The 72089-nt window shown below is 34.3% G+C and overlaps 2 protein-coding genes across 2 annotated transcripts; one reads left to right on the top strand and one right to left on the bottom strand.

The window, feature by feature from the left end:
• The first annotated feature begins 7748 nt into the window (after positions 1-7748).
• Positions 7749-14732, top strand: Ehbp1 (Eps15 homology domain containing protein-binding protein 1). Its single transcript, XM_018548536.1, has 17 exons — positions 7749-7999; positions 8734-8941; positions 9014-9195; positions 9433-9644; positions 9796-9931; positions 10159-10389; positions 10720-10909; positions 11025-11191; positions 11298-11520; positions 11687-11857; positions 12988-13074; positions 13238-13351; positions 13438-13638; positions 13714-13863; positions 14047-14264; positions 14377-14565; positions 14651-14732. The coding sequence occupies exons 1-17, from the start codon at positions 7896-7898 to the stop codon at positions 14730-14732; spliced, it is 2865 nt and encodes a 954-aa protein (XP_018404038.1). The 5' UTR covers positions 7749-7895.
• A 5735-nt stretch (positions 14733-20467) lies between these two features.
• Positions 20468-71562, bottom strand: LOC108780745 (unconventional myosin-Ie). The gene is made up of 21 exons (XM_018548544.1): positions 71492-71562; positions 62825-62950; positions 62659-62748; positions 62505-62599; positions 61512-61689; positions 61233-61395; positions 61036-61143; positions 60724-60852; positions 60158-60354; positions 59459-59626; positions 30952-31122; positions 25096-25262; positions 24580-24790; positions 23625-23855; positions 22995-23279; positions 22637-22792; positions 22417-22556; positions 22153-22322; positions 21504-21848; positions 20845-21201; positions 20468-20544 (listed from the first exon to the last, which is right to left on the bottom strand). Exons 1-21 carry the CDS (start codon positions 71492-71494, stop codon positions 20468-20470), a joined length of 3567 nt encoding a protein of 1188 aa, XP_018404046.1. The 5' UTR covers positions 71495-71562.
• Between the last annotated feature and the right edge of the window lie 527 nt (positions 71563-72089).

The following is a 72089-nucleotide window of genomic DNA, read 5'->3' as shown; positions in this document are numbered from 1 at the left end:
GAAACGGAACGCAGCCTATATCTCTTTCTCTCTCGCAGAATTTCGCTAAAACACGGGTTATGTCGCCACTCTGATTATAGGCTCTCTACTCAAAACGAGCGATGAGCGACAGCATGAAAAGGTACCTTTAAAGGTGCCTTTTCATGCTGACGCTCGACGCTTATTTTCAGCGTCAAAAGGATCACGTGACCACAATTGTTGCCAGCGTTAATTGAAATCCATGAAAAGGGTTTACAGCGTCGAATTTTGAGCGACAACTTAACTTTTAAAACAATAGTATATAGTAGCAATTAGAAACCCTCAAGAGTTAAGGTTGGATTATACTGGCCGTAATCTGTTAATTTATGCCGTAATCTGTAAAAATTGACCAATTATAATCGATTATTCCCCTCTCATTCGACTGTGATTGGTCAATTTTTACAGATTACGGCATAAGTTAACAAATTACGGCCAGTATAAATCAACCCTAATTCTGTATGAAAATTAAGTCAAAAGCGTAAAATACAATTGTTTCATATGCATATGTGAAATATATCTAAACTTTTTATAAAAAAAATAAATAATTAATAATAATAAATAATAATAATTATTAATTTTTTTATTTTTATTTTATTTTTTTCCAATTATTTTATTATTTTATTATTTTACCGCACGTTTGTACGATATATTAAGGGATTCATCCTGAAAAATATATTAAATTTAATACTACAAATATTTCGAAATTTATGCGAGCATAAATATATTTGAATATATATGGCAAACGTGGTTTTCATAAATTATTTGAGACGTGGCACATTTCCGATACGATTTGCAAGTCTGTAAAAACCTTTTTTTTGATCGTTTCATTTGGTGATTTTTCAGACATTTTAGTAACTTTTCAGGCTCCCATTTAGTGAATTTATTTTTCGACCTGCGGCAGCACTGGGAGTCAGTTTGCTCTGTCTAAAGGAATCGAAAGGTGTACATCGTATTAACGGAGCTACGAGCAAACAATCAAAGCGAAGCCGCGATGCAGCGCAAATTGAGGGAGAGAGAACGCGAGACGGCCCGGAGGCTACGGCTCTGTATCCAACGGACGCAGCGGTATGCCGATAGATGGAGGCGCCTGCTAAAAGCGGAGGCGATCTTGAAGATGTTGGAGGAGCGCAACCCGCCCGATCCTGACGAGGTGGAGGCTCCAGAGGTATCACCCTCGGAGAGGGAGTTGATGCTGGCGATGGACGAAGCGGACCAATTCACCAACACACGCCGCACGACGGACAAAGTCCAGATACTTGGTCCGAACGGTGAGGTGAGGGCGGATATTGAAGTCACTTTTAGCATCCGGCAATATCAGACGGAGGCATCAGCGGCGAACGTATACGAATTAAGTTACGTGTACACGAATGGCACAGTGCGCCGCACGGCCTCTGACTTGCGGACCAAGTCGGTCTATGAAAAAACCACAGAGGCCGAGGAAATATTCCCGGCGTCGGTGGGGGGGAGACATGTATCCCCTCGATCAGTCACCAGTTCGGGCGGACGAGCAGGCACCGGATCCAGCGGACAACCAAGGGCAACCAGAAAGGGAACCGGAGGTGGTCGATTTGCGATAACCTATTATCCGGAGAAGACGGAGGACCTAACCCAAGCCCGAATGGAGAAGCGGGCGAGTATGGAAAACTACTTGAAGTGGTTAGCCGGCGAGCCAGGACAATCGTTCACGGAGGCCTTTCAACACCCGCTGTGGGGGCAGATCATCATGAGCTCTTCCGACGAGGAGCTTTCGGCAGAAACGAAGAGGCCCAAAAACAAAAAGAAGAGGCGGACAGCAGCGCGACGACGCCAGCAACCCAAGCGGAGGCTGGGGCGAACGACTTTGTCATCAAGGAAAGCGAAGTATGATAAGCGTAGGTCAGAGGGATGTCGAGAATGATTAAACCTGGCTGTTTCGGGGAAATAGACAGGTTTAGGGCGACCGGCACGCAAGTGTCGCTCAACCGTCCCTCGACATACCCCTGACCCGGCCGTAGTTGAGGCTTCGTTTAGTACCGGTCAAAGACATAGAGAATGGACTGCGCGATCCGTGTGTCAAAATGGTCAACAAAGATGAGAGAGAGGGACCGTGGAAGATGGCCATCTCCCTCTCATTCTCTCTTCCATTACACCATGGAATGGAAAAAGATAGAGATGGCCGTCTTCCACGGACCCTCTCTCTCATTTTCGTCGACACATTTTGATACTACATAGATACGGGATCGCGCAGTCCATTCTCTATGTCTTTGGCACCGGCTGCATATTGGCCGAAGGCGCAGACGCGCATTCATTAATGATTAGTTTCCTTTATCAAATGGTCACGGACCACTACTTGTTTCTTGCGTTCTGTAAATAACGTATTATTAGTTGTTTTCCATTTACACACAAGTGAAACTGAGTCTGATGTGAGCTGAGTATGAAATACTCACTTGTCAGATTAATGGCGTCACTACTCGCTTATTTTGGTAAAAATTAAAAAAATAACAGCACAGGTTTACAATCTCACTTTTAAAGTGAGTCTACGAGACTCAATAAAGCACACGGTCTCGATCTTGTGCAGTTTGCAGATAAAAACCAGTAAAAACTCAGTTGAATCTCACTTCTCAGAATACAAGAGGAACGCGCATTCAACTGAGTTATGACGTCACAAGTGAGAATTATCTGAGAAATCGGAGTAAATGGGAAGCAACTATAGTTTATGTCTTATTAGTTATAGAAACTAGATACCGTCGATTAATCATATAATTTTACGTTTACCTACAGACGGTAAAGTAGAGGGGCGGTTAGTCCAAGCATTTGTTTACTTTAAAGCGGTAGAACCGCGACATTTTGTTTAGGCCATCGCGTAGAGTAGCATGATACGTTATTAAATCACTAGCAACAGGATCCGTTAAAATTATTTTGTTTTGTATGGCGATCTTTAATCTCCCATACCATTTTGATGAAACATAAAATATCCTATGGATTTCCAATTAGATTAACGCCAGCTCACGCGCGGGTCAAAGGGATTACGGGTACCCATAAAAATGATGTTTTTTATGGATGGATCTTAAATTCATCAGCCGATTTCTATGAAACACATAATATCTTGTGGATATTCAATTAGATAAATGCTCGCTTAAGCGCGAGTCATTTAGACTGCGGGTTCCCATAAAAACTATGTTTTTTGAGAACAGTTCTTAAACCGTCAATGCGATTTTGTTCGAACTTGACATATCCTATGGATATCCATTAAGATTAATGCTTGCTAAAGCGCGGGTCAATTTGATTGCGAGTTCCCATAAAAATGATATTTTTGGTAACCGGTTCTTAAACCGTAATTGCGATTTTGATGAAATTTTGTACGAATCAATAAATTTCAATTTAGAAGACGCTCGCGGAAGAGCGAGTCAGTTAGTTGACAGCCACAGTCATCATTTTCATGGCGTCCCATGAAAATGATGACTGTGCCACAGAGCGAGTATCTAGCGTGCGATTGGCTTGTAATCTGGTAGACAATAAGCATAAGATATGTGCATAATTAGGCGAATTTTGGCGTGCCTCTGGTATAGCAACCAAAAGCAACCGTGGTTGTGGCTTTATCTTTGTCTTCTGATCCCTAAAAACGAAGATAACCTTAGTCGCAGTTACTTTTGGTTGCTATACCAGAGGCACGCCAAAATTCGCCTATTGTTGATAGTATATAAATGTGATTGTCATAAGCAAACATGGAATTATCGAGAATAATCGACTATCATTCGTTCATTTCTTATGGCTTAAAAAACTCTATTGTAAATCTGGGGTTAAGAAGTATTAGCTGTTCTTCGAAAGCGATACGAAAGTGTTATACGATAGCGAAGTAAGTCGAGCGATCGCGATATTGGTGTTCAACGGACGACTTTGGTGCAATCTGAAGCGTAAGATAATTAGGAAGCGTGATACGCGAATGGTCTATTGGATCCACATTGTACAGTCTGACTTTAATATTATATATTTTTAATAAATTTGTTGTTTTATTTTCTAACTCGAATGACTTTTATTCCAATACTACCGTTATCAATAATGCACATTCTTTGTTTTTGATGGTCAAAGAACGTGGCGACCGATCAGTTGAAACTGTGGACAAGGATCGAGACCGCCGAGGATCCGCACGTTCGTTTACAACCTAAAGTCATGGAGGCCTATCGACAGCGTTTGCGATCGAAAATAATTGGCATGATACATAGAATAAAACGTATGGAAAAAGAAAATCGAAGGTTTCACCGATTCTGGGAGCGTCCCATACTTAAAACGAGACCAACTCATGGGAACAGGGAACATTTAATACAGGAGCTCCTCAAGAGGACCATTTTCCGTAACCTGCCTCATGATAAATGCGCGCGATGGATCCAGGAAGAATATTTTATCTCTAGAATGTGCGATTACATGGAGCGCGGAAACGCGGAAAAGTGGAAGACAAAATTATCTAGATTTTACTAAATTTTCGCATTTCCGCGCGTTTTGTTCCGTTTGTTTTGATCTCCTAATATTACATGGAACATAATTTCCGCGGAAAACCCTGGATTATTCCGTTTATTATTAAGCGGGGAGCACAGACTTTTGCCGCAATAAACCATATACATAAAGAATTTGATTGGTCCATTGACTCATGCATAAGAAAATGGGCCAATGAAATTCCTTATGCACATGCTTTATGCGTTATCAGGAAGTATGCGTTATGCAAAAGTGTGTGTTGGGGCTCATACTGTGTTGAAACTGGCCGTTCCAGCGACAAAAAAGGTCACGTGATAAAAATTGACGATTTTTATCATGTGACCTTTTTTGTCGCTGAAACGGCCAGTTTCAGCAGCTCGTGAAAAGGTACCTTTTCATGTGCGATAGGCTTACGGCCTTAAGCGGGGAGCACAGACTTTTGCATAACGCATAAACCATATACATAAAGAATTTGATTGGTCCATTGACTCATGCATAAGAAAATGGACCAATGAAATTCCTTATGCACATGCTTTATGCGTTATGCAAAAGTCTGTGCTCCCCGCTTTAAGGTGCTTTTTCATGCGCAGCACGCTGCAGCAGCAATTCGTTACTATTGGTTAAGAATTTTATGTAAGCTAGATGACGCACTTCCGGCACAAAATACATTTTGCCGCAGTTCGTTGAAGTTGAACCGAACGAACAGCAAGCAGCAAGCGGCAAAATCGAGAAAGCGTACAATATGTCCGTCGTTTCATTATGAAAATATTATTTATTGCAATAAATATTAGGAAAATAAACGAAGAATGGCTTCGGATAAGGTACGAATGTTTGTAAATTAGATCATTTTATACTTTACACTTTACTTTTTCAAATTTGTGATAAAGTATAAAATGATCTAATTTACGAACATGTATCCGTACCTTATCCGAAGCCATTTTTCGTTTATTTTCCTAATATTTATTGCAATAAATAATATTTTCATAATGAAACGACGGACATATTGTACGCTTTCTCGATTTTGCCGCTTGCTGTTTGCTGTTCGTTCGGTTCAACTTCAACGAACTGCAGCAAAATGTATTTTGCGCCGGAAGTGCGTCGTCTAGCTTACATAAAATTCTTAACCAATAGTAACGAATTGCTGCTGCAGCGTGCTGCGCATGAAAAAGTACCTTTAGGCTGCTTTTACATGCAGCGTAACTTGCGTAAGCGTAACTTGCGTCAACCAATTAAACTGTATCAAATTGTATCAGCTCCTACGCCATATTCTAATTGAGACAATCAGATTGGTTGACGAAAGTTGCGCTTACGCAAGTTACGCTGCATGTAAAAGCAGCCTTAAGCATAATGCCTGGTTTATGCTTCGATCTTAAGGTCTTAATCCTAAAATTCAGCCAATAGAGTTCAAATTTCAGTTAAGGCCATCACACGTACAAAAATTTTAGTAGTATCGTAAGGTCTTGAGCAAATCGGCCAATCACAGTTTAGCGTATTAAAATGTGAGATCGTAATCTTTGATTGTGATTGGTCGATTTGCTTAAGACCTTACGATTACTACTAAAATTTTTGTACATACGTGTGATGACCTTTAGAACTAGCAGCTTTATTGGTTGAATTTTAGGATCTTGGGATTAAGACCTGATGCATCCAGGCATAATAGTTGTAAAGTCCAAGACACATTGCGAGGGAATAGTGATAACGATAAGTTTCAACCTATCAAAAATGTGTATTCCGGTGTATTCGATTTCTGATAAGTTGAAACTTATCGCTATCGCTATTCCCTCGTATTGGGTGCATCTAGAGGCCTAGAAAACAGAGATGCGACATTGCGTCGGTTGGGTTAGGTAACCATCGCCATTTTAATTAAATATAAGTGCTCTTGACCAATAAGCTGATGACAGTTGATGCAAAAGGTAGAAAGATTAGATTAGGTTAGGTTAAGTCCGATATTAAATATTCACACAAATAAGAATACTTATAATATTTACTTATAAGAATACACCATAATAATAGTTGTTCATTGCACTTCGACATTGTATTGTCTAAATTTTTCTCTATATATATATATGTACATACGTTATAAAACTATATCTATTAGATGCAATAGTGAATTAAAATGGCTCTCTGATCACATGATTTAGGGTCTACGCACAATAGGAGAAATATTAGGAACAGATATTAAATATAAGAATTTTAACCTGTCAGAAAGCGCACATTCCACAGTACACAATTCTGATAGGTTAAAATTCTTATATTTAATATCTGTTCCTAATATTTCTCCTATTGTGCGCAGACCCTTAGACAGCCAATCAAGCTATACCCATCAATGACGCATCTCTGTTTTCTAGGTCTCTAGGTGCATCCAGAAGCACGACCGCTCATTGAGCGCTCAGTGAGCTCTTGTACCTGTTTGGTTTATATTTTTAAACCTAATGGAATATGCCAATCAGATAAAAAAGCTCATTGAGCGCTTAGTAATGCCTAATTCACACTGGATGCGATGGGCGATGAACAATGAGCGATATCCAATAAAAGCTTTGCTTTAGCTCACACGACGATGTAAAGCAGAGTTCTTATTGGTTATCGCTCGTCGCGCATCGCTCATCGCGCGTAGTGTGAACTAGGCATAAGCGGTCATGCTTCTGGATGCACCTATTGTGTCTTGGGCTTAAGAATTAACCAATCACAGCCAAATACGAAGAAAATGTTCGACTGCGATTAGTCAATTCTTAAGCGGGGAGCACAGACTTTTGCATAACGCATAAACCATATACGTAAAGAATTTGATTGGTCCATTGACTCATGCATAAGGAAATGGGCCAATGAAATTCCTTATGCACGTGCTTTATGCGTTGCGGGGAGCACAGACTTTTGCATAACGCATAAACCATATACATAAAGAATTTGATTGGTCCATTGACTCATGCATAAGAAAATGGACCAATGAAATTCCTTATGCATCCACATGCTTTATGCGTTATGCAAAAGTCTGTGCTCCCCGCTTTACCAACTACAGCCACTTACAACTACATTTACGCGATTGTAGAATGGGTTTGAGAGTGTGTGTGGCTGTGTGGCGTGAACTGAGAGAGCAACAAGGTCTGAAAGGCTCTCATCCGTCCGTTCGTCTGTCCGTCCATTCGTCCGCTGAACATATGATCGTAGTCCCGCCGAGGGTGCGCGTCGAGAACGTCGTCGGTTTCTAGGAAGCGGTGATCGTTCACCTTCCGTGAACCTCGCCGCGACTAACCTTAGTCCAAGATCCGATCGTGAGCGTGCGGCTCAGTGCGGCTCGCTGAAATGACAAAGCGTGCCTCGTTCGCGCGTCAGCAGTGAAAACTGGTGGTAGGATTCGTTCGCGGACGATATTAATTTCCGGGGTTTCGTTGTATCGTGCTGAAAGCAGCGGCAGCGCGTAGCCTGCAGAAATGAGTTCCGTCTGGAAACGCCTGCAGCGAGTGAACAAGAGAGCGGCCAAGTTTCAATTCACCGTCTCTTACCACGAGGTCACGTTGGAGACGACGACGAAGTGGTGAGTGACGCCGATTCTTTCCCTGGCCGAGCGGGAGCTAGCGTCTTCCTTTCGCCGCCGCTTTCTGCTGCCTGTCGTGTCGTTCAAAACAGGAACTGGCACGCCAATGTCTCTTCGTTTATACAAAAGTCTGTGTACTTATAATTTATCGTCTGCTCCTGAAAACAAAAGCAGTTGTGTCGTCACGAGAAAGTGATGGGAATAAAAAGAATTAAGTGATACATATGCAAATGTAAATCACTGTCCCGCTTGAGTGTTTTAGAAAATGTGTTTATGTCTTTGGCACACAATTTATAATGAATATCTTTTAAATAATTAATACAAATCGAAAGGGCGATGTAGGAGTGTCAAAAGTAAAATTTAAAATAATACATTTAAAACTAATATTACAATGTCAACATATTTTAGTTTTAAGTAATTTTTGTAATTATATTCCATTGTTTTTCAAATTTAAAATTAAATGTGTTGACATTGTAATATTATTTTTAAATGTAATTTTATTTTTGACTCTTACATCACCCTTTCGATTTGTATTAATTATTGTTATATTAAGAGTCCTTGAATATTTTCATCTTATTTGATATCTTTTAATTATATGTATATACATTTTGAAAATAAGAAATGTATATGAAATAAGTGTAATTTTTAAAATTAAAGTCGTCATTTTATAGAAATATTATATTAGCATGTGTATGTGTTCTAGTGAATAAATAACTTACAAAAATAATTTCTAGGAGGCCAAACAAACTGAGCGTTGTTTGGACGAGACGTAGTAGAAGAGTCAGTTCAGAACCCTTAGATTGGGAACCGTGTTTGAGTGATCCTTTGAAAGGTATTATTAGTTGGGCGGTCCCTGACAATCATACGGTGTCCGTGACACTGTTTAAGGATCCACGGACGTACGAGCTGGAAGACAAAGATTGGACATTTGTTATCGAAGATGTGAGTACAGCATACTGATGCGCTCGCTGAAGGACATAGCACAATGGTATATTGTATTCCTCTTGAGCACAGGTATCGTCGACGGGAAAGAGACGTCATGTAGCTGCCACCAATATAAATATGAAAAAATATGCAACTTTAGAATCTAGTCAGCAACAACTCAAATTAGACTTGAAACCAACTTCTAAAAAAATTGTTAGCGCTACTCTAGAATGTACTTTATCATGCGTCTTTCTGCGAGAAGGCAAGGCAACGTAAGTGTGTAGTTTAATTTCATCGACGTACTGCTAATTAATTTCATAAGCTGGGTAGAAAGATTTGTTCTTTATGTAGTTAAATGTACTTTAAATAGGATAAACATGAAGTAATGTATTTTAGGGACAACATGCTGAATCTATTTTAATCCGAAAATATTTGTTATTGAAATGTGCTATATTTATAAGTGGATTTTTCGATAAATACTTATTTAATAATTACCTTAATTTTTCTAGGGATGAAGATATGCAAAGTATGGCTAGTTTAATGTCAGTTAATAATAACAGTGACATTGCGCCATTAGATGATTTTGATAATGAGGATATACCTGAAGACGTTGAAGAAGTATCGCTAAAAAATTTGGACGAGTTTTTAGATATCTCCACTCAACTTGATCTAATGACGAGCAGTCTTACTGAAAGTGAATTACCCAGTACTCCTATAAGTGGTAAGTGTTGATCCTTGCTTTTTATCAGAACTGTGTCACATAAATTTATGCATCAAATATAAAATATGTAATTGATGTTGCTTTTATTAATTTATTATATTATAATTTATGAAATTGAATTTACTAATGAAATATATAACGTATGCGATAGTGGCAAGTTTGTCAAAGGATGATACAACTCCTGTAAATGATGGCGAGCACTTTGTACGCGACATTAGTCTAACGGGAATTGGAGACTGTTTAAAAGATAAATCACCGGTAAAAGACAATGTTGCTGTTGAAAATGAGTACGTACAATTACAGTATTATATTTTACAAAATAGTGTACGTGTGTAAAATACATTATTAAAATGACGTAATTGGTACAATAATTTTAAATGTTGTTTTTAACAAATAGTTTACTATATCAAAAGTTATTATATTTTAACATTATTATTTATAAGGTACAAAAGAATTATTACTTTTGTTACGATTACTATTCTATGTAATAATTTTGAATTCAATATCTTTGTAGCAAAAACATTGAACACAGCACATTGAGATTGCCGCTGCAACCATTGGATCTTAAAAAGAATGACGCAAATGTTCCGAGATTGAAAGAGATCACTCCCGGCCAAGATTTATTAGAATGGTGCAAAGAAATTACGAAGGATTATCCCGGTGTTAAAGTCACCAATCTGACGACATCTTGGAGAAACGGAATGGCGTTTTGTGCAGTTATTCATCATTTCAGACCTGATCTAATGTAGGTGCTGTTATAAGGTTGATCGAATGTTGTATATGTATGATATATTAAAGCGTTTCATTCTTCGCGCTACCCTTTTCTGGGGATAAAATGTCAATAGACATTCTTGGCGCTATGCCAGTTATATTATTCGTGTATTCCATTAATAAACACTTTGAAATCGTCATTGTCTTGCGTCAAATCAACTCGTGCCAACACCGATGATTATTTTTGATAATGGAAAAGTCGACGCATTTGTGTATTTATAGCTGCATAGACATAATACAAAACAGAAATTCAATCGCGAGTTTCCTGATCAAATTAGATAATATCCGAAATAAAAACTTACAGAGACTATGATTTCCTATTGCCGCATGATGTAAAAGGCAACTGTAAGAAAGCGTTCGACGCGGGTGAAATTCTGGGCATACCCAGAGTTATTGAACCGGCTGACATGGATATATTGACGGTACCTGATAAATTAGCTGTGATGACATATTTGTATCAATTGAGAGCGCATTTTACCGGCCACGAATTAGAGGTATTCCGACGGAATTTTTTCACGCAACAGCTTCATCCGATTATTGTGGTCATTTTTCTTTTTGCATAACAGTAGCATACAGTTAATAATATATTACCGTTTTACATAAATCCAGGTACATCAAATAGGTAAAACTGCGGATGAATCCTCCTACATGATCGGCAGATTTAATACAGACAACAACACTGACGTGAGTGTTCAACTGTTCGGCCAAGAGATTATTAATTTACGGAAAAAAGAACAGATTGAGCAGAAAAACAATAAAGCGGAGTGTAACAGACGGTAAATATATTCTGAATGACATTTTGTAATCCTATCAAATCCAGAATACATTTCTACAGCGATTCATCTAAAGCGAGATTATAGAAATGGTGATTCACTCTCGTAGGTCGAATCCATTCGATAACAAGAAGGATGACGTTTGCATCGATTCATTAAAAAATAAACTGCACTTGAGCCTGAACACGGACAATCAGGATCACGATCAGTGTAACAAAGATAAATCGCCATCCAGTGTGAAGGAGGTCAAGGACATTATATTAGCCAGCTCAAAGAGCATTTTGGGCAAGGTGTTATCGCCGACCAAAGAAAAGTACTCATCGAGAGAGAAGGTACGCAGAAAATACACGGACTGTGTTCGAGTCAATTTTGACGTTGCGATTATTCCCCGAGAATTGTCTTAGACTGTTTAGAGAAACGTCGCCGATATAATAAGTATCCGATGGAATTCGCGCGTGAATTTTTATCGCTGTGAAATAAAATACCAATTTACCGCAGAGCAAGTCTCCGCCGAGAGTGCAACAAGCGCAGCAACGTCCGATACTTATGACACGCCGGCAATTAACCGATCCGTTCGGCTCCGACGATGAAGAGGAGAACATACAGATAATCGACGATAAATGGTCGCAATCGATCTCGCTTACCAAATCGCAAAGTCCGATCCGTGATGTCAGTATATACGAGATTGCGCAGACTGTCGCTTTTTATGTATTCCCCTTTTGTTATACCTCTCGCTGCATTAACAATAAACCTATAACCAACCTATAACGCCGCGCACTGTTACATTCTCTTTCTGTTGTTTTTTTTCCATCGGCGAATTATATCAAAATGCATTGTCTCAAGATCTCTGTTCTTTTACTTCTTTGTTTATCGAACAGATTGTAAATTGCGCTTTGTGACAGCAGGAATTACGCCTATACAGGGTGCTTGAGTAGTAATTAAAAAAAAATTTGTCGCACAGGGGTAGAATGGACTAAACTGAGAAGAAAAGTCCTCTACCATTTTACAATTTTTGACAATAACGAGGCACCGTCGGCAATGGACATTGTCCATTATTATTTTTATTATTAGGATATTTTTATAAATTAGTATCTCGTTAACTATTGCGAAAATTGTAAAATGGCAGAGGACTTTTCTTCTCAGTTTAGTCCGTTCTATCCCTATGTGATAAAATTTTTCATTACTTCTCAATCGTGTATAATACACACATATACATATATAATTGCATGTAACATAAATATGCATGAGAATTCGCGCATAACATTCTGCAATGCACGAAATGTAGACTTATACGGGCTGTACTATATAAGTTTTGCCTTAAAATTTCTTTAACGTACATTTAATTTAACTTTTCAATTAAATTTAATATATTCATAATTTTGTAATTTTTTAAATTATCAATATATTGAGAATCAAAATTCTATAATACCTTGCACTATAATAGAATGTCCAATAACAATATCAGAAAAAGCCATAATTCATTTCAGTAATAATTAGTTTCTTTTTTTCGCGGATTTCACACTTTTTTTTTAATGTAATGCGTTTCTAGGAATAATATAAAAATTATTATATATGCAATGCCATAATATTTAATTACAAATAACTTGTAAATTTAACAAATTTGACGTAATTGTTGGTTTAATAATCTGTATTTATTTATTTTTACCATGACATTTTTTTATCGCGAAAATATTGTTCTGAATCATATATTTATGAAGAAGCTTCGCAACAATGCTATGATATAACAATTCTGTGATGTAACAAGGCTATGCAAACGTATTGAGGACGATCTTTTGTAGGACTCGGTAAACTCTGACGATAGAGGAAGTCGAGGTAGTTTCGAATGTCAAGGTGCATCGCCGCCGTATGGAGAACAACGTTCACATGTAATTAACAATATCTTTGCTATTAATATTATATCGCTTTTAATGTTATATCATGTCAAAACCCCAGTAGCAACAAAACTCAAGTTATTTAAAATAAACGAAAATTTTATGAATACTTGATTGCCGCACTATTTCACGTTTCTTATCTTTTTTTTTGTATTAGCCGTTAGTTAGTCGGCACGATGAATTGCGAGAGCGAGCGAGGCAACTCTTAGAACAGGCCAGAAATCAAACAAAGTCATCCGGATTTGTTTCTGCTGCGATTAGTCCCGTTGAGGTTTCTACATTTTTACTTACATTATTTAATTAATCAAGTGTTTCTCAAGGAATGAGCGTACTACAGGTATGTTACATATTTTGTAGACACAGAATGATGACGAAAGACAACAGCAGTTGCGAGAAAGGGCGAGACGTTTGATTGCGGAAGTTAAAATGGGCGTTGCTGTGACTCCAAGTCAGTTGAATGATGATAACAATAGTGATAGACGGTCGATAGACGATCAGAACAATAGTCCTAGACGCAGCATTACGCCATCGACACCTAATGATCGAATCAGTATAAAGGTACTGCGATATCATCTGCTTTTTTACACAATTATATGTATAACAAAGCAATAAATTTTAAATGACTTGTTTTAGTCTGAGTACAATGGAAATATACTGGGAAATTCAAGTGTAATAGATGGAGAAAAGAAAACTGGCTCTCCTTTGTATTCTTTCTCCAAGATTATTGAAAGAATCTCACCCGATAAAGGAAGTCCCGATAGAACTTCGTACACACTTCGCGGGGTATATTAACTTGCATTATTAATAAGAAATTATGTAGCAGCGTTTTATTAATAAATTATTTTTAAAATGTTTGTAATAAGGCTCAATATGTTTTTAACAACTAATATAGAGAAACAGGGCAATGAGCCAATGAATTACGTTAAAAATTTTTTTTTAATTTTTAATTATAATTCCAACTTCTAGTTGGGTAAAGACATGACATCGTATATTCAAAATGAGCTTGAAGCACTTGAAAGAGAGCAGAATCAGATTGACATACAAGCTGGCAAACTTGAAAAGCAATTGAGAGCAGCCATGGAAAGTGATAACGAAGACGAAACGGAAAGACTGATGTCTCTGTGGTTCACTCTTGTTAACAAAAAAAATGCTCTCTTAAGAAGACAAATGCAACTAAACATACTGTAAGTGAATTCATTGATTCAGGCGTGTTTTTTAAAATTTTTATTAAAAATTGGATAGGATGATATTACAATAATCTCAATTCAATAAATAAATGGAACTTTTTATTTTTAGGGAAAAAGAAGACGATTTAGAGCGAAGATTTCAGCTCTTGAATCACGAATTAAGAAGCATCCTTGCAGTGGAAGATTGGCAAAAGACACCAGAGCAAAAAATGCGTGAAAATTTATTGTTGGAGGAATTAGTATCTATTGTAAACAAAAGAGATGAATTGGTGCATCATCTTGACACACAAGAGAGAGCGTAAGTGTACAATAAATATACAGATGTGTTGCGCGCTATTATTGGTCTAAAATTATTAAATATTTCTTTCCCGTTTAATTTTTAGCATTGAAGATGATGACGAAATAGAGCGTGATTTATCTCGTGCTGGACTAGCTCAACGAAATAAAAATTGCGTTGTGCAATGAGGAGATAATTATTTATCGTGTTTTTTTCCAGAATTATTGTGAAGGTAAATTGTTTATATTATATAGCATGTCTGAAAAAATGAAAAAATGTATAATAAATATAATCCAATTAATTATTTACATAAGAGTTGTATTCAATTTCTATTAATTTTTTCATTAATTCTTGTAATTTTGTTAAATAAATTTTAAATTGAATCTCTTTATCTCTATTATTTGTTAAAGTTTTATTAATTATTAAAAAAAAATTTATTTTTATATTAATAAATTTTCTGTTCAAACTAGATTAATTTTTAATAAAGGACAGTTTATATTAAGCTTTTCTTATTTATTGAATCTTCTATTTCTCAAAAATTTTTTAATAAAAAATATACAAAAGTACGAATTTTTATATTTTTAGGCATGACCCATGTTGCTGTGGAGTTGCCAAAAAGTCGATAAAATTAGATGTTGAAGAATTATGTGTGAACTTTCATGGTTTACAAACAGGTTATTTTTAGAGACTCATTTTTTATTATGCATTATAGATTAATTCATCGAAAGATAGATCAAACAAATTTTTCCATCTCTTTTGTTTTTAATACAAGTTCATCGATTTACGATGAATTAAAAAACGCAAATAAAATTAGAAACTGGTCGAATTATTAGATATAAATTATTAAATGATTTTTTGTATATTATCGAGCATATGATATCATCGAGATATAATATCGATTACGTAATGTAAGCATTTTATGCTTTAAGTGAAATATTGCGCGTTAGTAAGACTGTGTATATGACATGATATGTGCTATGGAGTATACGGAATCGTGCTGAAAAACGGTTTACGAATTAGTATATAGATGAAAAAAGATATAATTTTTCTTTCTTGAATAAAAGTGAACGCAAATGCAAAAAAGCTCGAAAAAAAATGCAATTAGTGATAAAAATATATTTTAGAGATTCAAGATCTAATTAGGCTGGGTCCACAACCTTACTTTAAGAGGCCGTAAGCCGTAAGAAATTGACCAATCATATTTGAATGCGAGAAAAATAATTCTCTGTGATTTTGGTCAATTTCTTACGGCTTTACGGCTTAGGGTCCCTTAAAGCAAGGTTGTGGACCCAGCCTTACGGAGCTACTTAGTGTTATATATTTTAAAAGATTGTGTTTATATATAAATTAGTCGCTGGTTTATGTTAAGTAAATTGAATACAGTTTTTTTTTACAAGTTGACTTTACACATTTGATTTAAGTGAAAAATTATTTTGTGACTTAATTGCTAAGAGATTTGATATTGGAAAGCCAAAGAAAGTTAAAACGATGTGTTATGCAAGAACATGCAAAAGATACATGAAGTGTAATTTAGCAAATATATTTCGCGACATTATTGATTCAAATCGATTTACAAAAAATTGATTGTGAAAAAAATTGCGAATAGTGGGACGTGGCGTTACGTATAGTTTTCAATTTGTATCAGTCGTTCCCATCGATCATTCGCATATACTCTATTTGTGCCATACGAACGAATTAATATACCTTTTACATCCTATTTAACGAATTTGTACGAATACAGAAAATTGCGTTAAAAACAAATTCGGTAATTTTATTGACGATATGAGATTTTCAAAGAAACCGTAGTAAGATTAATGTTTACTAAGACCAATTCTTATATGTGGTATATGATATTTGAGTGTAATAAGAATATTATGTTGTTATAACTTTTATAACAAAAAATGGTGCATTATATTTAAATGTTTTGACTAACATGTAAAGAAAAAAAATAAATTTGCTCAAAAATTTTTCGGCTTAACGGATCTCGAGGTAGGTAAAAAATTATACCCAGTGAGAAATGACAATGGAATCGACGTCGAAATCATCAAGTCAACATCGAATTGACATCGATTCGACGTCGATTCTATTGTCATTTCTCACTGAGTAGTGAATGTATATTACAGTCATTGTTCTGTTAGGAATGTTTCAAAATGGCAGAATAAATAATTATCATCTTTTTAATAATATTGCTACAGATGTGAAATTATCGACATATACTGTGACAAAAAGTACATTTTTATGCACAATTGCTTCGTAAAATAGAATAAGTAGAGTTTGTCTATTGAAAGCAATATATGATATATAGATGTACACTACTTCCTATATTATAAAGGATAAATTATTTGAAATAATACTTTATTTCATTGTGATTTTATCGGATAAAATTACAAATTTAATACTTAGATAATGGAAAATAATTTTATAATGGAATATAATTTTATACATAATTAAAAATATTATTATGCTTTATTAAATATTTTTAGCACAATAAAAATTTTCAAAATTCCTAATTTTTTAAATGAAATTTATGAAATAAAGAATTAAAAATAGAACATTAGTTTTACGTCTATTTCGTTTGACAATCACAGTAAATGTTATCCAACTTTTTTAATGCCGAACAAAGCATTAAAAATTATGAATGTTTTTCAATACTATTATATCTACAATTTAATACAACATAAAAATGTAACTTCAAAAATTAAAAACATGTTGTTTCTGTGTTGAATAATCTTGATTTAAATAAGCTACGAATTTTGTATGATTACGTATCATACGTACTAATACAAACTATTTATAATTATTATTGGAACTGTATTGCAATGTATGCATCGAAGACTGTATTATAATTTACAATTATGCATCGAAGACATTGCGCGAATTCTTAAATCATTATCATCTTACAGTTGAGGATAAAATAATAATTAATTTGGATATATATATGTATATATACAAAGACAAATATGATATGTAATCGGCCAAATGACGGTCAAGCAGATATATATACATATATGTATGTTTCAAGCAAATCGTATATAAAACCGCCCTCCTGAAAACATACATAATTATCGAACATGCGTATTTAGAGAATGTGCAATTAAAGTTTATGAGAACATTGGAAAATTATCTCCTCTTGTGACACCATATATAATATATATTTATAATTAAATCGAGTATCATAGCACCCCTTAAACAATTTTATATTTTTACTTATAACTTTGCTCCTCATATTTCTTTAGTTCTCGCAAGAAATCCGTTAAGCTAGAGAATATTGCTGAAGTTGGTCCTTGGCAAAAGAGGAAATAGTTCTTGAAATATGTAATTCGAACATTGAGAAATGAAAATATTCTAAGCTGCAAAGTGATCTCTGCTCTGTTAGACCGAATGAATCGCTCATAACACGATCTCATTATGGAGTTCAATGCATTCTAAAATATAAATAGCAATTGTAAACCAAATAAATATATATATATATATATATATATGCATATTATATTGGCTCCATCACGAATTTGAATTTCTCGTGGTCTAGGGGCAACGCGATTAGGGGCTATCGATTAAACGACAAATAATTTAGCAATAATTTATTATTCTAGTGCCTATAAATACTTGTATGTTTATAAAATCGTAGCACACTGAATTAACTCTTAATTTATTTTACTTTGTACTATAAAAGATAATTATTGTAAAAATAATCGTTCTTGCCAATGCTGTAGTCTTGTGGAGATGTGCTATTCTATTTTCCTTTGCCGATGTTAATCGTAATGTATGTGAGAGAGTGCGAGCGAACAAAGGAAGAAACGTATCACGCAATATTCGCTATATAAAAAAAAAGACTTATAAAGCACGTGCAGAAGGAAACAATAAACATGATGTTGATGATACTAAGAGTGACATTTCATTCTTATAATAATAAAATGCATGTATCTACATATTAGTAAAATTAATTTTTGAATAAAAATGGATTTTATCATGCTTTATTGTGACTCGTAATAGCAAATTCAACTCATGCTACATAACTTCCAATAACTCGCTGTTGACTTCTAATTTAAATGTATTTTTTATTGTAGCTCCTAATATATACACATATTATACAAATTTTTAATCATACACATTACTCTCTTAAGTGATAAATAATCTCAAATATGAAGAATTACAATTCTATCTAGTGTTGCGCTTAGATAATTAAAAATTTTCTAGATATAAATAAGATAAATTATACAAAAATGTATCTTAGATAATATAAAGATGATTAATTTTATATCTAGATAAAAGATAAAATTAAAAAAATTTTATCTAGATAATTTTTAAGATAATACTTTATTTTTAAGTAACTATTAGGTGATAAAACAAGAATACAAAAAATGCGATTTCATATTTTTATAAATTTTTATTTTTTAAGAACAAAAGTTGTTCAAACATTTCGTCTGATAAACGATTTCTACGTGCAAATTAATATTTGTTATCTACAACTAAAGAGACGCTCTGCTAGCGTCTAATGATATGTTATACTTAAAAAAAATTATTTGACGTGTGGATACAAATGAAGAATATTTATTTTCTAAATATATTTTCTAAATACGAAAGTACTTCAATATATCTTTAAATGACTAGTGTCGTACTAATCTCAGTTTTCTTTGTTTATAGAACGAAAAAAATTCTCATCACTACTACTACTACTGGAAGCTAATTTCTTATAATACACACACACCACTCTTGTACAATCTTAGATAGTTTGAATAAGATAACATTTTTTTTATCTAAGATAAAATAGAGATAATCTACATTCTTAATAATCCAGATAAAGCCATTTCTTTATCTAGATGATTATCTAGATAATTTTATCGAGATAACGAAAAACACTGGTTCTATCAAACTGTTCAATGTACCGTACATCGATAGAATCAGAAGATTATGTACACAATTTATGCAGTTTCAAGTTTATATGAGCGATGTGAAAAACAAAATTATTCACATAGAAATATTCAGATATAAATTAATATTTATGCAAACTTCCAAATATTTAAAATCTATTCAAAATTCAATAAATATAACTTTATTATAAAGACACTTTTTTTTTTATTTATATACATAATCGAATATAATATTCGATTGTACAAAAATTCGATTGTAAATGTCTGATTAAACCTGGTTACAAATTTATTTAGTTACTAAAAATGGGATATTATTAAATTGATTGAAATTATAAATATAAAATCAATCGATGAATTTTAAATTGAAACGAATTAATATTGTTTTTCCAAGGCCCGATTTTACCAATAAATGATTAACTACAACCTTGGTTTAATTTAATTTTACATATTTATTTTTTTTTAATTTTTAGAACTAGAAGAGAATAAAGGATAAATTGAATCGAGATTAAAATTAATCTATACATTGATGGATCCGGGCCTTGGCAAATCGGAGTCAGATGGATTATAGATGATTAAACTAGATTATGTTTTAATTGGTTTTAATCGAAATTTTTCGACAGAATGTATTGATTATGTAAATACTGATCGCGCTGTACATTACCAAATTAAACAGATGTACATTACATATATCTATCGTATATTAATTAATAATTAAAGCGACGTATTATTTTTAACTTTAAATATTTAGATAAAAATATATTTAAACGCGTTATAATACTATATTTCATAACTATCATTATTTGTTCTTTGTTAAACGATGAATATCTTCAGAAAATTTTCGCGCTTTCTTTCAATTATGAATTCTTTGATTTTGTCAGTTTTAGCATTTTAATAGATATATATTCTACTATACATATTATTTAATTAAAGACACACGAACAATAATTATAGAGCGCGAAAATTGCGAATAACAAGTACGATGTACTTATTTCAGTTACGTTCTAATTTCATAGAATTCAATAAGATTTTTTTATGTCTATCGATTACAGAATTCATATCTTTTCTACGTAATTGGCGGGGAAAAGACCGGTCTTTCCTTTCAGTCTTCCGTGCCACCAACCGCCTTCATCTGAAAGAAACGTTAGCTAATTTTTTGACACTTAAATTGTAAAGGACTAATATCCAAAATTATTTTTATTTATAAATATGTATTATCGATTTTACAATTTATTTTTTTTTTGTATCAATGACAAAAATATTGAAAAAACCAAATGAATACCGATAAGAACATGCCGTAACGATCAAGCTCGATTTAATATTTATTAGTGAAAAAATTATACTAGTATCAATTTTATTCTCTTTTTACGTATATCGCTGCTAAATTTATTGTTATTTATTATACAAACAAGATCGGATTGCAATAACTCACGTTTTTTGAGTACTTCTACGATGTCACCTTCCTTGAGTCCTAATTCATCCAGATCTTTTGGCTCATAATTGTACAAGGCTTTAACTTTTGGTAAACTTGGAAGTGCTGGTTTCTGACGAGGTTTCGGAGGAGGTACTTTCTTGTTGGCTACTGCATACGCGACATTATTTTCCTTCCTCTCTCGTTCAAGTGCGTTATTTATTTGTTTCCATTCTTGGGAGGTTTGCATTCCTTTATTGAGGTGATCAGAAACCTTGCTATTATATTCATCGTTAGGAGGTGGTAATCTGAAGCCGATAAACTCGTTTGGTGGTGGTGGCTCCGTGGGCGGTGGAGGAAATTTGAGTAAACCTTTAACTTATTCAGAAAAAACATATTTATCTGTGAGCAAACTTTTACAAAATTATTCATAAATATTACCAATAAATGCACGCGAATTAGAAATAATGGAACAAGGAATCTTTTTAATTTATATATTTCTAATATGTGTGTGTGTGGAATTGTCGTCCACTTTATTATGTGAAGAGCGAATAGCGTGCGCGTAAAATTCTATTTAGCGGTTTCCTAAACTTGTTATCGCTATAATATTATTAATATTAATTATAATTGTCTTCTACCTAGGTTCATTTCATTAGTATTTCTTCTTCGTAGAAACTTACCACGCGATTCAGCGTTGGGATTATTGATAAGCATGTCCCTTACGGCGATCTGTTTGTCCCGCAGTTTGTTTGCGTTGTTCATTCCATTCTTCATATCCTTTCTAAACTGTGCGGATTGTACATTTGGACGATTCGATGAAATAAGCGGTCTACCGTTTGAAGTTGTAGCTGAAGGAGTCATCACAGATCTTGCAACTGCCATCGGAGGAGAAGTCCCGGTCGTAATCGTCTGATTATTCTGGGTTGAGAGGGCTGAAGTTATTAGATCGCACACCTGATGCGGCGGCAAGATGTCATCCACAGAAATAGGAGACTTCCATCGATAAGCCATCGGATTATTAGGTTCTACATGAAGAGATATAAATTTTTCTTTTTTTTAGACGCGAGTGTAACAAAATATATTAAATAATCATTTAAAGTTTTAAAGGTTTAAATTTTTGAGGTTGGATAATTATTTAAATTTTTGAGATATTATTATTAATCATTTTAATTTTTGAAGGTTTAAATTTTCGAACATGGCTTGACCTTTTCATTATTTTATGATATGATTTTTTTAGGATACTAAATATCCCCGAAATATATGCGTATGAGATTGAAAAACGAGAATTATTATCTGTCGAGGATCAAAAGTAACCCAACTAAAACTTACTTGTTGTATTCGATAAACCTGGAGCAATACTGACATTGAGTATTTTACTGAATGGTTTTAAAATCTGTTTATTATTGTGAATAATGTCTTCGTTATCAACTGTTTGCATAAACTTTATATACCTCATCCCACCGCCACCCCAACCTTCCTTCTTTACTTTAAACTGTAAGCTGGAAGAAAATGCATGTTTTATTTTCAAGCCTGTAATGTATTATGTACGCAGCGTCAATGATATGTGCAAAATAAAAAAAAAAATACTCGTACTCGTTGTTAAATATGATGTTCAAAGGATGACCAACATCTTCCAGATACTTTTTGCTAAGGACATATAAAAATTCCGTTTTGAATATTGATTCTAACACGCTAGCGTAGTCTTCCTTTACGTGAATTATTATGAAATTGTCCTGGAACGCGGAGAGAATATTGTTAAAATGTCTTTAACTAGTAGGTGTACTGCTAACATAAAGAATAATAAAATAATTACTGTTAGTGTGCTTAGTGATACGCAGCTAATTTGATCAAATGATAGCTTCCTTTTAATAACTTCAATGGATTTACTCCTTTTGGAGTCGTTCTTTATCTGCTCTCGACCAATCAAATAGATGCATTTCCCAGTGAGGATGAGATCTACTCTGCACGTCTGACACGATTATAAATCACAAGTTGTACACTTAAATTTTTAATTTAAAACTCAAGAAATTAAGAAATGTATTCTGTTATTAAATAGACTTCTTCGAAATTATACACAATCAAATGATTTTTACAAAATACAAATTAAATATAAGGACGTTTATTAATGACTTAATATTTTTATTTTAATAAAATTAATATCTCATCTTTACCTGGAATCTTCTATTGTACTTTTTCACAACTTCAGCGAAAAATACTTTCTCCCGTCTGCCAATCAGACTCATTGTCTGCGGCTTGCCTTCCAGTCCTATGTAGTCACCGAAAAAATTTCGATTTAAAGTCTCCCGTTTTCTCTCCTTACGGCCGAAAAGAAGATTAGCGGCATCTTGTATTTGCTGCTCTTGTCTCTTATGGGTGAAATATTTCTTGAAGGCTTTCTGAATAACTTGCGCATGCTTATTGTAATTCCGATCACGTGCTTCCTCCAGCATGAATAGCTAAAAGTTACGACTTATGTATTTTTATCATTGTTAACTTCAAATCTTTTTAACTTATGAATCAATTTACTCATATTTTCTTCTAGTTTTAAAAATTAGAAAAAAGTGAAGAATAAATTAAACCATCACTAGAAATACATCGAGTCAAATTTTAACGTTGTTGTCAAAATGATGATTTTTTTATTATAAAACGTGACTGTTTATTAACGTTAATTAAGAATCAAAATAAAGTCATTTTAATTTGTTCTTGAGCAAGATTAAAAGTTAATAAATATTAATAAAAATGGTTATTCGCTATAATGACATCAATTAAAATAACAGAGACAGAACAAACAGAGAACTCACAATTTCAGGCGCTTTAATAAAGAGCTTGGTTCTACCAAGCTGATATTGCGATCGGTCGATATGAAACTTCCCCAATATCCATTCTATGCCTTGTTTCTCATCGCCGGGCCAACGAGGCCACGTTTCTTTCGTGAGAATCGCATATCTATGCAGAAATTTGGAGAATGGTCTCCTATAAGCAAAGCCAGCTCTACGCACTCTAATATTTTCCTTCAGACCTAAATACTCCACCTACAATATATATATATATATATAATTCATCAGAAAGCCGCGTAATTATTATTATTCATCGATTCACAAGCATGTCGAACGCATCAAGTGTAGATATCTTAAGTAATTTTAAAAAGATGGATAATATCGACGATTTAGTTTGAAAATTAAAACATTCTCAAAAGGATAACAGTCGATTTTTATTCGGTAACTATTTCGAGCTCTACAACATCACCTAACCGATTTTCGATTCAAGTCAGTTCAAGAGGTCGAAAAGAGCCTCGATGAATTTATTAATTCAAAGCCACCATCATATTTTTCCGATCTGTAATCCGGTATAGTTGCCTGAGAGATGGAAAAAGTGTATAGAATAGCGAGGGAGATTACTTTGAAGATTGAGTTTCCATTCATGTTTTTACAAATAAATGTCAAAGTTGGTCGCAAAAGGCCGAGAATTAATTTGTACACCTAATATAATTGCTCTGGACATACATATCATGGTATATGTCTGACATACTTTGCTAAAAATGATACATTGTCAATCGAGCTAATGCTCAGCTAAATCAGACTGCATATAGAAAATGTCTTTCTGTTTTCTCTCAAATTTCATGTGCCTGGATGAGATTTTTAATTTAGACAGATATATAGGTATATGTATATTATCCATGTATTGACTTGAGTAAATTTCAAATTTCAATAGTAGACGAATGCAAATAATATACATATACTAGACAAATTACAGTACCTGATGTTTGACTCTCAGATGATCCCAATTGCGCGGTTTCTTTGTTTCATTCGGTTTGATGCACCGGATGTAATGAGGCGTGCACTTTGTCAGCTGATCGACCAAGCGATTGGCTTGATTTCTGATTTTACTGCCTGCGGTGATTGGTCTGGACTTAAGAGTCTTTATTTTACCGATATTTTCTTGCGGATAGAGCTTGCGCACTAAAGAACTGTAAGTTAAATTTTTCCGTTTTTTTTTTTTTTCAACTTTTCAACCACAATTATTTTAACAATGCTACTAACATCGAGAAAAAATTTAGAACGTGGATAACTGTAAAAATGTATACACAAAATTCCAAAAACATAGCAAGAGATCAGTTTATAACATTACTAATTTAACTGAGTTAATTAATCGCGCGAGTTAATTAATCCCCGTCAAGCTTTAACTTACATACGAGCTTACAATTAGCTTTCAGGATAATTTGTTACGCGAACAATCGACAGTCGTATGCTAATGGCCTTTGGGATCGCTTACTTCGTGCTAGTCTGCATTAATTCGATCAGGTCCAAGAAAAGGACGTCCCGATTCTTATCACAGAACCCATCGACAGAGTAGGATACTACACCAGCGTAATGGAGAATTGCGAAACCATCACTGTTGTCTTGGAAATGGGCGTGTTGCTTAGCTGCTCTCGTCAGTTTCTGCGCAATATTTGATAATTTAAATAATTAAAAATTAAAAGAATCTCGATATATAAAAAATATATATTTTATTTATGTATAGATATATATAAGAAGAAAAAATGGCTAATGAGAGTCACATCTCAAATACAAAAAATTATATACATTGTCTTCACAAATATATTAATAAAAACGCAAAAAATGCTAGGACATTTTCAGATTCAAAGTAACGCACGAAAATTTATATTACATGTTTCGGCCTTGTATTTTGGTCCTCCTCAGACACTTACAATTATGACGCAGAAATTCTATGAATGTCACAATGACGGTTTTATTAAAAAATAAAAGAAGTCAAGAGAACAAAATTAAAAATATCAAAAAACTGCAGGGTTGGGTAGTAACTAGTTAAAACGTTAAAAGTTAAAAAAAAAGTTAAAAAGTTAATAATTTTTAATTTAACTTAGTTAATTTTAAATGCATTAAATTTTAACTTAACTGAGTTACTTTTAAACGTTAACTTTTTAACTTTTTTTTAAGTTAAAAAATTTTTTTATCTCTTTTAAACATCTTAGAAAAATAATAAGATATAATAAGACTAAGGCCGGAATCCATAGTCCGAACATAGTTTAAATCTCAAGGATGTCTTAAGATGCTAGATGTATGTGATTTTGAGGAACTATTGAGTTTTATTATTATTTAATATTTTGTCATTATCGATACGTTGTATTTTTATTGATAATTTATTTTTAACTTAAAATGTAATTTTTTTAAATGTAATCACTCTTGTATCTTTTCTATGTGCTAGCTGTTTTTTTAAAGTTATATGACTTATATAGTTATACCGTTATGTGTTATATATTTATTATATATCACATGTGAATAAAAAAATTAAAGAAATTTAATTTACTTAATAATTTATATTGTAGTTATTTAATCTCATTTTAAGAAAAATTAGGACATTTTGATCTAAAAAATAATTTTTTTCGAAATTAACTTTTTTTTCAACTTGAGTTAATTCAATATTGACTTAACTTACGTTAAGTTAATTTTTTATTTCTTCAACTTTTAACTTAACTTTATTAATTTTGTAAAGCCATTAACTTTATCTTTATTCAGTTAAAAAAAACATTAACTTACCCAACCCTGCAAAAAAGTAAGATGAGAAGATGATCAGAGAGACTAAATCACTCGTCAAACGATTGGATGACTGAATGTGAAGATTTCTTGTTATTCTATTAAGAACATAAAATTGTTATATATCTTCTAAACTAAAACAAGTAAAAATCATCTCTCCGATAAAAAACTCACCTTTGAGTCTTCAAAATAAAAAGATAAATGTCAAAAGATTAAAATCGTCAATAATACGGAGTCAGAAAAAATAAAACTTTTTTGATGTCATAAAGTAATTATATACGTCAACTATGTTGAGAAAAATAATTTGATCTAACTAATTCAGTTGTCGATCGATTAATTCGATTGATTGAGTTGAATAAAGCTGATATATTCAGATTATGTTTAGCTACATTCGTAATGCATGAATGTCTACTGTTATTTTTGATGCTCTGCTCACTCTCATCAGATCTGTCGTGCGTTGCGGATGTAAGGCCTTACATATTATATTATATATATTTATAAAGCATTTAATACTTATGTGATGATCTATAAGGATGGTCAGGATATATCAGATAAGTGTAATTAACAACTAGATTTATTCTGTGTAATTCGTTCATCTATGTGAGCAATTATTATTTCTATTTTTCTCTAAAGATATTGTGTTTTGTAACATCTCGATCACATTATTAAATTGAACATGATCTAAAGATAATTGTGTTTAATTAATAGTATTACTGAAAAGTAATATAAGTAATAGTAACATTCTATTTAACAATTGTAAGATCTCAACAAACTATGTAATAGTTCAGTAATACGTCATTCTGTCACAACGAACATAACTGTAATGTGAATTATCTTGGTAATGCAAAGTCTGTTTATGATCGGAATACAACGTTTGACTTAATTTGAATTAAAAGTGTTTTTATTTTAAATGTCAATATTTGGCTCTTGGTCCTTCATTTATTTCTTATGTTTTATACTTAAAGAGCCTTCTATTATATTAATTTTTTAGAGAATAGTAATTTTCAATTATAAAATTTCTATAATCAATTTTATGTTTTTTGAATGAAAGATGGAATCTGATAATAATATAGCTCTGTCGATTAAACCATAAATTATGCCTTTCTTCTGAAAATTAGGGTGATTTAATTTAATAATTTATTTATTTATTCTATATTTTTATCAGGGTTGGCAACATTACGTCATAAAAGTAACTCGTTATCGTTACAGTTACTCAAAATATAACGAATTACTTTTTTCGTTACTTTTTTCCTTGCCACTAACAGAATGTTATGTGAAGATCTTTTTGATAAATGTAAAAAACGGTATTAAAATTCTATTTTTAATAGAGGAATAGAGCTAAAAAATGTATATATATATATATATATATATATATATATATATGTATATACACACACAACACATACATAGGTATATATACAACAAGAATGAACAAGAATGCGTATGAAAAACAGTGGTGACGGTTACACGGCTTGTATGCAAAAAAAAAAGAAACGTGTCGGGATCTTTAAATCCTTCGACGTGCGGGTTTCGCGGGGTGCGGTCAGCGATACAGTGCCACAGGTGGACGAAAAGGCACTCATTTTGGACAAAAATCATCAAATGGTTTTGGACCGATTTCGATGATACTTTTTTTAATTTCTTGTAATGAAATTTCCTACATCGTATAAAATTATCTACTAACTTTTTCATACGAAAGTAAAATTCAAAATGACCGTTAATTATTCGTGCGCGTTTCCTCGATACAATCGATAATAAGCAGCTAGGATAGTGATACGGATGCACTTGCGACTGCCGAGAACGCTCTACCCCCCGTTTTCTCGTCACTCGTAAGGATCAGGATCTTGATTCGAACGGAGCTTGGAGCTGGACGGAATTGAGAGACGGTAACAATAATCCAGTATTTTCCATACTGCGATTGTTGCTCCCGCTCGTATTGTTCCGTCTTACTTCGATTACGCTCGCCGAGCGACGATCCTTGCGGGGGAAGCGTCGATCGGCAATCTTCGGTGGCGCTCGGTTGTATCGGCGGGTGCCTACTATATTCAACGGCGGTTTAGGGATGGGCGATACATTAAAAGATATCGATATTCTGTATCGTTATGTATCATAAATAAAAATATCGATATACCAAAAATATCAGACGAATTGTATCGATTATTATTTATATCGATAATTCGATACATAGTAACCATTAAGGTATCCTTTCATACTTTCGCTCTTTTTTTACCGGCGTAAAAATAAGTCACGTGTCAGAAATTAACGATTGTCAAGCGTCAATTTTGATCACGTAACCTATTTTGACACTGAAAATGAGTGTCGAGCGTCAATATGAAAAGGTCCCTATACTAAATATTTTTTATATTCTTCTATTATTAATACAACTGACGATGAATATTTTAAAAAGACAGATTCTTTCCACGAATGATTTGGTTGGCTATCGCATTAGCCACGGAATAAATAGATCAAACTTGAGGATGAAGTATGGGCTCGAAATAGAAAATCGGGGCGATGTGATTTTAATGTCATTGCGGGAAAAGTTGGAAGTATTATATATACCACATGATAATGCGTACGAAATATTTGGTCTTCCTTTTACTCCGTGGCGCCAACTTATGCAGCGCGGCAAGCGTACCGTATCTAATGAGCAAAATTCATGACTGTATCGAAAGTTCGATATGCCTATTAAACTATCGACACATGTTAATATCGAAAGATAAAAAATCGATACAAAATATCGAAAATCAAACTCAAAAGTATCGATATTTTAAGATATGGATACTGTATCGCCCATCCCTACGGCGGTTATTCACAAATTGTACAAAGAAGCGTGGGTGTCCCGCGTTTTTAGCGACACCGATATGCTGGTCGGAACGATGCACTGCAGGGTGCATCGTTACACTGTAACAATATTCAAATTCCTGGGATCATTTTAAGCAGATAGAAATCCGGAAAATTCTAATACCAAAATGTTGAAACTGTAATAAAACTCTTGAATTGCAATAGGCATTTTAAAAGTAGCTAATATTATATTATCTAATAGCGTTTTCTTTTGGCTGCACCAGTGCAACACTCAGACAGCAAGTCTGTTCTTTATTGCTGAACTTTTTGCCCTTATAGTTCATCTATCTTCCTTTTCTCTCCAGGAGAAGGGAAAAGGAAAAAAGATGAACTGGTGCAGTCAAGAGAAAACGCTATAAATTCGCGCGTTCAGATCTTAGGTGTGGGTACAAAAAGGTCAACCTGAATGCGCGAACTTTGGGCGTTACAATCCGTTAACTTTAAATACTTATAATTCAAGTACTATTATTTATATATCTCAACATTTTGGTATGAAGATTTTCGTCTCAGAAATCTAAATGTCGTTATGATCTTCACCGCGCGAATAACCTGTATATACATATATAAATTTATATTTTATATTATATATATGTATTAGGAGTATAAATAAGTTTCCGCCGTTTGACAAAAGATGGCGCCACCAGTATGTTATGGTTAAAATTGTCTGCCCCAAGCCTGATAGGCTTGCTCCTAATGGCTTACTCTGTATTTTCTTTAATAAAAAAAAATAAAAAAAAATTGTCGGTGAAAAATTTACGGTGAATTTGACGTCAAAGAACGTAATTTCGACGGTTTTTGTTTTTTCGACATGGAATCCACCAATTACCAGAAAGATGGGAAAAAGTAGTGGCTAGAGACCTAGAAAACAGAGATGCGTCATTGAAGGGTATGGCTTGATTGGCTGTCTAAATCACGTGATCAGAGAGCCATTTTAATTCACTATTGCATCTAATAGATATAGTTTTATAACGTATGTACATATATATATAGAGAAAAATTTAGACAATACAGTGTCGAAGTGCAATAAAAAACTATTATTATATGGTGTAAGTATTCTTATTTGTGTGAATATTTAATATCGGACTTAACCTAACCTAATCTAATCTTTCTACCTTTTGCATCAACTGTCAAGCTTATTGGTCAAGAGCACTTATATTGAATTAAAATGGCGGAGGTTACCTAAATAACCCAACCGACGCAATGTCGCATCTCTGTTTTCTAGGCCTCTAGTAGTGGCTAGCGATGAACAATACTACGAATAAAACATTAGGTACCGTTTTTTCACAATAAATACTCAATTTATTTGATGAAAAAACGGCGGAAACTTATTTATACACCTAATATATATAACAATTTGTAAAATATATTATTATTATTTAGGAGTACAAATTAGTTCGGTCCGTTTTCCAAAAGATGATCGCCTCCAAAGACGAGTCATTTTTTCGAGATGGAATTCGAAAAATTGCCTAAGAGATGGGAAAAAGTAGTAGCCAGCGGTGAACAATACTTTAATTAATCCGTTCATTCATTTTGTTTTGAAATAAATGCATTTGTGAACACAAAAAACGGACCGAACTAATTTGTACACCTAGGCTGCATTCGGGCAGCGCGCTATTAGCGCCATTTGTGTGGTACGCCTTGTCTCACGTCTAATGGACGACGAAGATAAAATGAAACAAATAGCGCTAATAGCGTCTCCCCGAATCTAGCCCTAATACAAATACGTGTCAGATACCTTCTTCAAGTCAACGTCGGCAACCGTGCTCCCAGCGTGCAACGTCGCGCACACATCGTCGAGGATCAAGAAGAGTCCGGGTGGTTTCTTGCCTTCGAGAAGCTCCACCACGATGGCATTATTGAAATAATCTATCGGCGTCCACCTGATGTTCTCGAAAATGTATTCTTCCTGAAACGAAGCAGAATTCGATCCTATATACGGCATAGAAAACAAAATTACACCTCGCGTTAATCAACTGTCTTCACAATAAGGGCAGACTGTCAGCTGAAGTAACATTCACCTATTTACTCAGCTTACAAAATAGCAGATTTTGTTATGCTCATCTTGATTATATAATAAGCACCGATAAGTATTGCAAAATTCGAAACGCGTCATTGCTTGGGTAATTTAGATCGTCGATCTAACTTTCGTGGAAGATATGCGTGGGTTGCAAGATGCTCGCTTGCTCGTTACATCGAAAATACAAGCTTAATCACGTGCCGCCGGCCGTCGGTACCGCCGGATATATCGCACACGTACAGGCGATTTATATCTCGCTTACCCGAGGCGATAGAAGGGAAAGGCGATAGTAACGCGATTGCCCGGCGCTTTTAATAATCGCTTTCCATTTCAGCGAGTTGAACCTGAAGGTGTACCGTGTACCTCACCGCGTCGCGTCGTCGCGGCCATATGATTAACTTGGGAACCGGTCGCCGTTATTTCAGCCCTCTCTTCCCATCCTGGTTTCGCCCGTTTCCGAATATATTTTATTTGTTTCCAATGTTCACGTAATCGTTGCGAAACGTTGTTGGGTAAAAAAATACAAAGTGCTTTCTAACATAATGATTATGTCACCTTTGTTTAACATTGTTAAACGGGATGTAAATGATTCACTGTGTTACATTGTAAACACTTTCCCAGTGGCGTAACTACAGGGGGGCAGAGAGGGCAACGGCCCCGAGCCCAAGGGTCGTTGGGGCCTTTGAAATTTAATTTTATTTTTAATTACGTTGTCTAAATAACCATTTGCCCTGATATTCTGTAAGTCGTGTTTTTAGTACATCTCTATACCGACAGATATAACTAACGCAAAAATATTAAAAACGCCTATTTTATAATAGTAATCTTAATTGAGAGGTTTTCCCAAAAACTTAACATGATATTCCATTTTTACAGTCAACGCTAAATTTTATCAGAAATTATTTGATAAAACTTAAAGCAACGATCTTATTTTGTCTATTAATATTATCATTTAAAATATATGCAATTATTTAACTAATTATTTGAAAGTTAAATTAAAATTAAAATTACGTATTTCCAAATTTGTATTGCAGTTGCACTTTACATATCGCTCTGTTTCTGATACTCTGTTATTATAGTAATATAAAATTATTAAGGAAAATGTATTATTACTACTTTCTTCAATAACAGGCCCAATGGGGAGAGAATGTGTTAAAACGTAAACAAAAAAAACGTTTTTAAACATATAAACGCGGTGTTAAAGGGTTAAAAAAAACCTTTTTTTTTTTTTTCGGTTAAACAACCTTCCGCATGGGGGGGCCCTTCAAGAGGTTATGCTCCCGGGCCCAAATTTTGAAGTTACGCCACTGCACTTTCCATTTTATGACATAAGTCAACATAATTAAACATCATTTCGTCTTTCTTGCTATCCTATGAGGGTTCCAGCAACAATTGACGCTTTCCACACCAAGCGACATATACTTATGTATGACACAGTGATCATATCATAGCAAACAATATAAGGATGTAATGATTCACGTGTATCTCTTGTTTGAAAGCACTTGTAATCCCTCGATCGCGGGCTTTCTTTACGATGCTCAAATTTAACAATAGGTATACGAAGAGCATTACGAGAGCATAGTGTATGTACATCGATATAATGTAGAAGACACAGTTGTTCCGCTGCCAAATAATCTTTCGGGGAAATCCAATAAGAAAAAATTGTTTAAATTTTTATAAGTTCATCTTTGTGTTCAGGATGGTGTGCGGCCAGGTTTTTTTTTATTCGGTCTACTTGTTGTTAGTTACGCTCCGATCGCACCGTATCGAGACACGCTGCGCCGCGGCCTGAAGAAGTGGCACAATTTTTTCGTCGTGGCCTTTACTCGAGTTAACGATTCTTTTTCATGAGACCTGACCTCTTTATACGACGACTGTATAGTTCGGACACCAGTTTCCGCTGGTTGTTCCTCGGAGGACTGCGCCTCATAATAGGGCTGTTCGAGTCTTTGTATTCAATGCACACAAACTCGTTGCTCGGAATCATAGAGGCTCGTCACGAAGAGCTCGACGTGTCCGTACGTTTGCGCGCGCGATAAAATTCGCGCGAACACTTCCGCGTTGCAAATAATACATCAGCGGACGGCCGCGCGGAGATCGCTCGTGCGACGCTCGAGTGGTCCACGGATAAATGGTTCGCGTGATGGATAATTAATGCGTGTCAAGTTTGGCGGGTATACGCGATTCTTTCATGTTCTTGCGGGGCAGGTGCTTTCACTCCGTGTTTTATTGTTTCACCTCCGCGCCGCTTTCGTGTTCTAACGAACTGATCGAGCGACTTGGTCAAGACGAAGAGCGAATTAAATTATTCTAATTACGTGTGCCGTTGTAATATATGTATAATATAAATATAAATTATAAATATTAATAATATAATGGCGCACGGAAAGATGTATATATACAGGATGGAGTATGAAATGCCGTGTATATCATGGTTTAAATATACGCAAGAATAATAAAGGCTCGGTAGAATTCTGATCGACCGACTTGGTCAAGACGAAGAGCGAATTAAATTATTCTAATTACGTGTGCCGTTGTAATATATGTATAATATAAATATAAATTATAAATATTAATAATATAATGGCGCACGGAAAGATGTATATATACAGGATGGAGTATGAAATGCCGTGTATATCATGGTTTAAATATACGCAAGAATAATAAAGGCTCGGTAGAATATATATAAAGCACAAAGTACAAATGCCAATCTCAAAGCTACAACATCATTAGACGTCCGTGTGTGAATTCAAATTCTTTATTTAAAAAATATAATTAATTCTATGTTACAATTCCCCTCGCTTTTGAATCATCCATAATTAGAAAAACGAAAATATGGCCAAAATTTACGTTACATGGAGATCAACGTGAATTAATCATAGTCAAGTACATTAAAATAGATCGAGTCACATTAAGGCACATAATACGTACGTATATTAAGAATTTTTTGAAAAATGTACTGGTAATGAAATCTCATCGATTATCAATCGATTGAGTTTGTTAAAAATAAATGTGTTAAGTGTACACCTTTTACTTTTTAAACTTAAAATTGATGCAACTTCTCACGCGTCTAAGACCCTGAGAGAGAAAAAAAAAAAATAAATACACGCAGCGCGAACATTTAATTAGCTGCTTTCTCGTGCTTCGCCGTGATAATTGCGATAAGCAAATTAGTCGCAACCCGTTGATCGCACGCAATTACTTTGTCGTGTGCGCGTGCTAATCGCACGAAACACTCGCGTCGAGTCGTAATAATCTGTTATTTCGTCGCTGCACGACTCTCATTTCGATTCGCGTAATACGTAACGTACGTATAATGTCATCCGTGGTGTCATTCGCGATTTTTTTTTATCATTCTATAAAGCCGCAATCACCCTAGCGATTGCGCGATTGTGATTGACGATTGAGAATTACTTCTCAACCAATCGGGACGAAGCAATCGGTGACTGCTTTGCTCTGATTGGCTGAGAAGTAATCCTCAATCGTCAATCACTATCGCGCAATCGCTAGGGTGATTACGGCTTAAGACAGCCGTGCGTCTTCTCGTTCGGCGGATAAGCGTGACGACCGAGAAAAACTCGCGGAAACTCGCGTCGAGTTGAAAAGAAAAAGTTATGGGAGAACAAAGGAAAACGCCCGCGACAGCGAGTCGAAGCCTTCATTCGTTCAATTAGCCGATAGTTAATAATCCGTGTATCTTCTATTTGCTGTTTGTTTGACGCATCCGCGACCGTCCCTCGTGATTTCCCTCTGTTGACGTTTTTTCTCCGATCTTTTGTATCTTATACTCTTACATGCGACTTTAAGTGGCGCGGCGTCTACGAGAAATTTTCGTTTAGTAAACCGCAAGATTAGAGTTAATCTGACATCGGTAGAAATAGAAAACAAGCATAAAATGATTAATCTGAACTAAAGTTACAGTCTATCAAAGTTACAGTAAGTCTTTCAGACTCGTATACGGTGTATGTGTGTTTTTCAGAATCTTTTTCCTTTCACAGGAAAACAATCAATTATAATGATTGATCAATTTCCTATCCCTAAATTCTTGGCAGTGGAATCTCGCTCTAAAGAATGAAGAACGCATTTTAAGCCGCAGTCTTGAAACAGAATGGCTCAATTTTTTATATAAGATTTTACTCTTTACAGTGAATAAAGTTTACTTTAAAAATATCATAGAGAATAAGTTTACGCCGTAAAATCTTTTTGTAGACGCTTGCTTAAATTTAGCCGGTCCAACACGACATACTCGCGCCTGCGATGACGAATACGCGCTCTAATATTTCTGTGCGTCTATACGCACGAATGCATTGTCGTACATCAATTCCCGGCGTGGCGTCCGCTGAGGGCACCATGGGATGCATCGCGAATGCAGCGTAGGTGCTTTTGCCCGTGAGCGCAAACGCAAGCAATTTCCGACTATTTTCTCAAAGCTGATTCCGTTAGACGGGACAATAATTAAAATAGCGCCTCGTTTAACGCACGCACATGCGAACAATATACGCTACACACGCGAGGATATCGACCCGCGCATCCTTCATCTTGCTGTTCTCTGCTGTATTAGATTAGATTGTTGAGCATTCTATTTATTTTGCAAGAATAATTGACTTCACGCCTTTGGTAAGTCCAGCGTTCGTTTAGGTTTTTTACGACAAGAGTAGTCGCTACAAAAAAAAGTTCCTTGTAAACGAAAGTTGTTAATCGAATATATGTATATATTACAATTAAGTGGCTTAGATATAAAAATTAATGTCATAAAAAAAGAGCTACAGCCACACGCTAGATTTAGTTAGCGATATTTATTATAAAACATTTGTATATAATTTTAAATTGTAAATTATAATAATTTATAATTATATATACAAATGTGTGTGTTTTATAATAAACGTCGCTAACTAAATCTAGCGTGTAACTGTAGCTCTCTTTTTATGTGACATTAAAAGTTGTTAATTTTATATGATGAGCTTAATATAAAAATTTAGAAAATAATTCATCAAAATCAAATTTAATTAGTATATTTATATACCGGTGCCAATATTTTTTAACTTGAACACTCCTCAATATATTATCCCACATTCCAGAAACACTCTAGTTTTTACACTTTTACGAGAACAAGCGCCTGATGCACACGCCACTCATACACTTGTTTCTAATTAACATTAATGAACTAAAAAAAGGTCGCGATGAGCAAACTAATTAGATCGGGAGTCACAAATGCCTCTCATGGGAAACTACGCCTTCATTGTTGCGCGCGCCGGAATTGCCGGATTTGGCGGGAGGAGGAGGGTGCGTATAAAAACGTAGATAATAGAGAAGATGGATGTGTGTATTCTAGGTTAACGGCATTGTAGTGAAAATAAAAAAGCTGTATCACGATTTTGCGAGAAATCGCCGGATTCGTGTGACAGTTAGATGTCAAACGTCAACTCGAACCATCCTTACCTATATATAAGCTCTTTTGTTCCTTAACAAATTGTTCCTGTATTATAAAAAAAAAAAACACCATAAGAAATATATAACTGTGCATATATAAGTATACGTATAATTTATACATATTTTGTGTACATCAAATATTTCAGTCCTGCACCAAATGGGACAAATTTTTCATATCGGTTAATTTTGCAATGAAGTGTTGGAAAGAATTTTATGCGTGACAAAGGAAAAATTATTTTAAGTTTGAACAAGAAATTTTATCTTATTGTTATTATATATGTATATTGTTATTACATTCCGGTATCCTCATATAAGATTAGAAATTCTATGTATATATATTATATATATATATATATATAGATATGTATATTTTTGAATAAAAATTATTTTCAATCTTAACAAACATGGACGGTTAGGCAAAAGAAAGTTTACAACAAAGTTAAAACTACAAAGAAGATATCGAGATACGCATCAGAGTGCAGAGTGTAATTACATATCACTTTAATTTTAGAGAGTCTTCATTGTTTCGTCCTAGAATATAAAGCTAACTGTATTCCAGCTGTTATCGCGACGCGCATCGAGAACGCGAAAGATGTCATCTTGATATATTCGCGAGAAATTCAATGGTCACCGGCGTTGTTGTAACAATGTTGACTTCATTACGCGACCACATTACACTAATCGCGTAGACGGACTAATCTAGAAGCACCAACGATAGCAGCTTCCTCCACGACATCGAAGCAAAGCGACTCAACTTGCAAGCGCAATTCTTGTGATACATTTTATATTGTACAACAAATTTCTTATATTTGAAAAAGTACGAGCGACATATATAGGGTAAACCCGGTATATACGCCGCACCTATCGAAAACTTAATTTATCAATTATTATTTACTATGTTTAAAGTAAATTAATTATATAAATAGAAACTTTGTATCATCTACTACTATAAAAAAAATATTAGAAATCTAAAATAATTTATTTTCCATATTAAAAAGTAACTTTTTCAAACCCCTGCATTTTTGCCATTTATCCCATAGGGGGGGGATAATATGGCCACTCATATATAATTCATAAGAAAATCACAAATAATCTATAAATAAGATGTAAAATGACGACGTAACTTGCATTGTTTATTAATATATGACAATTTTTATTGTTCAGAATGAAAAATGGAATACAAATAGGACTTAACACAATTTTTTAAAATAGCTTCAAATCTTTGAAAATAATCTTTAAACGTTTAAGATTTATCAACATTTATGCATTAATGCAAACTATAATTGTTAGAATTAACAAAAACTTCTTAAATAGAGCGTCTGTGCTGCGGCACAGCATCCCGCTCACTAAAAATGCCGTATATCCCAACTAGATGGGATATATATGACAACTAATTAAACAAACAATACAGGAGCAAAGCACTTGTATTTTGCTATACAACATGCTTTACTATTCCTCTACACATATGTATTGCAAAATAACCACTAAGTCTTTTACACGCTCTATAATAATCATTTTATGTAGATTATAAATTATGATGGCACTACTTATTACAGTAAAAAATCGATTTAACTCGCAATAATTTCATTAATATTAATAGTAAAGAACTGAAATCATAACATAATACTAATATACCATAAAGGCATGTAACAAAGTAATTGACGGAAAATTATCCCCACTCCTTCTACTTTTTCTGACTTCTGCGGCGTATATACCGGGTTTACCCTATGTACAAGTATAAAACTAAATCTTTTCAAAAGAATATAGCTTATTAAATTCTGCGTCGCTAAGATTGACCTTGTTGCGAAAGTACGTTTGACAGGTGTGCGTTCTCGCGGTCCGTTCGAGCCACGTGCGCCGCGAAAAGGATTTAAAAGCCATACCGACGAAAGAGATATACGCGACCAATCGAGAATCCTGAGGTGCGAGGAGTGGTGGCAAAACCGCACGTGGGAAGCACGAGAGAGAAAGAGAGACGGGCAATCGCCTTCACTTAGCTATTTCATTACCTTCACCCGATCCTTGGCCGCAGTACACACGGAGCCGCGATCACGTTTTGTTCCTCGCGCGCACCGAATGGTACCGATCGGCGCGATATCCTCGCGCGCACGCGGACGAATGGACCGCGCGTTACGTAATAATAAAAAGACCGAGTGATCCACTTCCCGAGAGGAAAAACGATTGCGGATTTTTGCGGAGAAACCGGCGGCGCCAAAGTACACGATCGTATACATAAAGGAGATCACATGTTCGTTATCTCGTGAGTTCGGAATACGCTTTTCTTAAACTATACCTAGCGTTTCAAGTAAATAAGCCGACGTTATTCGTCATCAGCTCTGTTTGACATTAAATTGACGTCAAAGGCGTTTCGATGTCGAAATGACGATAAATACCGTCTCAACTTGTCAAGAAGTACCCAGTCAAAGGAAAGTACAAAAAATGACTTTATTCTGACGTCGTGAAAAAAAAAATGTTTCTTGGTTAAAAAGTTTGACTGTTTATATTGTGACTATTTATTTTAGATGTTAAGAATAAGAATGAAGTCATTTTTCTTTTTTGTTGACTTCTGTGTGTATATTCCTTGACTTCCTTGCTTGCCTTATTTATGTCAACAATTATTTTATATGTTAAAACAACAATTGATTAATGTTCATCTCCATTATTATCAGAGGAGTCGCGATAGTGTCTCCGGCCATGTTCAATTATTGCAATATATATTGACTATAAGTTCGCATTGTCTTCAATAAAACGCTTCTTAACTATAAGTACATGTATAGCAACAATAACAGTTTTTCATAATTTGGTTAAGGTGGATGCTGAAGTTACCTGTATTGATAAAATTAGCGTTTTTGACGTTTTCGTTCCTGTCTAATTTCTTCGTAATAGTTTCGCAGAATAAAAATTTCTTCTCCACGATTTAAATATTTAGGCTAATGTATCCCTGGTGTACTTTGTGTTTTGTGTCCAAAGCTGGAAAAAGTGTGAAATCATAGATTTCTTTATCCACTTTTATCTTCATCATTGGTCGCCATACTGAGGTTAAATGGATAAAGAAATCTATGATTTCATACTTTTTCCAGTTTTAAACACAAAATACACCACAGGCAGATATGATACATCCCTAACAGAACAGCGAGTCACGATAACGTTAAAATGATATTAAAATGAATCAGAAATAATTGAAAAATGACTTTTAATGATCATCTTGGAGTCATTTTGACATTATAATAACTTGTTGTTCTGCTTGGGATTAGCCTAAATATTTAAATCGTGCGGGGAAGAAATTTTTATTCTGCGAAACTGTTAGACGATTAGGAACGAAAACGTGAAAAACGCTAGTTTTAAACGAGACAGTTTCTGCGATTTTTTTACGTTCGCCTCGCGAATTTCGCAACGACCAATTTAAACAGCAAGGAGACAAGCCAAAGAAGATTCGTCACGTACAATGACGTCCGAATATCGCAATGGCGGTATTCGGATTTTATCGTCGCGGTTATCCTCGCTCGTAAAGTCAGAGAACTTAAATTTCATTTCGCGTACGCGGCGTGACAGGTGATCGGTAAAGGTACATAAAGTTGCGGACTGTTTAGGATGCGACAAATAATCGGCGAAATGGAAACTATACTGCATACATTATTAACGACACCCCTTAACTGCCGAACGTATACAATTCTCAAATTAAAATTTCTAATTACAATGAATATCGTTTACAAGAGAATATCTCTTGTAAGATGTTTCGTAAAAAGTTAAAATAAAAAACAAACAGGTATATAATAAGGCAATCTTGAAAATGAATCTGTGTCTATGCGAATTGCATCTTGATATCGAGTATATCACGTAAGTCGACATTCATTTATAGATATAATACTTTGCGATTGTCAGTGCGTGCTAGATTAAACTGTTCGCTGACCGCCAATATTCTTTAATGAATCTTAATTGCGCCGTGCGTGCGTTGTGAAACGCTATCGCGACTGTATAGCTTGAACAAAGAACAGCCGCAAAGTCGTAATCGAACGAGCCTCATAAACATTTGTAAAGTGCGCTTTTACCGCTCTTAACTTTAATTCTCGATTAAAAGCTTGATTAGCGTTAGAAAAATGACGAGCGTGCGGAGAATAATCGAAGCGAGGAGAAGTACAAGTCACTTTTCGCCTTCGGCACTGATATTAATCACTTTCAGATTGTTTTTGAAATTTCCTTCTCCTCTAGAACAGTTTCCTTCCGTACAATGTGCAGAGGGAAAAGTTTACAGAACACTATTGTAACGTTACAGTGATTGCGTTCAGAGAAAGCAGTTCTGCAATTGTTGTAAAATTTTTTAATACGATAGGTCTTGCTCTTAGTTTCTATTTCATTAAATCTAAATGTATACCAACTAATCATATTAAAGAATTTTACAACAGCTGCAATGCTGCTTTCTCTAATGAACACAACCAATATTACTATACTATATGCTCAAACGTTGCAATGTTGCTGTAATATTGTTGGAATAATTTGTGCTGTGTATGGAATATCGAGGTGATTTTTAACGAATTCGAGTGAATTCGCATTCAATGCGCACATTGCACGCTGAAATAGGAGAGGTCCGATTTGGAACTCATAGTCAAGGTGCACCTTGAAACTTGTTGTATAGAGGAGAGTAGTTTAAATCGGACCTACTTGCAGTTTTTGTTCTCTATAAGGTTCTCTATAAATAAAGTCCGATCATAAAACCAATGGTGTTCGAAAAATCATTTATAATTTCCTTCATTTTTACTTCAGACCATTTTGTCGTATCTCTTACCTGTGTCGAACTATAATGGAAAATGGAAAAATGCATTTTCCGGTCCGATTTGGAACTATGAGTATCTCCTATTTTCGTGAACTTTTAGATAGAATTTTAAAATATATTTTAATTAATTTTTGTTAGTATTGAGTAAAAACGAGCAATTTAAGTCTCAAAGATAAAAATACAGTTTACATTATTAGAATTAAAATCAATAAAACGTGCCATCAATCTGAGTCTGATGACACATGATATTATATTGATTTAGTGTTCCTCAGACCAGATCTGGTCGGTCGATCACCATCAGTATCTACTACAATCAGGTTGTGGCGAACTTTCTTTCTTCGATAAATTAACTGGCTTATTCATTTTTTTAGTGTTTTTTTGTATAGGTCCGATTTGAACACCCAAAGAGAGGTCCGATTTAGACACGGATTCTTTCGAACTATTGGAACAACTGTTACAATAAACCGCAAAAGTATAATCATAAAACTCTTGATATTTTTGTATTCTACACTCTTTAATTATCTCAAATCATTTACCGTTCAAATTTTTAACATCTATTAAATAATGATTTGCAAGAATTTTATTTTTAAAAAAAATTTTTGTATGGTAGTCGAAAATATATATTTACGTCTATTCTATAATGAACATTATGACAGAATACTGCCAAACTGCTGTCACATGTAAGGTGTCTTATAAGGACTTTATATTATACCATAAATAGCACGCAAATCTGCTTAACCGTATTTATTTAAATTAAAAAGGTCCGATTTGGAACACGATCCGATTTTAGACATTCTTCCCTACTGATTTTAAAATGTTTCCATATATATTTTACTTTTACAATAGAAACATTTTAAATTCTCAATACATTTTATTGTATACTGTTGAATGGAATCTGTATTTTATAATTTGGAATATTTACATTTTACTTTTATACAGATTAAATGATCACTGTATAACTGCTTTGATATTCATTGTCTCGTGTGCACTAATGCGTCCAATCGAATTCGCTATTTGACAGTCGCGAGCAAAAAAATGCGATTACGTAAAGGGCCAATTAAGGGGATTCTAAAGCTTGAACTCTATAACGAAATCGCCAGGATATCGCTGTTTTACAACACATCTCGACATATCTTTTACAATACTATCACATTAATATCTCACGCAGACAGTGACATATAGTCGCATTAACTGTCAATTTTTGTATCGTAAACTCGATAAGGTGTCTAATTCTAAGCATTCGATGCTGTTTCTTCACGCAAATTACGTGCCTGTGTATACTACTGTTTCTTAAATACAGATTTTGCGCAGCTTTTATATGAAACAAATGTTGTTACGACGTGATAACTCTGAAGCGCCATATCGGACTAAAAAATGATAAAGAACTCAATTTTGAAATTTTTTATTGTTTTCAGCATAGATTTTACCTCACAAGCACATATTAATGCGTATACTTTTATTCCCATAAAGGGATTTTCGAATCTGTGAATGACAAAGAGAAGTATTTACGATACAAAAATTATATTGGTTTAGTCGGTAATACAGATGACTTTAGGATTTCCTTAGTCTTCCGAGCGACCGCTCGTTTTTTTTCGTGTCACAATCGTGATCGATTTATCAAAGCGGCCTCGCGATGATTCGCGCCTTTTCAGACAGGAGATTACTTCTTGCGCGGCGAACGGAAGAAGGCGCGGTGCTCTAGTTGCGGGTATTTTCCAGTGAGCAGCACGTAACAATTTATTTTAACAAAACGCAACCGTTGACATTCGCGGATGAGCACCGAATAATGATCCTCAATTGTCACTTTACGCGTCATACGGCCGACTATACAGTATTTCTGTTTGCCATTGTATAATTCTTCCTGCTTGTTGGAATTTCGTAACGTGCGTCCAAGAAGCGAGGAAAGAAAAGAGTATAATAACGTTGCCGTTTTAACTTTTTTAAAATAAATGACTTTTACGAATGTGACATCTTGCGTTGTGTGGCTGTATGGTCATTTCTATTTCTATTTATTTATCATTGAGCCACCTTTTCACATTACTTGACTGTTTCAGTATTATTAAATTGCTTGTCAATTTCATTTGTGATATTATTGCCCTAGTTCTGTTAGAATTGCGTTTCAAGACTAAAAATTAAATTCAGCGAGTAATTTGCAGGGTTGGCTATGAATAGCTGGGAGAGTCGAGGGGGTAACCACTACCTGAAATATTGTCCCACGAATTACATCATTTCACATGATTTTATTTGATGACAAATAATTTTCTTCACTATATATGCGGTCATTTGGTAAAATAAATGATCTTATCTAATATTACACAATTACTTCTTCTAGTTGTATATGTAATTATCGTATCATACGTGGGCAACTTGGAAAGTTCCTTAAGTCAGAAAGAAAACATTTTTTCGGAAAAGTTTCATTTTATTTTTCAATATAGTCTCCTTTTAATTCAATTTTACAAAGTACTACCAAACTGCTGTCACACTTTCGGTGTCTTGTAAGGACTTTATATTATAAATAGCATGCAAATCTGCTTAACCATATTTATTTAAATGAAAAAGGTCTGATTTGAAACAAGGTCCGATTTAGGACATTCTCCCCGCTATAAATTCACACCGAGTTATTTAAAGATCTATTATAGATCTAGCTCGACTAATTAAAGCATTTTATTTTCTATTTGTTGCATTGTCTATTTAATGTATATTCACATTACGGTTCTCAAAATATACTTAGCTTAATATTGTAAAATAGTATTTCTAATAAGTAGCATTTGTAGAAAGACTTGAAAGTCTTGAAATTATTTCATATCTCGAAAGAATATTTTTCGCGATACGGAGATTGTTAAAAAATAGTTGCACTTTATATCCATTTCTATACCGAAAGATCAATTAACTTTGTTCTCGCAGTTCAACTTGTTCTTTCTTTTCAATTCTTCGTGTCTGGAAAATGTTAACGTGTTAGTTGAACCGAGATTAAAATTAAACTGAATTGGTATAGAAACAAGCTTTATACAATATTCTGGAGGTGTACCTCTGCGGGCCTTGACCACGTACTCTCACTTTCGTTCTAGTGTGAATTTAATTGCATCTCCGCCTTTTCCTCGCCCGCGAGCCCGATCGACGATCGGAGAACGATAACGCGGTCCGTGAGTATTTACGTAAGAACAGCAAGTGCCTGTAAGTATGGCGTGGGAGTCGACCAGTTCGCATGCTACCGGCAGCGTTTCCTCGACTTTCTAAGTTCCGATAAGCTCGTTGACCATCGCCGTTGTTTGCTATGCTGTGCGTGATCACTTAACGTGATCGAGGAGTGTTTTATAGAGTATGTTTTCCAATAATCTAGAGTCCATCTCGAACCGGCCACTTTCTAGTAATCCCCGCGAAAAATATCTGAAAGAGATCTGAAACGGCATTTATCCTTTACAATCCGAAGGAATGCAAACCAACATCTCGACTTTCGACCGTACATCGGTTTTCCATTGCTGTTCCGCGCACGATTACGAATATTAATTAACAGTGGAACCGTCCGACGTCATTGATTTCGTCTTCTTACAATTCAATTCCTTTATTTACAAGCGGTCTTCTTTGTTTTATCGTAGATGTATGTGTCGCGATATGTTGCGGTGTCATAAATTTTCCATCGCGAGCAGAACAATGCAAAAGGTTAATTAAAAACTTGCCGGCGTATAGTATTCAATACGCCAATGTTCTCAGTAAAAAATCTAACGAATAATTAGTTTCATAATAAATATTTGTAATGGATTATTATGCGTGTAATTGTATTGATATCGTAATATATATATATATATTTACAATGGCGATACATAATAAGTATAATGTAAAATGCACACTTCATTGTTTCGTTCCTTATACTTTCAAAGCATATAAATATTCCTTCTCGAGATACTTCTTAAGGATATACTATATTTATTGATCAATAAAATAAAAAAATTATGAAAAATTTACAAATGATCAAAGTAACACAAAAAAATTATTTCAATAAGAAGTATAGATGTGTTTTAAAAAAATAATTAAGATAAAAAGGAAATTTTTATTCACTATAAAAATTGTATTGTTGAATATATAATTACTGCTTCTATCGTTCTGTTTCATATGTGTGTAACATTCATTTTTATATACAAAAGGTATCCAATTTGAATAACTTTTGGCAGATCTAATATATATCCTATACTTAAGTATTTCTTCTTGTAGTTAGATCTTCTTCGCTCGGATATAACTGTATCGGTTACTATTTATGAATCCCTCTTTGCATTCAAATTATTTCGTTCCAGTCCTCGTATCGTACGCGCGGAGGCTGCGCCGCGACAATAAATTCTCGTTCTACTTCATCGCCGCACCGCGCGCCACGCCATTTCGTCTTCATTTGCTCGTGCGATCTACTATATGCGCTGGCAGACGCGACGCGACTCGTAGATAACTGGCACACGACTGGTTTTTATCACTTTTTGACGAAAAATCGGCTGCGATCCGTTCTGCGTGCGAACCAGTTCTAACTCTGCCCCGCATTTTGTGCGACGCTGTTCCGGATGGGAGAATTTTACGTCACGTTAAAATTCGATCGCATTCGCGATTGATAGATGGTTTTTCGCTTTTTGGCTAGACGTTCATTAATTACAACTGGAAACGCAATGCACGTATTATGAATCTGTTCGAAATGGATTTTCCAACCGAAAATGATTTTATTTTCTCCTAGAAAATAAGCAGTAGAAATCGAGGGAATAAGCGAGCAATTCTGATCGGAATCCATTCCGAATAATTCCATAATACATGCCCTCTGTTCTATTTAAACGGACTCCACGCCCACGATTTGCAATAGAGCGGCATAGATTCATCATTCCATTTGCGCGATACTTCACGATCCATATAAAACTTGCTGGTAGAGCTCTTCAATTCGAACCAGCAGAGAATTTTCACGCTGTATAAGAAAATTTATTCTGTCGTTGAAGTTTGAAACTTTTCGATTCACTTCGCTCGCCAACTATTCCACTTAAAAAATTGTTTGAGGCGACAGTGATATCTGGTTACCGACGCAACAGAGTGTGATACTTCTCTGGAATTTAGTTATCTTAAAGTGGTTAAAGTATCATTAACGTTTAGAAAAAAGATCATCAAACTTTGTTATTTCCTGTTCTTTCTTCCTGGCGGAAATTCCGAAGACGTTCTTACGATTAAAGGGAAACCGCGCAATTTCGATTATTCTCTTGACCGCAATGAAAGACTCGATCGAGTCTGTAACTTTCTCGAAAATTAAGCATATTTACTTGGACTTTCTGCATTTTCGCCAAGATACAGGTATCTATTAGGAAGTAAAAATGATAAATGTTCACACAGGACACAATTAGACAACCAAGATGTACGACTCGGTTTTATAAATAAAAATTTGTGGTAAATTCAAATAAACGGAAATATTTACTGTAGAACTTCGACGATGTGCCGAGAGATTTTAACTAACTATATAGATAGCTAGTTAACATACACGGAAAGAAAAAAATTTGTTAAAACGATTAAAAACTTGATTGATTCAGCAAATTTACAGCTGAATAAAATTAGCGATTATAGATAATTATATACATTTATTATAATAGCACAGATTTATTATAGCATAAATTTATTAATACAGCGAAGATAATTTTTTATGAAAATCAATCCAACACGTAGATTAAAATTTTTGATACATTATGGTGCTGATTGAGCTGGCGCGTACTTTTGCTGCTATATTGAAGAAAACTTGTTTTAGCAATTATTTCATTGTAGCTGAATTAGCATACCGATAATTTCTGATAGACACGGCTTCTTTATTGAAGGATCAAATCTTCTTAGTTATAAATGTTGAATTCGCGCAATAAATAAAGCTATAGCTTTTCTGAACTATGGCATCTAATCTATTAGGAGTATAAATAAGTTTCCGCCGTTCGACAAAAGATGGCGCCACCAATATGTTATAGTTAAAATTGTCTGCTGTAAAACGTCATATCGTATAAGGTTGGACATTTGGCAACAACATAACCTTGAAATATTAGCGATTTTGTATCAGCATCATATATCTTTTTTCGTGTGAAAATGTCGAGTTTTGAGCCGAATAAGCGTCATTTGCAGGAGCTTCTTTAATTTTTGAAGAAATCTGCAGCTGAGGCGCATCGATTTTGCTTGTAGAAGCATATGGTGAGGCTGCCTTAAGTGAGAGAAGTTGCCGTGAGTGGTTCCAAAAGTTTAAGATCGGTGAATTTGACGTCGAAGACAAAGAACGTATAGTTTCGGCGTTTTTTGTTTTTTCGACGTGGAATCCACCAAAATTACCAGAAAGATGGGAGAAAGTATAAGTGGCTAGCGATGGACAATACTTCGAATAAAACATTAGGTATACCGTTTCTTTCGCAATAAACGCCCAATTTTTGATGAAAAAAACGGCGGAAACTTATTTGTGCACCTGATATTTATTTTCGATATTACAATTCAACGGTAAGATAGCACCGTCATACAGTCCCACGAATTGCGTCACGGCGAGAGGGGAAAATTACCGGGTGAGCAAGGGAAAAATGCACGCGCGTGTAAAACACACGCGACGCGACGCGACGGACGGTGACACGAAATGTCAGGGTGCGCAATTCGATAAACGGCTCCCCGCGTGTGCGCTGCGCTATATAGCCTGGTGAGAATCGCTTGACAAGCTCGGCTCCCCACGTGGAGAGTCGCACGCTCCGCTTCATCGAGCGTTCGTGGTCGGGCACGTTCACCAGGGCAACGATTGCACTTGCACTTTTTAAGAGAACCTGTTCGCCGCACACTCTGGAGCCACACCCACGGTGCCCGAGACGCGGAATCGACGAGGTGGAGCACTTAAAGATCTCGCGAGAGAGCGAGTGGGTCCGGGAAAGAAGGATCTCTGCGATGCCCGTTATATATCGTGTTATATTGTACTTCTGCCGAGCGAACGGTAATACGAGATTATCGGACGAGCATTTGTGTCCGGTACATATATTCGTACTCGGACTTCTCGTCTAAATATATAGTGTAAATATATCTATTTCGCGAAAACCGGTTTGATAACGTCCCTCTGTATCCTCTCGGTTACACTTTGCTCGTCTTTTACGTATTTTACGAAATGTAAGCTTTCTCGATCTAGGCCGCCGCTATCGCGATCGAATTGCTCAACGTTATTACAATACGCACGTTTAGAGCGTTTTGCTTCCTTGAATTTATATTAAAGATTTGTCTTACTTTCGAGATATAATTTCTACTTTGAAGACTTTTCACTGATTGTAAAACGTGATCTAGAAAGTATTCATAGTTTCAGAAATCCTTGGAGATTTTCTAACTGCGGAGAAACATTCTTGGTCTGCAGATTGGCTACGATTAGCACCTCGCTTTCGTAATCCAGTTATAATATCATTCTGTATCATACACTGTAACTTTTTCTTAGTCGACTGCAGCTGCCGCTAGACTTCGCGATAATACATACATATAATTGCTCAACTATGATTGCATGATAGAATTACAAGTTAAAATACACAGAATCATAAGAGACAATCAAGTAAATGTTCATTTTATGATATTAATATTTTATTATTATTATAAACGAATATTATACAGAAAACTTTTGCGTGCTTTTTGCAAAGCAAATTCTAATATTAGACTATACAGATTGTATTATATACAAATTTGATATTGAAATATCTGTTAAAATTTAACTCATCAATGGTGTACTTAAACATTAGATAATAAATTTAACAAACGACTCACCTAATATTAATACAAAGAAAAACGTCTTGGAACATTGGATCGATCCATTTTACAAAAACAATTACCAAGAATCATCGCAAATTAAATTGTTGTAGTCATTTTTTGACCCTGATATACTTAATATTTCAAAATCTAATCTTTGACTGACGATTTTATGTTACCAGTAAATGTGTATTGACAGTATAAATTTAAAAAGGAGAATACGTAGGTGTGTCAAACAAAACTAAAACTAAAAATAAATACCTTTAATAAGAGAGTCAAGTGAAAGCAGTTGATTAGAATTAAAAACATTAAGATACATTATCACTATCTCAACATTGTTTTATGCCATTAAGAATTTGTATATAATTTTGGTGTGTAAACCATTGGTGCGCAAATTCAAACTATTTTCTTACATATGAATGTGAATGCATTCGGAGACCAATCTTTTATTTAGGAATTATTTCTTGACACGTTCCAGTGTCAAGAAATGATCACAGTAATTTGATCTGCAATGATTCTTGGTGAATTTTTTGTAAAATGGATCGATCCAATGTTTCAAGACGTCTTTCTTTGTATTGATATTAGGTCAGTCATTTGTTTATTATTTAATGTTTAAATATTGTATAATAAAAAAAAATTAAGAGGATAGTGGAGAAAGTAGTAAACAAAACTGAAAAAATTTCCAACGATTCGCTATAGCATATATTTAATTATTCGGTCGACACGGATACTTTCACGGTCGGAAGAAAAAAAAGAAACAATTTTATTCGCTCTTTAATGTAGTTTTTACTACGGATCGTGAATTGACGAGCGTGAATTGATTGTTGACAAATAAGTTCAAGAATCGTATCTTTTATGCTTGAATTAGTTATATCTATACTATAGTTTATATTTTCATTGCGGGAAAGAATTTGTAATTTTTGTAAGGGCAGTTAGAAAAATACTTATTTGAAAAATAATTAGTAAAACAGACGACTTTAGTCCTTTCTTCGTTCTTTTAAAATAATGCAGGTGAAAACAATGGTTTGACCTCGTATCTTACAAAATGTGAAACCTCATGAAAGGTCTTTCATAAAGAGAAATATCTACAACGTATCTCAGAGTAAAATACACCGTGGATTTGACCGGGAAACGTCACAAAGAATTAATAATAATTAAGCTATAAATAACCAGAGAGGAGATGGACCTGACAGTTGCATAAGCATTGTGAAATAAGCTTTCTGCCACGCCATTCAACCTTGCACCTCGATTGTGTGCAAGGTGAGTGTATTATCCGGGGAAATAATCTCTCGATCCCGTTCAATTATTGCACCATCATCGGAGAGGAGAGCTGGATGCTTATTGGAACGTATCGTCGTGCCTGGCGGGCAATTATCATTTCGTGGTTAAACTAGCGTACAATTTATAGAAACGGTGAGATGATTTCAACGTCAAACGCTAGAATTCATTTCCAGCTCAACATTCGCCGTCACACATTACATTAGTGAAAAATGACAATGGCTACGTTCAGCAAGCTCAACTTGTTTCCAACATGTTGCGACAATCGTTGAGTCAGCGGTTGCTGAATGATATTATTCTATCCGCAGATAAAAATTTTTGCGCTCATTCCGTTTTAATTAAAAAAAAAAATTTTTGTGGGGGGGGCTAAGTAGGCAGCAAGTCAGCCCCCCCCCCACCCGTTAGAAACAATCGAATTGGAAAATTGAATACACAAGATTTATGCGCTATTTATGCGCTATTATATGCACACAGTTTTAATTTTTGCGCTGCAACCCTTAAGGCACTTCTTTCTTGGAGCGAACAGACATATTCACACTTAAAGTCGTTAAAAACTGCAAAATTAAATACTCTGACTGTGCAGAAATATTCTCTGATTTATGCGCTACTATTTCCAAGCATTTTCGATTTTTGCGCTGCAACCCTTAAGGCACTTCCCTCTTGGAGCGAACGGACATATTCACATCTAAGTTTTTTATTATTCCTACTCTCTAAAATTTTTGGAGTGAAGTTTTCACTCTAATTCTGGAGCCGCTGACCAGTTCACTCCACATGAAACAAATATTCACTTTAATAGAGTGAATGTATTCACACCAAAACAAAAGGTGAAAAGATTCACTCTTATTTTTAAAGTGAAATCGTTAACGCTCTAAACTTCACTCCAATTTGAAGTGCAAAAATCGCGTCGATTCGCGTCTAATCAGTGTAGCGACGTACGTGTGAAGCAAGCGACGAACGTGTGAAAGAGAAGTCTTGTGAGGACACTCGAGCGGGTCGGACGTGTTTCGCCCCGTCTCTCAGTGACATTGAAGAAATCGAAGAACAATAAAATTGCAACAACTGATTTTTCAAAAAATTGCCATTGCAAACACTTATACTTTAATTCCCTGTCATCTTAGATGTGAATATGTGTCTGTCCGCTCCAAGAGGGAAGTGCCTTAAGGGTTGCAGCGCAAAAATCGAAAATATATGCTTGGAAATAGTAGCGCATAAATCAGAGAATATTTCTGCATAATCAGAGTATTTAATTTTGCAATTTTTAACGACTTAGGTGCGAACGTGTCTTTTCGCTCCAAGAGGGAAGTGCTTTAAGGGTTGCAGCGCAAAAATTAAAACTGTGTGCATATAATAGCGCATAAATCCTATGTCTTCAATTTTCCAATTCGATTGTTTTTAACGGGTGGGAGGGGAGACTGACTTTTGCTGCCTACTGCAGCCCCCCCCAAAAAAATTTTTTTTTTTTTAGCTAAACGGAATGAGCGCAAAAATTTTTATTTGCGGATATGTATATAGCGCATAAATAGCGCGTTATTACACAATATTTAAAATTTTGTATTAAGTTAAGAATATTATAGGGTTATTGAAAATTTCAATTTAAAATTTTTCGAGAAACTTTAGGATAATACAAGGACAAGTCAATAAGTTCTTATTAAATCTGTCAGAGGGTACTCGCAGTGTCATGTCACACATTACTTTTTGACAAGTAGCATCTTTTAGCTGATTACTGTCAAATTTTGAGTGGAATTCATTTCTGTAGAGATTAAAGCGAACAACCTTTGTATTTTTTTGCAAAATGGAAAAAAACGAGTTTTGTGCAGTGATCAAACGTCTACCTATGAAAGGTTTAACACCGAAAGAAATCAAAGCCGAGTTGGATAATGTTCATAGCACATCTGTACCAGCATTTGCGACTGTATACAATTGAGTGAATGAATTTAAACGTATATAGTCGTACATTCAAATGTGATGCACCTCGTTTGGGACATCCAATTGAGGCTGCTACGCCAGAAATCGTTGAGAAGCTCTCACTGTATGTTGGTCAATTTCTTTGACGCCTTTTTTTTTAAACAATCGACCAGCCTCCAGTGGAAATATGAAATCTCCAGCGCACGGATCTTCGGACTCCAGCCATATAGCACTATCTAGTGTTCGTATTGTTTATTCGGTGAACATGGATTTATGTCATTTGATATTAATTGCTGCCGACATGATTAATTGATGCCGGTGCGGATGAGAGATATAAAAAGTGAGAGGTATAAAACGTGTCTATTTATAGGTTATGTTGCTTATACATTTTACAACCGACATGTTGAGTTCAGGTAGCGGTCTTAAAATATGATAGAAAAAATGACTTCCGCTCAGTAAACACGTTGTGTATATCGGGCACTGACAACAGTGCATTCAGCAGCTTTTCAATGAACTGTTGTGCAACTGTTGCGCTTTTTGCTGAACGTAACCAGTGGAATCGACGTCGAATCGATGTCAATTCGATCTCGATTTGATGAATTCGACGTCGAATCAACATCAATTTCGATTGTCACATTTCTCACTGGGTAGAGAAACAATGCTCACCGTGTTTTGTGTATACCTGGCGAATTGCCGCGCCGCGTCGCGCCGGACGGATGATATCGGATCCGCTCCAAATCGAGCGTCGATGTCGTACGAACAAAAGATCGGCAGAAAATTATCGCGAGCGCGTGAACTGTGAAGCGGCAAAAGTGTAACGAGTCGTTATTCGGTTTTGATTCGCCACTTTTCTCTTCGCGCTCTCTTCTAAGGTATTTATATGCCTCATCGCAACATTCGTGCGGCAACGCCGGGTCTAGGAAATACGTATGTACCGAGAAAATTGTACCCGCCGATTGTATAGCAAGTCTTCGAATGCATTCCTCAATACGCGTACACCTTACGTAAGGAAAACAAGAGAAATTGTATCATTTTGTCCGTCGGGCGGACCGTTATTCGCTCGCACGAGTAAAACTTTCACCACGTTTATTGCTAACGTGCTCGTTACACGGCGTGGTCGAGCACGTCACCGTCGTCGTCCCGTTATTTCGTCGTGGCTTCCTGCCACGGTTTTTCGGCAGTGAAGAAAACGCTCCGTGAAATCGCTCAAACAGAATATCCCGACCGTGTTGAAGAACAATAATGCTTTATACCCGCCCACACAGTCGACCCGATTACCGATATTCTGTTTCACACGACCACTAATCGCAGGTTATTAATTTTTGGTCTCTCTATTTCAATTGGCGACACATATATTGTGTCTTATGTAAGCGTCCCTACATACATAATGCGTTGATGTTGACCAACCGTAACGTTTTCTACAATTTCTCTTTGGCTGTCAAGCTGTACGCTTTTTAATTATAAAACGAACGTAGAGAGAGAGAGAGATGGTTAATCCGGACCCCAGGCGAAACAAATTTTTTTAAAATTCTGTGGAAAGAGGGAAGAAAACTTTTTTGACGGAATTAAGCCAGAAGCACATAGGAAAATTTAAGATAGTAAGGAGCAAACAAATTAGTCAATCGCATGCAATAGAAGGAACTTGAGATAATAATATATCTTGAATTCTCTACTGTGGATTCATTTACTGCTTACGTCTTATTATCTTACATTTTTATACATACCATGAGCTTCATCATTTAAATCTACACTGAAAAAAATATTAAATTTTAATAAATATTTATTTGAATAATATTTATTTGAATTTATTCGAAGTAAATATTTAATTAATGTAAACATATATTTATTTAATACAAAAACAATTAATTTAACTGTCATTTGTTTAAGTAAATATTTGTTTACTTAAACAAATATTTACTTAATACTATTCAAAGAAATATACATAAGATTTAATACATTTTACTTCAGTTAAGGGCCGTAATTAAGGGATAAGTTCTGACGTTAGCAGAAAAACCTAAAACCTAAAAGCAGTATAAGAAAAGTAACATGTTGAATCGCTACTGCTGCTACATCATATACCTTACGGTTTCTACCATGATTGACCAATTCACTTACTGCTCACGTTTTATTGCCTAAGTTTCTTGTGTGAATAAAGCCGCAATGGACGGTTTTTTCTCATACGGAGAAAATGATCTTTCCAGCTAGGATGTCACGAAGAATTAACGTTTGCGCCACGGTCCTGCTCGTCCTGTTCGAGTTGACCACGTCGGCCATGGTCCTACCGAGACCACCTCCGTCACCTAACCACATCCACCAGGATCAGGAACTATCCGCGCGCAAATCCATCGAGGGCAAATCCCTGCACGGTGGTGTCTCGCGAAATACCAATGTGGAGAGACCAGATATCGAAGACTACAGGTACCGATTCATCAGCGTTCATTCAACGCGGCTTTTTCCGCGCTACTTTTTCCTTTTTTTTTTTATATCGCCGACCGGTATCGATATTATATTCCATGGCCATCGCACGCTACACCGACAATTCACTTTCGTTTCGCGTTTAGAATTGCAAACTCGTTCGAAGTGATCAATCCGTCAGTTGTTATCGCCCGAACGATCTTTAATAGGAACTTTAATGGTAATACAATTTCTTGTGAGTTAAATAATCATATTTCTTCATTTTTAATTTTTAACTTTCATCTGCGTTAAAATATAAATCAATTCATTTCTGTGATTATAGTTTCAAAATAAACACCGTCCATATTAATATATGCATTTAGTAAATAATAAATAAAGATTTAAGTCGAACTCATTAATATCTTTTCTTGAGTTAAATTGTTTAACTCAAATTTTAGTCAAATTAACGGCATATTGAATAGGACCAGTGGCGACCTATAGATATGATAAAAAATAATTCAAATTGGGTGTAATCTAACATTATAAATTTAACAGTGAAATGTAATTTGAAAACAAATAAAACTTTATCTCTGCATTTCTTCGTTTTAAAATTTTAATGAATCAATTACGAATGTGTTATTTTACTTGTAATGCCAAATTTCATTGTACGAGTGTCAAGTCTTTTATTAATGCGTTTCACTAAATATTAACAAATGGCCAATGATATGGTAGCTGCTTATTCCACTAGTTCCTAGTTAACGGCTTCTTCTTGGGAAACTCTCTCAAAACTGACTCACCGTGATTACGAAACGATATTTACTTCGGGTCTCGTAATTTTAAAATCGCTCGAACAAAAGAGGAAAACCCTACCTGAAACGGCCACCTTCTTTCCCACCGAGACGGAAAGCGGCCCAATTAGCGCGAATGAAAAGCCGTCTTCGTTGCGGCGCACGAGAAACGTGAGAAACTCGACCGGGTAATTGCTCCTGTGTAATTTCAACGATAGCAGATTTACGTGACCACAATTCGTATCTTCAGACACTGATATGCTGAACGCAACCGGTAATTTTGAAAGCAAAAATAGTAAGCGCGATTAAGGCCTGGACAAATCGATTGTCTCTCGATTCTTTTCTTCGTGCGACCACGATTGCTGATCGCTGCGGTTTAATAATCGCGAATATCCACGAGTTTGGGCAGAGAGCCATTTCTCAACAATTACACCTATAATCGCGATCGGATTACAGGCGTAATATATAATGTAAGTATAACCTCGTAATATCGTAAAAAGAAAAAAGCAATCTCTTGCTCTCGCCCGACGTCTACCGTTAATATCCGATTAGTTATATACGCCATTCCTATATCTGCTACTCATACCGTACATTTATTTCCTCATCTCAAAGTTCCGTCCGTTTGATATCAATTTTCATTATGTATTAGCGAAAAGCTATAATCTACATGAAATTAAGTAAAATTGAGTTTCTCCTCTCTTCGCAGGCTCTTTGAGATTGAGCTGCAGAGTGCGGACGAGATGAACGCCGCGAACTTGCAGGGTCTGATGCGGACGATGCTGAAGGAGGAGCAACGCGCCACTGTAGAACGAACGCCGAACGGCTACTCGAATCCCGAGGTGATCCCGCACTCTATTCTTGGTGTGCGAGATATGGGTCCAAGTCCAAATTATCGTTTAGACACCTTTGATAATGACAAACATCCATCATTGAATCCGCCAAAACTGCCGAGCCTCGACGAGAAGTTGTACTATCTGAAGAGTGGCCGGCCCAAGGTCTACGTGAACTTGCGAGGACATAGCGGTTCGCTCCGCAAGGATATCATCGCCCCGTCCACGGCGACCCCGAGCGAAGGTACGGTGGGATACCTCAGGGTCACGCGACCTTTCGAGAGGCAGACCGACTGGAAGAGGCGAGATAAGAAGGCTCGACCACCCAAAAAGTTCAATCGTCGCGTTGACAGTATTGTTCTAAGAAGCGATGAAATCGGCAAGAGTGATCAAGCAACATTTTATGAATCGGACGAACCGTCGACCACGGAAAATTCCATGATCACGTCCAGCGAGTTACCTAAACAGATACCCGCACCGCCCAGCAAAGTCTACGGACGGAACCTGATGGCGCAGACCACACCTGTGCAGGGGTACGCACTTAGGAGGACAGATATTCTGCTGGGATATGGTTTCGAAGAGTAAAATCAAATACCTCTGTGTAAAAATGAAAAAATTAACTTACTCAAAAGAAAGTATGAATTTAATTGCGACTCTGAAGACTTTTAATTATTAAAACAATTGAAGAGTAGTAAGAGCCAGTTATATAATAAATTTATTATAGTTTTATATAATAAATTTATTATATAATTTATTATAAATTTATTATATAAATTTATTATATAACTGACTCTTAGCCTTTCAATTGTTTTAATTAATTTTATTCTTATACAAAGCCTATTATTATTTATTACTTTTAATTATATTCAATTCATGTTTATTTGAAAGTACAAAAAAGAAAATTGATTTGATGACATGTTTTGAAACAAACTATATTAATCTGCGTATAATTAACATAATTAATTATATTAATATAATTAACTACATTAATATAATCAATTATATATTAATCACACACAATGGTCATTAACATTAATTTATATCTTTCTTTTCTTCAAACCATGAATTATATATTGTTTGTATTACTTATCATAAATGTTACACGAATAATATAGAATTTCTTTATAGAATGATATTTTGTAAACGTCACAAAATCTCGTTGAGGAGTTAGCTGTGATTGCATTAAAAATATTACTTTATTTTTTTATGAAGTAAACGCTCTGTTTGCAATGTTTTCAAAATTTGATATAATTAATAATAGAGTTTTAGCTCTTCTCTAAAGATACACAAACAAATTTTTAACGATTAAATATAAATCTCGTACTTATTTAACATAGAATTTCGAAAAACTGTCTATTTTACGGCTGAACTGTCTTTATTGTACGGAATGATTGGTCGATTTATTTTATTTTATTTTAGTTAGAGAATCAGTATCTATTAGGTGCTTGAATTAATTCTCGTTGTTTTTTGCTAAAAAAACTCGTGCTTATTTTATCAAAAAAGTATCTGATATTTTATTCACAACATTGTCCATCGAAAGCTATAACCTTTTCCCACTTTTCGGGTAACAAATAAATTTCGAAGATAAATTCTGTAGAAACATTCGGTAGAAAAATTCAGGTTCTTTCGAGGCGACCCAGTCATCGAGCCATTCTTGATATCTTCGAAATAACTGAAGTGCTGCTCAGATTGCTCAGAAAGACCATGCTGCATTGACCGAAACAAATGGTAATCTGATGGAACAACGTCTGGTGAATAGGCCGGGTGAGGTAAGACATCCCATCCAAGTGCCTCCAAAATAACATGTGGTCATGGAGAAGAATAACTTTATCATGTGTTTTGGCGTATTGCGAGCGTTTTTCTTTGAGTACTCGATCCAAATTGAGTAACTGACGTCAGTAGCATTCACCATTGACGGTTTAACTCAGTTGCAGCAGCTCATACTAGCAGCTTATGGTTCGCCGGGACGCACCCATGATTTCTTGCGTTTACGATTGTCATAACGAATCCATTTTTCATCGCCAGTCACAATTCGATGCAAAAACGACTTCCGTTTTTGTCTTTGGAGCAGCAATTCACAAATGGCTGAACGTTTCGCAATGTCTCTTTCTCTCAATTCATGTGGGACCCAATTTCCTAACTTCTGGATCATTCCCATTGCTTTTAAACGTTTGCTAACGGTTGACACATCGACATTTAATGTTCCCGACAACTCTTCGAGCGTCTGACATAAATCTTCTTGAAGTAATGCCTCCAATTCTCTATCTTTAAATTTTTTCGATTGACCAGGGCGCTTTTTGTCATTTACGTCAAAATCGTTGTTTTTAAATTTTCTAAACCAATCTGTGCAAATTGTTTTAGATAGAGCTTCCCATAAGCTTCCACTAGCAAACGATGACTTTCAGCAGCAGATTTCTTGAGATTAAAACAGAAAAGTAACGCTTCTCGCAAATGCTCTTTTTTTTATACGAAACCCGACATCTTTAATGCAATAAAAAAATTGTGTTCTTTGCATCCGATCGAATGTTATATACTGATTATTATTAAAACCTATTGAGAGTACTTTCATATAGATAAGCAGTCACTTTTGGCAATGTTGAAACAGCACAAATACTGACCTCTCCCGGTCAACAGCGAGAATTAATTCAAGCACCTAATAATATGAGAAAAACCAAAACTCATTCATATCAGAAATTTCTGAAAATAAAATGCTAATTTTATAGAGATAATAATTATGTCTCAGAAGAATATTTAACGTTGCAATGTTAAATTTGATGTTCTAATATTAACGTTGACCTCAATTTATGCCGGACATAAAAATATATAAATTATATACAGATACGCGTATGCGTAATATATATATACTGATCCTATAAATAAAAAAATAATATATATATATATATATATATATAATATATATAAATTTGCTTTAGTAATAAATAAACGCGTAGCCAGAGAGTAAAATATTTTTACAATATTACTCATATTTTTTGGCAATTGTTGTTCATTCTTAACAAAAAGACGTGAACAAACACCGAGACTACATTAATGCGGGATATAAAAAGAATAATATTAACGAAAGGACTTACCTGTTCCACTTTTAATGTTAGTTCAATAAAAATCTGCTGTAATTTCTCGTTCACAAAATTTATGCAAAATTGCTCAAAGCCGTTTTTCTCAAAGATCTCGAAGCCATATATATCCAAAATTCCAATCTCGTATCCGTCCGTGTTTGTTTCCATAGCTGAATTGATTTTCTGTAAAATTGTCAATTGGTTAATAATAGAAAAACTGAATGTCTTTTAACTTGAAGGTCTTTTAATAGACCTGCTGTCTATTCGGGTTTATTTGAGTCAGAATATAATTAATTTTTGTACTAATATATTATTTAAAACTTCCTTTTTTAGCATTTAATAACTTCATCTAAAATCTTTTCTCTGCAAAACTTTTTACTTTTTATAACTTCTTAATCATATCGATCCAAATAATATTTTATATAACATACACATATTTGAACAAACTAGAAAAGAGTTAAAATTATGCGATAATTTTGGGTTCGAAAGATTATATTGATCTAATTAAAATATATATTTCTTAAATATATTTTTGGAACACAAATAACAACAACTTATTATCTTAAAAGATGGAATTATAATTAATTATTTTCTATAGCAATTTTTCTGTCACATAAGATTTATAATCAGCGTAAAAATTACGTGATTTTTCTATATAATTAAACATTAATCATTTTAAATAAACTTTAAAACTTTGAGTACTCTGCCGCACACCTTAACCAAGTAGTCAAAAAGCCTAGCGTAGATATCCTTTGCCAAAGCGTCCCTCGCATAAAGCGCTTGTTCTATATTCAACGTCACGTCTACACTTTCGGATTGACTTCCCCATTTCGACTCGAATTCTCGAGAAATTAATTTGCGTGACAGTTGCTCTACCGAGATTCTAAAGAGGTAGGCTGGAAACTCCAGAACTAAAAACATATCCATACAATTAAAATTAGACATAAAATAGTATGAAATGTAAATAATAATACAAATTCGCGCAGAAATTATATTAAAACTTATTTTATTATATCGATTAATTAGTAATGTTTATATATGATAAGATATAGATAAATATGTTTTATGCGACTTACATAAAGTTATACCGATAAGAGATAAATTATGTAACTAATCGTTATTGTATTATGTCATACATATTTTTATTTCTTAAGCTGCGTTTCGATATTTATTACATTCACTGTCAGCGTTGAAAATTTATACATATAGAATATATGACACATGCTTTTCAGTATTGACCTATCGGAACCCAGTCTTAATTAGCGTGTAGAATAGCTTACATTGTTTATCAGCTATTTGGGAATAATTGTCGTCTTCAGCAAACTGTATATTTCCCAAATGAAGAATTCCAGCTACTAATCTAAATATATCCATCACTTCTGCGTCTTTTATTCCCATAACACTCAACGCTGTGTAGACATTAAACAATACATAATTATTAAAGTAACATATTAAATTAGCGAGGTCTATTAGTAATAATTAAGAAGAAAGATACGAGAGAATGTACTATATAATAATTATGGAGCATTATACTATCAATTATAATTACACAGAAATTAATTAACATTGTGAGATACATTTTAATTATGCACCTTGAAGGGTTTCCTGAAAATCCCGCATATCGTTTATGCCGTCCACTCTATAATTACCCCCATAACTCAAATATTGATAATAATCGAGATCTGTCAATCCAAGTTCAGCTAGAAAATTTAAATTTCTTTTATTATCTCTCTTTTTCTAAACTATACTAATTTTATTTGTCACTGATACTTTTATATCGGCCACTCACTTTTCATTTCTTGATTGGCACCCGTTGCTAACTGATAAAATATATGAAAGTTTCGCTCGTCGGAATTATGGCAAGTTATTCTCGATTTTTCCAAAAGGAAATTCGAAATTTTTCCACCGTTTGGCTGACCGCCCGATCCAAATTGTATCTCAACGTATTTTCCCTAAAAATTTAAGATTTCCTTTATTTAGTACAAGTAATAACTTTGTCGACTGTAGTATTATATATTTAATTATAAATTGTGTGTAGTAAAAATTAATGAATCAATTCGAAACGTACAAATCTACTGCTGTTGTTATTTCTTACTGTCTTCGCGTTGCCGAAAGCTTCTAAAAGCGGATTTGACTCCAAGATTACGTCCTTTACTTTCTGTACCTTCTTGCCTCCACCGCTCACCTTCGCTATGTAGGACATTATGTATTTCGCCGCAACCGTTTTTCCAGCGCCCGATTCACCACTGCAAAATGAAGATCGAAATATAACAAGCATATTTTTAATAAATATATTAAATTAATATCACAGAAAATGTATTATGGATATAAAGTAAATAGTTTGATATAACTCTCTCTCTCTCTCTAATTTAATAATTTGATTAACATATTAAATTAATGTTGGAATAATATATTATATATATATATATATATATGTTGTATATATACAGGGTGTTTCCTCTAACTCGACCATTTAAAATATTTCCGTTTTTTTTTTATGATACGGGAAAATAGTACAGGGAAAAGTTGTTTGATTGAAAGGGACACATATTATGACGAGCGAAAAATTTTTCTCAAGGTCATAGTTTTTAAGATTTCAAGGTCATCGCGATTTTTTTTTAATGAAATAGCATATTTTCATTAATGTAGTAATAATATAGAATTCATAAAAAAATAAATTCAACCATATAAGACATGTTGTCCTTCAGATGACCTTGGACATAAAAAATCACATTTATATGGGAAAAAAAAAGTTAACGTACTTAAGTGTTTTCAAAGAAGTTTCTCAAAAACTATGAACTTGAGAAAAATTTTTCGCTCGTCATATAATATGTGTATGTCCCTTTCAATCGAACAATTTTTCCCTGTAGTATTTTCCCGTATCATCAAAAACAACGGAGATATTCTAGTGGATAAGTTAAAATAGGTCACCCTATAATATATTAAATTAATATTCGATTAAACATATTAAACACATATATTTCAAAACATCAAATATAAATATTGTACTGAATTAATTAGCGTAAGATTAATTTAATGTAAGTATCGTTTACCAATTTACCTAATAATGACGCATTGACTTTCGTTGTCGATCAGCATGTTTCTGTACATTTCGTCCGCCAGTCCATAGATGTGCGGTGGATTCTCGTACGGAGCCTAAAATGACATTAGACTTTTCTTATGTTTTTTAATGAGAAAAACATTTTCGTTCTCACCGCGCCTTGATATATTTCGACTTCTTTCTCTCCAAAGTATGGCATTTGTTTGAAAGGATTAACCAATACCAATACGGGTCCAATACACGTCTGATGGTATTTTAAGGAACATTTATGAATTTGAAATGTGTTTCCAAAATTATGCATTTTATGTAAAAAAGGATACAAATATATAATCGTCCATGTATCTTTTTCTGAGATTCTCGATGATGGCATCCTCATTGATCTTCGGTAGAAGGACCATATCGTCCACTCCGGAGATTTTGACGTTTTGACTTTGCCAGTGGTACACCTAAGGATGAAAAAATTATGATTTCGATCAGTGAGAACTTTGACTTCATATCGTGAATTTATGAAAACTACGGACGCAGCGACACACGAGAAATCGGCGGACGTTGCGCATTGCGAATCCAATTACAATTTCTGTGTCGTATCAGAAGTGTTTATGCGCTCCGACGCGATGCGACGGATTGCCGATTCATCGATCGCTTCCGTTCCTCTTTTAGCAAGAGTTCAGTACAGCGCTCTTACTATGCCCATTTAACGTAACGATTTATAATAGATACACAGTTGGGAAAAATACATTAAATTTAACATAAATCGCATGTCCCAAACGATACGGCCAATATAAAAACATTGTTCAAAAATTTAATCCACAATATTGGTTCAATAATATTGTACCAATATACAGGGAGAGGCATATTTAAAACAGGTCACCTGAATAACTCGCTTGTTTTTGACAATAGAAGAAAAAGTGTCAAACAAAAGTTGCTTGGTTTCGAGGGGCACATAATGTGATGTCAATAATTGTTTTTCTTTTTGGTGTAAAGAAAACACATAGTTGCTTTAAAAAAAATATGTATACAAAATGGATAATTTTTTAAATACGCAACTATGTGTTTTCTTTACACCATTTGATTTATCTCATTATTCTGTTCACAAAAGTATTAAGGTACGATAATCAAAAAGTCAACAGTTTACGAGTTATTTAACATTTTGTGTCAATATGTATCAAAATAAAGTGTAAAATATCTCGAAAACTATTGGTTTTTTGGTATCTCTACCTTAATACTTTTATATGCAATATAATTAGAGGAATCACGTTATCTAAAAAAAATTACATAATTCCATTTAAAAAAGTGGAGGTGACCTTCATATCTTTTTAGCGCCTCCATAAAAAAACAATTATTGACATCACATTATGCCCCTCGAAACCAAGCAACTTTTGTTTGACACTTTTTCTTCTATTGTCAAAAACAAGCGAGTTATTCAGGTGACCTGTTTTAAATGCCCCTCCCTGTATATTGTTGAACTAATATTGGCTAAATATGATTAGGAGTCTACCTTACAATATTGGACCAATATTGGAGGTTAAATTTTTACCCAATATTGACAAAATATTGAAAAAACAATGTACAGCCAATATACAACATTAGATATAAAATTAAATCCCCAATATTTTGTTGAATCAATATTGTTAAATCAATATTGGACCAATATTACAGATTAAACTTTTACCCAATATTGGCGAAATATTGGTCAAACAATATATAGCCACTTTAAAACATTGGGTAAAAGTTGTGTACTCAATATTGGTTCAATATCGTTGAATCAATATTGCGGTTAAATATGACTAGGCGAGATATCAACAGAAATGACATTTTCCTAAAATTCAGGTATTACAGATCAATTTTTTTTAAAATTATTTGATAAACTTGTTATATTTTGTAGTTTATGTGTTCGTTGGACATTCTAGTTTAAATTAATATATGTTTTTTTATTTCGTTCTTGTTATTATAAGAGATATTATACTAGAAAAATGGTCAATGTGTCATAAAAACATATGTTAGGGAATACTATTTTTTGTAATTATTTTCTTAAAAACGGTACCGTAAATCGATTTAAAATTTTACATGTTGATACAAAATACATGAATAAACACCTTAGCAAAATATTACGACAATGACATTAACTTGGAAACGCTGACATACATCGCTTTAAATCTCAGAAGTATAGTTTTGTGATTCATGGCATGTAGAGACATCCGCTGATAATGTACTTGCAAGATCATTCTCAGAAACATTATTTCGTGACGTTGTAAAATAAACGTGTGTCTTAAATGTTAGTACACACCAGCAATTCTACATATAATTGTAAGACTCGCTTGGACAACATAAGACGCGAACATGCGTCCTTTGACCTTGTTATCGTTTGCATCCTTCAGAATAATTAACAATGTCGTAATTATAAGCACGCATCGCAAGGATATGCGGTGCTTGCGTCATGATTGTTCCGCTAGACTCATATTTACACGCCTCTGATAACGCGTTGCCTAATCACTTCTGTGATAACCATTTCTTTTTTCGCGAGAGCATTGTCACGAAATTTCAAGTAATCATGGACGAAGATCGAGTGCGCGCCGCGCATCACTTTTGCTGCTGCCTCTAATTGAATTGAGTTGAAATAATAGATTCAATTAAATTACGTAACTATACACTAAGAGAAATGTTAGCTTTTAAATAGTTTTATTATTAGTGTACACACATACTAATTAATTAATCATAGCAAACGTTTTAGATGAGAATCTTAAATTGAGCACACAAAGAACTTGTCTCTATAAAGGAGAACGAATGGTAACAACAACAAGTGACTAACGGAAAAGAAATTAGAGCATTGAAACATTTAAAGCGATACCATCTATCGAATAATTCAACATATACTATACCTATCAAAAATATATAACTATGTCTTGTATAAACATTGATTCAATCTTTCTGCCTCGATATTCAAATTATCTTTGAGAAAAGTATTTGGTGTTTGTGATAATTGCATGGTAAAATAATTATAATTAGAAGCTTAATTTTTACGATTATTATTGCTATGTAATATTATAGTAATGATACAACAATATTTTCATTCTCTTAAACATGGAAAAATTGTACTGTAAATTGCGATAATTTCGTATATTAATATAGTGAAATATCAAGATATAAATGATAAAATATAAAAATTTCTCTCTCTCTCTTTGAATGTTTGAAAGAATAGCTGTTTATCCTAAACCGCTCTCTATCTAAACTTGTACCTATTTACATTCTGCGTGACATTCATGATCATTAATTTATTTCCTTTGATTGCCACAGAAGATCTTTTTACTTACATAAAAAGAAATTTCAGCATTTGTTGAGAGAACGTGATTTAGAATGCACAAAAAATATATAACTTTATTATTGTTATTCGAACAATCCAATAATTTCAAATTTACTGTCAGTAAAAATCCTACCAATTTAAATTTAATTTCACATATCAATTTTAAAAAAATAGAATTTTGAGCTAAAAATGACAAAAAAAATTCTTATTCTAATCTTTTTGATATCCTTTATACCCATGATTTTTTTTATAAAGATCCGTTTAGTTTTTAAAGGAGAAAAAAATACTAATAAAAAAATCACATTTTGTTTGACATCTCGAAACGTTGTGGCTCTTTTGAAATGAAACTTTGCGCAAAATATTCTTTCATCAGTGTGTTAATTTTGCCCCTTGTGGCAATCGATTACGTGCTGTCGCCTGAAATCACCTCCTTATCCTTCTTACCCCTTTTGTTAAGAAAAAACTATAGATTTTTAAGCAAGGTGTGTGACTATTTAATATTAATAGTGCAATTGACTAATTTGCATGATTAAAATAACTTTAAATACATGTATATAGTTATCTCGAAAAATGATCATAAATTATACAATAGTTAATTATGATAATTACAACATTTTTCTTCTTATTGTTAGTATATCGCGCGATGCGATCTTTGTAAAAGAAAAAAAGAAATTGATAATCTCATCACATCTTAATAAAAATCAATTCTCTGATGGGTCTTTGATAAATCTTCCCTTTTCCATCACGTCTCTTTAAATAAATATACTATCGATCCCGAGGACGTGACGGAACGCTGCAAAAGTCATAACGTAAATGTAAATCATAACAGGATATTTCATCATATCGGTCGGTGTATTCAATGTGCACAACCATAAAATTTTCCCAGCGCACTTGTAAAAGCGTTCTCTCGGAAAGTATCAATTGGGTTAGGACGGAGAAGTTATCAATACGCATACCTTATCAGGAGAGCTATTAAGATACGTCATTACACGCATCAATGACGATTCTTCTCTTTCCCGCCCACTCTCTCCTCAACAGGGCCGGCTTAGCGGGAGGGGGGCTAAGGGGACTGCAGTAGCCCCGGACCTCGTCTCTTTGGAGGGCTCTATTATGCAAAGAGTGGCACGCTCTTTCGTGCCCAATTGAATTAAGAGAACAACTAAGATCATTGTCAATTAATAGTAAATTGCCAAAGAACGCAATGCATTAAATTAATGAAGAATTTAAAGACAAACCGCACTTTATGTTCCTTAAAGTAACCTTTATTATAATTAAGAGCTATAGTATAATTATACAGTTACAGAATCGCGACGAAGTTGTATATTCATGATCGAGTTACAGCAGATATATACCTTAAATCTGCACTATTACTACACTAGTGCAGTTTTCATCAAAACCTAGCACGGCCCTGGAACTGCATTAGTTTCTTTCAGTGGAAAGCGCTATTATTGTTGCGTATCCGTGATTTGATTCTTGTTGCCTTTCATCGATCGGGGAAATTCATGGTTATTGATTTATATTGTTTATCGTTTGTGATGATTTCACAAAAATATGCTAGTGGTGCCTCGAAACGTAAAGCGTAACAGAAACATGATGACTTTAAAAATAAACTACTGAAACTGACCAGTTTTTTCCTGCCGAAAAACTGGAGATATTACTGCAAATGAGGATGACGATTAGATTGATGATCTGATTAATGAATTTGCGCACAATAAATAAAAAAAAAAGTTTGTACGTACGGAAGTACCACTAAAGTTTTAATAAAATGTGAGTTATTTTTGTATTCCTTTTACAACATTGACAACTGTATTGTATCTTGTAAGTATAGACGGCAAAAGTCGTTTGACGGATAATCGTACTCGTTCAATAGAAAATGGAAAACATATTTCTCTATTGTTTATATATTAAAACCGGATGGAAAACAAGTTTCTTTTTCATAACAAAACTATTGTCGGACTATTTTTCAGAGAAAAAGGGGGCCTCGTTCGAACTTCATTTTGGCCCCTGGGCCAAAAATTCTTTAAGCCGACCCTGCTTCTCAACACCGTTATGATCGCTCTGTGATTTCTAAAAAAAGTGGGGGAAGATAGTCTATTACATTATATAGGTATCGCAATTGAAGAGAATATTGTCTCGTGAATGAAACTATCTGGCGATGTCTTATGTTAGTTGCTATAAAAATTGAAAAAAATTGCAATTACAGTGTTTTTATGAGCATATCTGGATTTCTTACAATTAGCTTCGTTACAAAATGGCAAATACCTGGTTCTAATAAATATTCGATAACGCACGATTTTTTCTGGGAAATCTATTCGTCAGGCTGTCAAATCGTTTAAAAATAATATATATCAAGCATTAAAAAATATAGATGATATAAAACGATTTGTAAATACCTTTGTAAAAATATAGAGAGATTCTCCTTGAAAAATCTAGCCTCAACAATAAATTGCCAACGCAATTGCGTCAACGGTATTCAGTTCAAGATGTACTTACATATAGACGACAATGGCCAATCCAATAAGTATGACGACTATATAACGATCGATAATCTTTAGTTTCTTTAACTGTTCGAGTCAGATAAAGATTGCCTATGAAAAGGCTGGGTCCACAACCTCGCTTTAAGAGGCCCCAAGCCGTAGAGGCGTAAGAAATTGACCAATCACAGAAAATTATTTTTCTCGCATTCAACTATGATTGGTCAATTTCTTACGGCTTTACGACTTACGGGCCTCTTAAAGCAAGGTTGTGGACGCAGCCAAAGTCTCATCCGAGATGTCTACCTTGCTTTCGAATTTTCGAAAGCGAGAGACGGAGCTAGGAAGAAGAGGAAAAGATGCAAACTAGTTCAACGAACCTATTAAAGCCCGTCGTGGAAAACGTGATTCACACAGAGCGTGTGAGCACGCGAGGTGCATTTAATGACGCATAATCCTGTTTTGTAAATTTTAGGCAGTGATTGTATTATATCGGAAATCCCGATTGCCGGCAATTGCCGTTTAATCGTTAACGATGAGGCAGTTTTACCGTAATAAATATTACACGACACGCAGAACGATCTCGTAAGGTAAATGTACCAGTTAGTATAGACAGTTAGTAGATATGACGCAATTTGTTGGACAAAGAGGTACAAAATTGTAAATATTAAGCTTTTAATGATATGTACAACTTTAAATAAATTTATATTGTTTATAAAAATTTAATTACAAATTAATTTAAAATCGTATACATACCGTCAAAAGCTTTATATTTGAAATGTTTTATCACTTTGTCCAACAATTGGTTCATGTCCATTAACTAGTACATTTACCTTATACGTATATCTTTAACTGTTCTTCCGGAGCTGACAATGAGTCTATTAAACTCGGTCATAAATATCTTTTTGTCAAAAATGTCAAACAAGTCATTTATACTCTTTATGTTACATCTGTAATATATATTTGGATTATTTTTTTTTCAAAATATATTTATTACATATACTCAGATTTTTGAATATGATAAATTCCGCTTCGCGCAACCGAAAATAAGATTATTTCTCTTAATTAACCTTAAACACATTAAATGATTAGAAAGATCATATTATACTTAAACATATATTAAATGTAAAAGTTGTGTATATAATAGCATTAAAATATTGAGATTATTAAAATATTCTGATCTGCAAAATGCAGCACTAATAATTTTAAAAATCTGGATTCTCTGATTAATATATTTCTTGGAAAAATGATCGCTCACCGTATATTAAGCTCGTCATCGATGTAACTATATTTTCTTTCGAGGTTTTCCCTCGAGGACAATTTACGCGAGACAATTTCCTTGCGCACGCGACGGTATTCAATGTAAAATGGGATAATTACAGGTTTCCAATTAATTTGAAAGTCATCACTAATGTCTTCCCCCTATTCGTAAGTGACGAAACGTAAAGCTGCAACAATTGCATTTTAATTAATGAGAAATGAGAATAATCAATCGTCCTCGCTTTATGAAAATGTTTCCTACATCACGTTCGACGTTGGAGCGTTTTAGTGCTCTTATAAGTCTTGTCATTGGGCCATAAGAAAATGAATCACATCCCGTTCACGCATCACGAGACAAAGAAAGGCGAGACGCAAAGAGACACAATCGCGACACGAAGATCACGCGAGGATCACGAATTCTAACAATTCTATCATTTCATTCTTCGCACAAGATTGACCTTCACAATTTTAATTCTATAATTCGACACACATTATATATCTTAATATAATCTTAATACATATCTTAATATAATAAACAGGAAAAAGGCTAATGAGAGTCAAACATCTAAAATTAAAAATTGAATCAACGCTAATATATTAATATAACTATTATTACTAAATATAGCTAAAAATAAACATAGATATTATAACTATTATATATAAAAAAATGAACACGAAAATTGAACATTAATAAAATTATGCAATGCGTTGGATAATACATAAATCATGACATGTTTCGGCCTCGAGTTTTGACCCTCCTAAGATGTACAATATTTAAAACACAGTAAAACATTCTAACGGATTAGAGATGGAATTTTTTGTTAAGAATTAATAAAAAAATAAATAAAAAATAAAAAACCAACGGAAAGAATGAGTGTTTACTTAGAGAAACGTGGGTACTCGTCGTCTATTTATATATACTTTTTTCATTATATGTACTTTCTTCGTGACAGTTAGATGGTTTTTGTTTTATCTTTATACTTTGGACATGTTACACATTTCTTTGTATATTGAATATTTTATTACTTGTGACATCTTTATATCTTTTTGACAAATTTATTCTGACTTTGGTTACAATTGAGGGACCCAGAGAGAATTATGAGATATCTTCGCAATCGCTTGACGAGTATCCACTCCAAGTTTCTCCGAGTAATCACTCATTTTTTCCGTTGGTTATTTATTTATTTATTTTTTATTAATTCTTAATAAAAAACCGTCTCGAATCCGTTAGAATGTTTTACTGCGTTTTAAATATTATACATCTGAGGAGGGCCAAAACCTAAGGCCGAAACATGTCATGATTTATGTATTATCCAACGCATTGCATAATTTTATTAATGTTCAATCTTTGTATTAATTTTTTTATATAGTTATGTTAATATATTAGCGTTGATCAATTTTTAATTTTAGATGTTTGACGCTTATTAGCCTTTTTCCTGTTTATTATATTTTGTGAAACCTAAGAATCCTGTATTTATATATTTAATTTATATATCTTAATTTTGAGATAAAAATACCTCGAAATAACGTAGTTTCTTTGAACATATTTCGAAGTCCTGATATGAATCTATAATTTTACAACACGATCGCACACACGAGACATCATATATTAATTTCTTTAACATTTTTTGTTTTTTAACCGAATTTAAATTCTATTTTTGTATTAAATTCAATCAAATGTAAACATTTTTCTTTTCAACTGTATCTTTTCATCGCGTAGAATTTTAAATAATAATAATTAAATGAAACTCTTAAAACAAAATTATATTTTTTAACAATAATAATACGATTCTTATTATTTATTTAATAAAATAAAATAATAATATGATCTCTCTTCGAAACTTAACATTCCATTTACTCAATATTTCAAAGAAGTTCCAATTACTCAAAGCTCAAAAAAACTGAAATACAAAGCACCGTTTTCGTTTGTTTAATTAAATATCTTCAATTACCATGTTGTTAAAATTGGAAGAGAAGATTCACCGAAGTCGTCACTGGATAAGTATATCTACACCTAAGCTAATCTCAACTGCTTTGAATCATGTCACCGACACAAATGGCACGTACACCGAGGATGATCACCGATCGCTCAATCAACTCAAAGGCAAAACGGGACTAGAAACATACGTGAATATGTACATACACGCTCGATGTCGACGGCTTCGTAGCCCGTCGCGGACTGAATTGAACTTACTGAAATGAACGGCTACGGTGAGTCACGGGGAGGTACCGGTATCGGGACGCACGCTACTTTTGTAAGAAGCACAACGCGCGCCGTCCACGATATATGCTCTCTACAGAAAAATACTTATTAAACAATTAAAATAATAAAGGGCAAAGAGCCAGTAATGTACAAAAATTGAAACTTTAATATTGAAGCATGTAGCTACAAAATCAACAGACGTTTCGACTCCGATCGAGTCATTTTCAATGTTACACACTTTTCAAAATTACAATTTAATACAAATATATTATTAATACAAAATTTGTTATCCTATAAAGTTTGACAGTATATCGATTCGTATTCTTCGTGCTTTAGTCAATAAGATG

The sequence above is a fragment of the Cyphomyrmex costatus genome, unplaced genomic scaffold (assembly GCF_001594065.2).
Source record: "Cyphomyrmex costatus isolate MS0001 unplaced genomic scaffold, Ccosl1.0 scaffold727, whole genome shotgun sequence".
Taxonomy (NCBI): domain Eukaryota; kingdom Metazoa; phylum Arthropoda; class Insecta; order Hymenoptera; family Formicidae; genus Cyphomyrmex; species Cyphomyrmex costatus.
The sequence above is the reverse complement of the archived record's forward strand: the minus strand, read 5'-3'. Positions and strand labels throughout refer to the sequence as shown.

What these genes read in the sequence shown, in the direction of transcription:
- Ehbp1 (XM_018548536.1), top strand. Translation starts at nt 7,896, where the DNA reads ATGAGTTCCGTCTGGAAACGCCTGCAGCGAGTGAACAAGAGAGCGGCC. An exon ending in TTGGAGACGACGACGAAGTG is followed by an intron (nt 8,000 to 8,733) that starts GTGAGTGACGCC and finishes AATAATTTCTAG; the next exon opens with GAGGCCAAACAAACTGAGCG. An exon ending in CATTTCAGACCTGATCTAAT is followed by an intron (nt 10,390 to 10,719) that starts GTAGGTGCTGTT and finishes AAAAACTTACAG; the next exon opens with AGACTATGATTTCCTATTGC.
- LOC108780745 (XM_018548544.1), bottom strand. An exon ending in TCGAAATATATCAAGGCGCG is followed by an intron (nt 62,600 to 62,658) that starts GTGAGAACGAAA and finishes ATGTCATTTTAG; the next exon opens with GCTCCGTACGAGAATCCACC. An exon ending in TGCCAATCAAGAAATGAAAA is followed by an intron (nt 61,144 to 61,232) that starts GTGAGTGGCCGA and finishes TAAATTTTCTAG; the next exon opens with CTGAACTTGGATTGACAGAT.